This window comes from Sceloporus occidentalis, unplaced genomic scaffold (genome assembly GCF_023333645.1).
Source record: "Sceloporus occidentalis isolate IW3139 unplaced genomic scaffold, rSceOcc1.0.p SCAF_130, whole genome shotgun sequence".
Taxonomy (NCBI): domain Eukaryota; kingdom Metazoa; phylum Chordata; class Lepidosauria; order Squamata; family Phrynosomatidae; genus Sceloporus; species Sceloporus occidentalis.
In genome coordinates this window covers 1,169,305-1,241,393 of record NW_028317110.1, presented here as the reverse complement: position 1 = coordinate 1,241,393, position 72,089 = coordinate 1,169,305, and the positions used below count along the sequence as shown (strand labels likewise).

The 72,089-nt window shown below is 42.7% G+C and overlaps 1 protein-coding gene across 1 annotated transcript; it reads left to right on the top strand.

Annotated features, from left to right (window-relative positions):
• Positions 1-27,787: 27,787 nt before the first annotated feature.
• On the top strand, positions 27,788-55,393 carry LOC149281558 (pre-mRNA splicing regulator USH1G-like). Its single transcript, XM_089499181.1, has 3 exons — positions 27,788-27,951; positions 52,939-53,322; positions 54,547-55,393. The coding sequence occupies exons 1-3, from the start codon at positions 27,788-27,790 to the stop codon at positions 55,391-55,393; spliced, it is 1,395 nt and encodes a 464-aa protein (XP_089355307.1).
• The last annotated feature ends 16,696 nt before the right edge of the window (positions 55,394-72,089 follow it).

Below are 72,089 nucleotides of genomic sequence, written 5' to 3'. Positions count from 1 at the left end.
TTTCAGGCTGCTTTTGCTTTGGCCTTTTTCGGTGCTTTTCGGGTGTCGGAATTGGTGAGTCCCAGTAAGTCTGTGCAGGATGGTTTGGCTTCGCGGGATGTCACGTGTGAGGGTGATTCTGTGGTTGTCTGGTTGAGGTCTTCTAAGACGGATGTGTTGGGGCGAGGCAAGCAGGTACGGTTGTATGCTCTGCCTGGGGATGTCATTTGCCCTGTGCAGTGTGTGCGGCATTATTGGGATGTTCGGCCTGCTGGTGGGGTGTCGTTTTTGGTTCATCGGGATTTATCACCGGTGTCTCGATTTCAGTTCTTGCGCGTGATGAGGCTGGGGCTTGGTAAGCTTGGGTTGGCGTCGGCTGAATTTGGGACACATTCGTTCCGGATCGGGGCTGCTACGGAGGCGGCACGTTTGGGGTTGGATGATGGAGTCATCCGGAGGATTGGTCGGTGGGAGTCGGCTTGTTTTCGGAGGTATATCAGGCCGTTGCGGTTGGTGAGTTGATTGTGGCTTGTTTGGTGGGTTTGGTTGTTCCTTTCCTCTGCTCGTTATGTTTTTTCTGTTTTGCTTTGCAGGGCCTCGTTTCATCGTGTGGATCATCGGCCACTCCTTTGTGTACTGGGCCCGACGGAGAGCCGCAGTTAGGCGCAACGGCGTGCAGCTGGGCTTCCCCTTGGACTTGGTGCATGTGAGGTGGTTTGGGATACGAGGCATGGTGTGGGATGGAGTGTTGTTGGAGGTGGTGAAGTATTTGAGGTTGGGTTTCCTGCCCTCGGTGGTGGTTATCCACGCTGGGGGTAATGATATGGGGGCTACGCCTCAGCGCGAGCTCGTGTGGAAGATGAAGCGTGATGTTGAGCGCTTGTTGGAGTTGGTGCCTGGCTTGTAGTTGGTGTGGTCGGAAATGATTCCGAGACGCAATTGGCGTCATGCGAGGGATAGGGCGGCTATGGAGCGTAGCCGCGGTAAAGTTAATAAGTTGATGGCGAGTTTTGTGCGCCGGCATCGCGGGGTGGTGGTTCGCCATGTTGCGTTGGAGGAATTTTGCCCCAGTTTGTTTAGTGGCGATGGGGTGCACCTGTCTGATTTAGGGCTCGATTTCTTTACTTTGGCTATCGCGGAGGGGATAGAAAAGGCCTTGTTTTTTCTTGGGGGGGGAGCCCATCCGGCTTAAGGTCTCAAGGGATGGGCTCTTGGCGGCAGCTTGCCAGGTATCCAGGGGGTTAATGTGGTGGTAAGTGAATGGTTGGTAACATCTGGTGGTAGGTTCTTGGCTGTCAGTGCTGGGAACCTCAGGTCAGGGTGGGGGCATCTCGGTATGTCCCTTCCTTAAGTGGCATTTGGTTATGATACCTGGATTACTTGGCAAGCTTGAGTGTTTATTGTAAATATTTACATGTTGGTGTTTGAGTCATTGTCCTTGTTAACGCACCTATGTTTATTGTTCCAGGTTTTGGCGTGACAATGACTCTAATAAATAAAATTGGCTGTGGCCTTTTCTTATCCATATTCTATGGTGTGGTGTCATTATTGGGGTTTTTAAAGGGGGAATATGCCTAGCCCGGAAGATCGAAGCTACAACAGTCATGATGCCCACGGGGGGGCCAGCATGGGCTATAGTGGGCCTTGACTGTTGTGCGGAGGAGGGGTAGGCTTTTTTGGCGGGAATTTCGGGGGTGGAGTTAGGGGAAGATTATATAAGTGCCTGCTTTCCCGGGCTCAGGAACCATTTTTGTGGTTAGCTTACCTGGTTGCGTGTCCCACCCTCCCTCCCCTTTTTTCTGTTGTTTGTAGGTTTGTGTCGTTTGTCACAGTCCGTGGGGCGGCAGCTTGCCAGGTATCCAGGGGGTTAATGTGGTGGTAAGTGAATGGTTGGTAACATCTGGTGGTAGGTTCTTGGCTGTCAGTGCTGGGAACCTCAGGTCAGGGTGGGGGCATCTCGGTATGTCCCTTCCTTAAGTGACATTTGGTTATGATACCTGGATTACTTGGCAAGCTTGAGTGTTTATTGTAAATATTTACATGTTGGTGTTTGAGTCATTGTCCTTGTTAACGCACCTATGTTTATTGTTCCAGGTTTTGGCGTGACAATGACTCTAATAAATAAAATTGGCTGTGGCCTTTTCTTATCCATATTCTATGGTGTGGTGTCATTATTGGGGTTTTTAAAGGGGGAATATGCCTAGCCCGGAAGATCGAAGCTACAACAGTCAGGACCATAATGTACCATCGCCACACTGGATACTTAATGACCACTTGTCCCAGAACAGAGTTGTCCAATTATCTCTGTTCTTGTAACCTAGGCTGGGTCATACACTTTATCATTATGTCGTAATTTTACTGGCTTTGCTAAATTCTCATCCCTATCCTCAGTCTCAAATGCTAATTCTTCTTGATCAATTTGTCATGAAAACCCAAGTTACTTCTGTAGCATTTTTTTCAAGAGCACTGTGACCCTCTGCCCGGTTTGATTTGGGGGTCACTGATGTGATGACAATGAAAACAACATGCCATGCAACTTAAAGGTCTTGTCATTCTGCTGATTAATTTACTTCTTATAGTGGTGGCAATGAAGGTGGATTTTTTTTCTAGTCCCTTCTTTTCTATCAGATTTAGGGGCAATATGCTGTCTATTGATGGTCTTCCAATCATCATATTTAGTTGGTAAATGACTGTGGGAAGGAGAATGAGAATCAGCAGCTGCAATTATTTCTAATGCTTCTTTTCACAAATGTCATTTTTCTACATACCAGACCAAGAAATTTCCAATACTAATTTATTATTGTTTTCTGTATTTTTATTTTCTGTTTTTCCCATGTTTACTCATTTTCCCTATATTTACTGGATTACTTAGTATGGGCATTCCAGAGCTATGTATCAGAGGAGACGCTGTTGCAGGATAGGACACTGTGTCCCCACAAGAGAAAGCCCTACGGTTTCAGAGGAGTTCTTTACCCTCCAACCACTTCCCCCTCGGCCTCGGGTTGAGCCTTTTGGGTTTGCAGTGGAGGCGGGACTCTCTGATGATCCTCCGGGACCGAGGACAGACTCTAAGGTGTTCAGAATAATCAATATATGAGATATATATATGTCAGAAATCCAGAGTTCAGGGTATTCAATAAATCAAAGCTGAGGTCAGGAAGCCAGAAACGAATAGTCAGGATGAAGCTGGGTCAAGTACGCAGGCTCAATAACAGATAATGCATTAGAACAGGATACACTATTACAGGCACAAGTAAGACCAAAAGAAGGCAAGATGTAGTGGGTTACAGGGCTTTATACATGGCTAGGAAAATTTGTTCATGACACCAAAATTAGAAAGGCATGACGTCATTCTGTACAGGACATCTGCTCGCAGCCATCTTTAGTGTGGCACGGCTGTGTAGTACACAGACACCGAAGGAGAGGAAGAGGACCCCTCAGAGAAGGCAGCTGCCGAAGGATCTCTTGGACAGTGGACCAAGGGCATCCCTGACAGCAGATTGGCAGAGAGGACCCTCCTCCCCAGTGGGTGGCCTAATCCACCAGCATACCCGCCGGTATGTAACAATACCCCCTCCAAAGAGGCGGCCCCCGGGCGACCGCAACATAGTAACATAGTAACATAGTTCATAAGGTTGAAAAAAGACCAAAGTCCATCAAGTTCAACCTATATACATATTGTGTCCCTACTGTGTTGATCCAGAGGAAGGCAAAAAACCCTTATGAAGCAGATGCCAATTGCCCCATACCAGGGGGAAAATTCCTTCCCGACTCCAAATATGGCAATCAGAATAAATCCCTGGATCAACGTTCTGTCCCTATTAATCTAATATCCATAACTTGTAATATTATTGCTTTCAAGAAACACGTCCAGGCTCCTTTTGAACTCTTTTATTGAGTTTACCATCACCACTTCCTCTGGCAGAGAGTTCCATAATCTCACCGCTCTTACTGTAAAGAACCCCCGTCTGTGCTGGTGTAGAAACCTTCTTTCCTCCAGCCGTAGAGGATGTCCCCTTGTTATAGATACAGTCCTGGGTATAAATAGGTCCTGGGAGTGATCTCTGTACTGTCCCCTTATATATTTATACATAGTTATTAAATCCCCCCTAAGCCGTCTTTTTTCCAAACTAAATAACCCCAATTCTGATAATCTTTCTGGGTACTGTAGTCCTCCCATTCCCCTTATTACTCTGGTTGCCCGTCTTTGAACCCTCTCCAGCTCCACTATATCTTTCTTGTACACTGGTGCCCAGTACTGTACACAGTATTCCATGTGTGGTCTGACTAGTGACTTGTACAGGGGTAGAATTATTTCCTTGTCGTGGGCATCTATGCCCCTTTTGATGCACCCCATGATTTTATTTGCCTAAGCAGCAGCTGCCTGACACTGGTCGCTACAGGTAAATTTACTGTTAACTAAAACTCCTAAGTCCTTTTCCATGTCAGTCGTCCCCAGTGTTTTCCCATTTAATACATATTCCCAGCCTGGAATTTTTCTTCCCCATGTGCATAACCTTACATTTATCTGTGTTGAACCTCATCTGCCACATGTTTTGTGCGTCATTGGATGTGAATTGGTGCACCAACCGGGGACCACTGACACAAAAAAACGGAACCCAAAGGTTTCAAATGGGAAACATGGATTGCCTGTGGGATACATAGAGCTCTGGGAAGGTGCAGTTCATATGTCACGGAGTTACAAAAGGGACCAATAAAGCACAGTGCTAGCTTCATGGATGGAAGCTACAAACGCAGGTTACTGGTCGACAACTACACATGGTCACCAGGCTGGTAGGAAGGGTTTGCGGATGTCGTATATCAGCTTTCTGCTTCTGTTGAGAGCTGGAACTGAGAAGCGAGATTGCACACCAGGGAACGACTGTAGGTGGAGCCCATACAGACAATAGAATGGTGTTTTTCCCATGGATTCTTGGACAGCATTGTTGCAGGCAAACTCAGCCAATGGAAGGATTGGACCATTCATCTTGGTGTTCACTGATAAACAAGCACAGGTATTGTTCCAGATGCTGGTTCTCTCTCTCTGCTCTCCCATCAGACTGGGGGTGATAAGTAGAAGAGAAGGTGAGCAAGATCTCCAGTGCCTTGGTGAAGTCATGCCAGAAGCACACCATACACTCTCTGTGGGTAGTCCATGCAAGCAGACTACCTCCCTAATGAAGATGTCAGCCAAGCAGTGGGCAACTTTTTGAGGGGAAACATATGAGCCATTTTAGTGAACTTGCCTATGATCATGAGGATCATGGTGTTCCCACTGGAGCATGGAAGGTCAACTATGAAGTCCATCGCTAAATAGGTCAGCGAACCAGTTGGTTGCAAAAGAGGCTGCAGAAGCCCCGCTGAACGTACACAGTGCTGCTTGTTGTGCAGGCTTGTATGTACGTTGTCATGTCCCTGCGCCATTCTGCCCACCAGAAGGTACAAGAGGGAGGTTCCCATGTATGTGTCTCACCCAGATGCCCTGCAGTCTTTGACCGATGTGACAGCTGCAGACCGGAGAACCTAGGATAACCTGAACTTTGGATGGATCCATCTCAAACCCTGTCAGGAATGCCACCTTGGTAACCTCAAAAACGCATTTCTCCAGCTTTGCATAGAGGCAGTGGGTACGTAAGTGGACAAGCAAATTGCAAACATGTTGTCGGTTGGTTGGTAAATCAGATGAGTAGATGAGAATATCATCTAAGTACATCACTACAAACCGCTGGAAGTAGTCCCGAAGACAACTGTTTATAAACTCCCCTTAAGGACAATGGGTGTGAGTCCTTATATGTACGGGCTTTGTCTTGAAGGGGTTGAATGCTGCAGGGGCCAACATACATTACCCTATGTTTGCAATGGCCTACCCAGGTGTTCAAGGCGGTTTTCCACTCATGCCCTGACTTTATCCTGACGAGGTTGTATGCTCGATGGAGATCAAGCTTAGTGAAGATCTTACCCTCCCACAGCCTGTCAAACAGTTCCGTGATCAAGGGGATGGGATAGGTATTTTGGCGAGTTATCTTGTTGAGTCCCCCAATACAGGGGAGTAGATAACCCTCCTCTTTCCTGATGACAAACACTTCTTCTGCGGTAATGTGGAGCGTTGGATGAGCCCTTTTCTAAGATTCTTCTTGATATATGGCTCCATCCCCTGTATCTCAGGGACCGATAATGGGTTGACTTGGCCTCTGGGGGGCATAGGCCCATGGGGCAGCAGTTTCCCAAACTCCTTCTTGTCAAAAACATCCGCTTATTGTTTGTATTGCTTTGGCAGAGCGACGGTAGAGGAAGCTGACACAGCTACGCTAGCCACTTTCATGGGTCTGTGACAATGGAAGGCACAGTTCAAACCCCAGGAAATTATCTGTCTGGTGCTCCAGTCATGGATATGTACTTTTAGCCACAGGAAGCCCAGGATAATTGGGATTGATGGTTACGTGAAATTCTGCCTGTTCCTCATGAAGAAGCCCAGCTGTGAGAGCAAGGGGATACAGTCAATACACCTATAGCAGGACCCTTCATCCTGCTTAGATGCTGGTGTTTCCCGGCTTGTTAGGCATGCCCTCATGATATGGCCTGAGTTGCCACAAATGAGATACAACCCCTGCTGCCTTCTTCTTGCTCGTTCTTGTTCTGACAAGTAGGTAGCTCCAAGCTGCATTGGCTTCTCAGGTAGGGGCAATAAGTTGAGAGCCAATCATATGGTCAGACAGTATCCTCTCTCTCTCTCTCTCTCTCACTGTCCTTGCTGCACCTGTTTTCTGAGCTGGAGATCTGTGCCTTGAAGGTGATGATGCTCTCCAGATCTGTCAGTATATCAGGAGCTGCGATATTATCCTTCAGATGAAAACCTTGTTGGTCAAGTTGACTACAGCCATGAGGGTCCAATATTTGATGATATAGTCCAGGAACCCTGTCAGATGGTGAATGTGACGGACTCGTCACTTCAGGCACACCGCTATGGATATTATACGGCCCAACCACCCGTTCGCCTAGAACCCAGTTTTTGTATTGCCCCAACCCAGAAGCTGCCCACACCACCAGTACCAGGACATACAGGTTTTACTTTTGGAACTGCTGGGTGGCTAGAATAGCCTCCTGCCCACTATGCTCTCTGTGAACCAGACAGGATTATCTCCACAGGGTGCCCAGCCAGGGGTCCAGCTTGACGATCTGTGGAAGATATCAGTGGTGAGGGTCTGTTTGAGGCTAATCCCTTTATCTCCCCTATTGTTCCTGGGAGACCTGAATTCCCCAGCTAAAGGGGGCGGTTATGTTACTCAGATTTCTCATTCTGTGTGTTGATGTGATTATGTGGATATATATACCTGTGCCTATGTACAATAAAGCGTTCTTAATGTTATACCCTACACTGAGTCTCGGCTAGTGACTTTGAAACCTGGGAAAGAGTGTGTTGTCCCAGACTAAGGGAGCACAAGTCAGCAGAGGTAGTCGGTCGGACTAGCAAGCTCTGTGACAGTGAATAATGAGGTGGAGGCAGTTGCCTTCTGTCCTGGGAGGTCAAAGAGACCAGGGCCACCACAAACTCTGTGTAAGAACAGACATGCGGAGTGTTCCTCTCCCAGAGAAGGTAAGCCAAATCGAATGCTTTGTCTGTTAGGAGAGAGATGGCATAGCCCACTTTGGCACGTCAGAACGGAATGCCTGAGAGAATTGGTCCCATTCATCTATATGTGCTTCATATGTCAGAACCTGCCTACCGATGCGAGTCTCACATTGGCCTTCTGATTCTTCCCCGCTCACCATATCAGAGGAGATGCTTTTGCAGGATAGGATGTTGCGTCCTCACAAAAGAAAGCCCTATGATCTTAGAAGAGTTAACCCTCAACCGATTCCTCTTTGGGTTGAGCCTTTTGGGTTTGAGCAGACGTGGAACCTTTGATGATCCTCTGAGACAGGGACAGATTATAAGGGTGCACAGGCAGTATATACAAGATGAGCTGGAGTTCAGAAAAATCAAAGCCGAGGTCAATCAGAGTTGAGGTCAGGAAGCCAGAAACGGACAGTCAGAATCAAGCCAAGTCAAATACACAGGATCAATAACAGATAATGTACTAGGACATGATTACAGAAGACAAAGTGTAGCAGGTTACTTGGGTTTAGATAGGGCTAGGAACGAAAAAAGACTTCAAATTCGGTTTGGGCGCAAACATTTGAGCGTAATTATGTCATTCCGTACAGGACATCAGGTCACAGCAATCTTGAATGTGGCACAGGATACAGAGAAGAAGAGGACCCTTTGTAGGAGGCAGCTGCCAGAGGATCTCTCAAACTGAGCGGGACGGTGGACCGAGGGCATCCCTGACGGCAGACTGGCAAAGCGGATTGCTCGGCCCCAGCAGGTATATAACACTAGGTGTCATTTTCTCAATAATTATTTTTATTTGGTATATGTAATGCCTGTATTTTCTAATGTCCGTTTTACTTTATTTTCTCTTTTTATCCCGCTAACCTCTCTCTACTGTCTTTCTAACTCCTGTTTACTCTAACAGTAGTATTTAACACGCTCTCCTACAGCCCTCATAAAGCCTGCTGTCACAACTTACCTTTGTCCGGATGCCGGACACAGCAGACCACGGCCACTAACCCAAATAGGTGTGAGCTGGGGATGGTATGTGATAAGGTGCATGGTGTTTTCTATGATGGCGTGTGTACCTTCTCTATATTGTTTAGAGAGGGCTATGATATTTAGCACCAAGGGGAATATGTGTAACAATGTGCAACATAATGAGAAATATGGATGATTCTGGGCTGAGGTGGAGCATTTGAAGAGTAGGGCGGGCCCACTCTTCTAATGAGAACTAAGAGAAAGGGAGTCTAGGCCAGGCGTTCAGAATTTAGCAGCAGTAACTGAAACAAATCCCTGTCTGGTAGACAGTCAAAGGCAGACTTTTTTAGGGTTGGATACAGCAGACTAGGCCACAAGCAAGCACTGAACTAGCAGCAAAAAATAAGAAGGTAAAAGCGCTAAGAACAATAAAAACAGCAATAAAATGTCCGTAAGTACACTTGGACAAAATAAAATGTCCTCAAATGCACTTGGTGAAATCAAAGTCCTATAAATAGCAGCAGCCCACTCGCCAAGGTTTCCTCTTCTTGGCTTGATAAATAACTTGGAGGTCACAGGGGATAGTGGTTGCGCATAGACGAGAAGAAAATCACAGTAGTGTAATATGTGGCTGGCACCGTGTGGTAAAGAGTTAAAGAATGGGTACTCACCTTTTTCGAGGACTTAAGCAATTAGTCCCACAATACTTACATTGGCGATACAATCCTCACCTGGGGATATCTTTAACAGCAGTCCTGTGTAGTTCTTTTTTTTGTTCTCAGGATAAGGTGCACATAAAAAGTTTAACAGAAATAGACATAGTGCTTTCTGTATATGTAAAATGAATAAAACAAATTAAAACAGTTTACTATGTACTCACAATATGGTGAGCAATAAATGGATTACTCACACCTTCTGGCGTAGGTGGAATGATCCCCACCAAGGATATAGTGGTCGCAGGTCAAGTGTTAAAACATTAAAAGGATACCAGGAGCAGAAAAGAATGGTTTTTAAAAAAACTTATTTATTTTCAGCTTTCTGGTTAAAAACCATTAAAAGGTCAATAAAATTAGCAGATACGCGTTTCACCTAATATGAGGAAGCCTATTTAGTAGGTGAAACGCGTGGGTGCTAATTTTATTGACCAATAATTTTATTGGTCAATGCGCAACCACTATCCCCTGTGACCTCCAAGGACTGAAGTAGGGCTGCAACTAACGGTTAATCGGATAAAAAAATTATGTACATTTTTTGTTTATTTATATATAAACAAACTGGATGTTAAAAACAAAAAAAATGCATTTCTTGTCAACTTTTCTAAAATCTAAAACTTTTCTTTTTGTGTGATGTTTGCATAGTAACTCCTTCAATCCTAGGGGTTTTTTGGTACCTCAAGTCCCGGAGCAATTTTGCCATTTTTGCGGTATGTCAGTTCAGAGATTATTCTCTTTTCCTGTGAATAGTGTACCCATGTAAACTATATATTGTTTTTTCAAGGAGAGATAGAGCTTTCTTTTGATACATAGTTGGATGATTAGCTGAAATTTTTTTTTTAAGTAATCACTTTTATTCAAATCCAAAAAGTCAGGTACTGCACGGCGAAGAACAGTGTTACAGTCTCCAATACATGCAGTAAAATGTTACAGGGTACAACATTCTGAGTAAGAAAGATGGACATAAGTAAGGCAGCGACAAATAAAGAAGCGTCAGATGTCGCATTGTGTTTGAGTTGTAACATTGTGGATAACAGGATCTGAGATTTTTCTGACAGAGACGTGTATTCACATCTATTGATGCAGTTAGACTGCTCACAACATTTTTTGTAGATTTGTTATGCTTATGGATTAATGGGTTTGGGGGTTGTGAATGGGGGCAGGAGCGTTATACTGGGTAGACGTTGTGCTAGGGCAATGGGATGTAAGGTTTTTTTATTTTTTTTGTATTATCTTTTTTATATATTTTTTTACATTTTTTTATTTTATTTTTTGTATTTTATATATATATATTTATTTTTTAATGGTTAAACAATAAAGTGAGATAAGTGATGTCATTGTGACATCACTATAGAAAAAGGCTCCAGGCACCCAAGGGTTCCATCAGGAGAAGGACAACAACGTTTTGACCCTCTCTTAGGGATCTCTTGAACATCTTATTAATGCCAGTGATGTCACAATGACATCACTTAGCTCACTTTATTGTTTTATCATTATTATGTATTGTATTATATTAGTGATTTATTTATTTTAAATCACTAATCATTTTTTCCTTCGTTTTGTGTTTCACCATGGTAGGAGAAACATAGTTTTTCACTCTCCTCCCTGCGATCCCCCTGCACCGATCAGACTGTGATCTCTATGATCCCCCTGCACCGATCACACTGAGATCGCAGCGTCTGTGCCTCGTCGGAGTGAAGTGAAGATGTTGGTGCATCAGCTCAGGAGTAGCTGTACTGGAGGAAGCCGTTCCTTCTTATAGCCGAGGGAACAGCCCCTCTAGTACGGGTGCTGTTGAGAGTGTAAGAAAGGCTAGACAGGTTGTGGTGGTAGGGGACAGTTTGCTGTCTCCCAGGTGCTCGGGTCCGGCATGTTGCTGACAGAGTGGAGGGATTATTGGGTGGGGCTGGGGAAGACCAGGCAGTCATGGTCAATATTGGTACCAATGACAAAGTAAGTGGAAAATAGAAGGTCCTAAAGAATGATTTCAGGGAATTAGGAAGTAACCTGAATAAATGGACTGCCAAGGTTGTATTCTCAGAAATATTACCTGTGCCGCGCGCAACAGTAGAAAGGCAGCGGGAGATTAGGGAGGTTAATGCTTGACTAAAGTCATGGTGTAGGAAGGGTTTTGGCTTTTTAGAGAACTGGGCTGAGTTTGCGCTTGTGTACAATCTTCATAGTAGTTATGGATTGCACCTAAACGGAAGAGGTTCTAGGAACTAGAGGCAATAGCATACACTAAGCAATAGGACATAATAGGCATAACGGAAACATGGTGGGACGAGACGCATGACTGGGCAGTTAACTTAAACAATTACACGTTATTTAGGAAGGATAGAAAAAGCAGGAAGGGAAATGGAGTATGCATGTATGTTAACAATGAGCTAAAGTCTAATATTAAGCAACTTGAATGTGACAAGGAAAACATGGAAGCTTTATGGGTAGATATCAGCTTGGGGCAAAAAAGGAACTTTTGGGATATGTTTTAAACCACCTAATGTTAATACTGATGAGGAAGAACAGCTGTTAGAGCAAATTGAGAATGCTGCACATCTCGGTAACACGTTAATTATTGGAGATTTTAATTACTCAGACATAAATTGGGATTGAGGGACTAGTAGCTCTGCAAGGGGATTCAGGTTTTTTAACTTGTTAAATGACACCTTCATGTCACAACTGGTACAAGCACCAACTAGAAAGGATTCTTGTCTGGATCTTGTTCTAACAAACAATGTTGATCTATTGTCAAACATTCAATTAGGGGAGCACTTTGGTAATAGTGATCACAATATGGGGTCTTTTGAAATATACTCAAAAAAGAAATTGCACAGGGGGAATACTAAAACCCTCAGGATTCTGTTCTGGGACCAATTTTATTTAACATATTTATAAATGACCTTGCAATAGGCATTGAAAGTCGTGTTTGCAGCATGGTTTTATGAAACATAGGCACACTAAACTCTGTAAAGTAATACAATGTGAGCAGGATATTACTTTGCTGCAGAGGGATTGAAGACTGTAGATAAATGCAAAGTAATGCTCTTCGGGGTAAGGAATGCACAAGCAATTTACACCCTACATGGTGGTGAATTAGGGATAACAGTAAATGAGAAGGATTTGGGAATTGTTATGGACAACAAACTAGGCAACAATGTCAGTCAGCAGTTGCTAAGGCCAGTAAGGTATTGTCATGTATAAAATTTGCAGGATAAAAATATAATTTTGCCTCTTTATAAATCAATGGTAAGACCACACCTTGAATATGCTGTGCAATTTTGGGCACTTATTCTAAAGAAGTATATTATAGCACATGAAAAGGTGCGGGCTACAAATTTAATAAAATAAATGGAACAATTTAGTTATGAAGAAAGGTTAACTCATTTAAATATGTTTAGTTTAGAAAAACGGCGCCTCAGAGGGGATATGATAGTGTTATATAAATATATACGGGGCCAATACATGGAAATCTATTCATAAACAGGACTATGCATAGGACACGTGGTCCCACATTTAGACTGGAAGAAAGGAGATTTATTCTAAGGCAAAGGAAATGTTTTTTTACAGTAAGGACAATAGGGATGTGGAATTCTCTTACTGCAGAGGTAGTTTTATCAGAGTCTGTACAGACACTTAAACAAATGGATGAATACTTGCAAAAACATAATATTCAGGGATATAATTTTTAAATTATGGGGAAACAGCTTCTTGATGCAAGGAGAGATCTGACTGCCATTCTGGGGTCAAGAAGGAATTTTCTTTCCTCTGGTGTGTGCAAAATTGGAAAGAGCCACATCTAGGTTCTTTTGCCTTCTTTTGGATCAACAACCCGAAATTAACAGATAAGAACAGCCCCGGGGGGCGTGGCTGGCCTGGCGAAGAAGATGGCTGCCTGAGCCGTGAGCTCCGCGCCACCCGCCCTGATATTCGCAGGCACCCCGGTGTAATTTGCTATGGGCCGCACTAAACGGGGTCCCCCGGAGCCGACTACCCCGGCATCTAGCGGCAGGTCTCATTCCGCGTCGCTGAGAGGATATTTTACCACTCCGCAGCTGCTGCAGACTCAGCCGGAAGACTCCACTATGGCGCAGACTCCCGCATGCTCCAGGGCCTCGGAGGAAGGAGATTCCCTGCCGCCCGCGGCGAGTGCCTCGGGACCGCCTTCGCCTGAGTGGCGCCGATTGTTTTCCTCTCTGCCCACTAAGGACGACTTCAGTCTCCTCGTGGCAGAAGTCAAGCAGACGGTCCAGGCCGAGGTCGCGGCCTTACGGGCTGAAGTTTCCCGCCTTGACGAGAGGGTCTCCGGTGTTGACACCAGGACCGGAGAGGTCGAACGCCAGCTATCGGCCCACTGCCGCTCCTGTTCCCACCAGATGGCGGATTTCTTTTACCATCTTGAGGACCTCGATAACCGAGGGCGGCGGTCCAATATTCGGGTGCGGGGCCTTCCTGAAGGTGAGTGCCCTGAGGACCTTAAGACGATCCTGGACCGACTTTTTTCCCTGATCCTGGAGTGGCCTGCAGACCCTGGGAGGAAACCTATTAAATTTGAGCGTGCACACAGAGCCCTGCGCTCCAGCGGTGGCCCGGGAGACCCCCCAGGGACATAATTTGCTGTCTCCACAGCTACACGCTGAAGGAAGAGATCATGTTGAGGGCCCGCGCACGCCGATTTTGGGCCTTTGAGGGGCATGAGGTTTCCCTCTACCACGACTTGTCCCCCTACACGCTGGTGGCCAGGCGGGCCCTACGCCCTGTGACTGCTGCGCTTCAGGAGAGGAAGATTGCGTACCGGTGGGGCTACCCTTTTGCCCTGATAGCCCGTCAGGGCCTGCTTACAACTACCATCCGCAGGCCTGCAGACATTCGACGCTTTCTATTGGAGCTGGATCTGCCGCCGCTTGAGGTACCCGACTGGACCGCCCGGGATGTGGATTCTCGCCAGCGCCGCACTGGTTCGGCGCAACGCGGGCCCCAGCGGGCCAGACCTCCTGTTCGGGCTATGAGGGACGGGGACCGTGACCAGCCGCCGAGGGAGTGATTGACGTCAGCCACTCTCCTGTGGTGACCCCGTGGAGACTCCCCTGTATCCTTACTTGGCCGCCTGCGCCGGCCTGGCAGCGGACTTGTTGCTACGTGCGGACTCGCTTATTTCTAGCCGCTGCGTACCCGTGGTTCGTGTGAGACTTTATTTTTATTTTTCTTTATTTAGTTTTCCGCGTCGCTTTTACTTTTTCGCATCGTTTAGTTGTGGTGTTTTTTGTTTTTTCGGGACTGGGTTCGAGTACCTGCCCCCCTGGGTGTGTTTGTGCTTCGGGGGTCGCTTTTTTGTACCCAGCGGCCACCCCGGTGCTCGCCACGCGTCGCTCGGACCGAGCGGATGTCCTGTGTGTCTCTGGGTGCGCAGGGCTCGACCCGCCCCTTGTTGTGTCGCCCTGCCTGCGGCGCTCTGATGCGCATTGCCCCACGGCGTCACGCACGTGTCCCCCCCCGGTGGGGTTGGCTCTGCCGCCTTGTGTGGCGGGTTCTCTCCCCCGTCCCCACTGGCGTTGGTGTCACGCCCTGGGGGGTGGTCTTGTCCTGTATGTCGGGCTCCATACACGTCTGCTTTGGGTGGCTCCTAGTAATGCCCGTGGGCAGTCCTTCGTTCTGACGGCCTCATAGCTGTGGTGGCCGTAGACAGGCGCCTCCTGTGGTCTGTTGTTCTCGCTGCACTACACAACACATTTGGGTTTTGTTTTGTTTTTGTTTTTTTTGTTTTTTTTTTAATCCTCTTTCTTCCGGCCGTGGAACTGTATGATTCCTCTGTTCTGGGGGGTTCTCCTCCGGGGTCCGCATTTCTCTTGCATAATTCAGTGTATTGCATTGCCCAATGTTTTGTTACTTGTTATTTCACTGTTCTGGTGCTGTCTGTTTCGGGCTGGTGGCGGGGCATTTTGTGGTTTGGCGGCACTTGGTTTACCTGTGGAGCCTTTGCCGCTCTCTTGAGTTCTTCGCCCGCTTCGTTCTCTGCCCCACGGGGCTTGGTGTCATCGCCCGTTCTCTGGGGACCCCGTTCGCCTCCCGAGGGGAGTAGGGGTCTACCCGGTACTTGACACATTACCCCACACGCCACATATACCACTACTATTACATACCTTCCCCCCCCTTCCCGTCCCAGTTCTCCTCCTCGCCGTCCTTTCCGCCCCCCCCTTTTCTTTCTTTCCCCCTTTTTTTTTTTTTTTTTTTCTTTTTCTTCTCTTCTACCCCCCGCGGTACTAAGACGCCGCTTCACATACCGACTGTCATGGCTTTCCGGCCAGCCCCGCTGACCGTTTATTCCGTTAACGCACAGGGTCTCAATATACCCGAAAAACGGTCCAGGGCTCTGAGAGAGTTTAAGGCACATGATGCCTCCGTGGTACTGCTTCAGGAGACCCACTTCAGGGGGGGGCATGCCCCTAGCCTAAAGAATTCCCATTACCCTCTGGGATATTTTAGTAATAATCCGGAGTCCAAGTCTAAGGGGACGGCTATACTATTTTCTAACAGGGTCCCATTCGTTGTTAAGGACACTCTCCTTGATCCATCGGGCCGTTTCACCTTCGTTAAGGGCTACATAGCGGAGGCTCTCTACACCTTTGCTAGTGTGTATCTTCCTAATAGAGCTCAGCACGTGGCCCTCCGCTCTATCGTGGCCTCGCTCTCCACTTTTGGGGAGGGCCTTGTGATTCTGGGGGGGGATTTAAATGTCCCTCTTCGCCCGGAGGTCGATACTTCCTCGGGCTCCAGTTGTGTCCCGGCTAACCAGCTACGCTCGGTTCGCAAGATCCTGACTGAGCAGCGCCTGATTGACTGCTGGCGTTCACTGTACCCGACTGCCCGAGACTTCACTTTCTATTCTTCCCCTCACGCTTGCTATTCCCGACTGGACTACATCTTTCTCTCTCAGACTCACCTGGACTTGCTGCAGACGGCCACAATCCTGCCGATGACCTGGACTGATCACTCCCTGGTTTCCATCACGCTAGACTCTCCGTTGTGTAGGGCCAGGGAGTGGACGTGGCGACTTAACGACTCTTTTCTACTGGACGAGGCTCTGGTTTCACAGACAGCGACGGAATTGCAGCGCTACTTTCAGGATAATGCTACGCAGGGGCTGTCCCCTCTGGTGGTGTGGGAAGCCCATAAGTGTGTGCTGCGAGGTTTCTTTATTCAACACGGTACGCAGCGAAAGAGGGCGCGCGCACGGGAGATTGATAGGCTTACTGTTCTAATTCAGCAGTTGGAATCCTTGCATAAGGATACCCTGGATGAGGCGACGTACGCGGAACTGACCTCCCTAAGAGGCCAACTGTCTGATATTCTCAACTCTAAGTTTCGCCGGGCTTCCCTGTATAGTCAGAGATTTTTCAGTGAGCACGGTAATAAGTGTGGTAAGCTGTTGGCCAAAATGATAAACCCACTTAAGCGCAATACGCACATTCACCGGGTCCGGACACCTGCGGGAGATCTGTCCCATTTCCCCTCTAAGATAGTGGATGCGTTTCGCGCATACTACTCCTCTCTTTATGGTTCGTCCCAGGTTTCAGATGGGGGTGCCAGTCACGATAAGCGGGCCCGCATCAACAGTTATCTTGCGAAACACGGTGTGCGCAGACTCACCCGCGAACAGGCGGACTCCATGGAGGCGCCATTCTCGGCTGAGGAGCTCTCCGCGGCTCTGAAGGCTACCCAGCGGGGTAGGTGTCCGGGTCCGGACGGTCTGCCCCTGGGGTACTACCGCACGTTCGCGGCGCCCCTTTTCCCACACCTGCTTGCCGCGCTCAATGCCATCCGGGAGGGTCTTCAGTTCCCCTCCCAGTCTTTAGCGGCCACGATCGTGGTCATTCCGAAGGAGGGCAGGGACCCTGGTCTGTGTCAGAGCTACCGCCCGATCTCGCTCCTCAATGCCGACTTGAAGCTTTTTGCAAAAATGCTGGCGTTGCCTTTGGGTCGGTTCCTCCCGCTGTTGATCCACCCTGACCAAACTGGTTTTATCCCTTGGCGTGAGGCGCGTGACAATACTATTAGGCTTCTCTCTGTCATCCACATGGCGCGGGCGGAGGCACGCCAGGTCTTACTGTTAACGACCGACACGGAGAAGGCCTTTGATAGGGTGGACTGGGTGTTTTTGGAGGCTACCCTGGATCATCTGGGTCTAGGTCCCTCTATGTTGGCCTGGATTGGGGCCCTCTATTCCTCGCCTACTGCTCGCGTGCGGGTTAACGGGGCTCTTTCTTCCCCCATAGCGATCAAGAACGGGACCAGACAGGGATGCCCCCTGTCCCCGATGCTCTTTGCGCTGTCTTTGGAGCCTTTTTTGGAGGCTGTCCGCTCGGACCCGAACATCTTGGGGTTCCGGGACGGTGGCCGACATCATAAGGTAGCGGCATACGCTGACGATCTGCTGTTTATTGTTGACCGCCCCGGTATTTCGCTCCCGAATATTCTTGAGGCTTTTCGTCTCTACGGCGCGCTGTCTAACCTTAAGATAAACTATTCGAAGTCTGAGATTTTAAATGTCTCCCTGCCCCCTCGGATGGTGACCTCGCTTATGCCTTGCTTCCCCTTCCGGTGGTGCCCGGAGAAGCTGAAGTATTTAGGGGTCTGGCTGACCACCGACCCCGCACGGCTTTATCATGTTAATTTTCCACCTTTGTTGGCCGTTCTGTCCGAGGACCTGCGGAGGTGGACGCCACTATATCTCTCTTGGATAGGCCGGGTGAATGTTATCAAGATGAACCTTTTGCCTCGGGTGTTGTACCTGTTCCAGACGCTTCCGATTCGTATACCGCGAGAGTTTTTCCAGGTTCTCCGGTCTCTGGTGTCTAGGTTTGTCTGGGGCAATAAGAGTCCTCGGCTGCGGTTCTCCCAGCTCACGAGGCCCAAGTCTGCGGGCGGGCTCGCCTTGCCTGATTTTCATGCGTATTACCGTGCTGCCCACCTGCTTCGCATCTTGGAGTGGAATGCCTTGGGTCCCCTCGCTAAGCCTTGGGTCGATCTGGAGCTTGGTGGGTTGCGGGGCCGTGTGTACCATGCCTTGTGGGGCCCGGGTGGCGGCCATGGCGGCATTTCCCATCCTTTTGTGTTGGCGACACTGGCGGTTTGGCGGGAGGTGGGCCTGCGCGCCCGCTTGTCTACCGCGCCGTCGCCGTTGCTGCCCCTCTGTGGGAACCCGGACTTTGCTCCGGGGCGAGGGATGGGACGGATGGACTTCCTCGGGGTCCCTGCCCCTGTCCGGGCCCGGGCGCTGCTGGAGGGGGGTGGGCTGCTGCCCTTGAGCTCGTTGTTGCAGGGACGCGATCCTACGTGGTTGGAGCGCTTCACATACCACCAAATTAGGCACTACCTTTCTACCTTGCCGCATGGGGACCGTCTCCACCGGCCCTTAACGGGCTTTGAAACCTTGTGCACGGGGGCTCGCCCACCGGAGAGGGCCATCTCTTTGCTCTATTCCTTACTTATGACTGCGACCTCTACGACTCGACCGTCCTTCTGTGTGACCTCGGAAACCGCTTGTGACGCTCGACTGTCTGACAAGGACTGGGATAAGATATTCGTTTTCACCCATAAGACCTCGAGGGCAACTAAGATGCAGGAGACTTAAACTGTTGACACACTGGTACAGAACGCCGCAGCGTCTCCATCGTATGTTCCCGGGTACGTCTGATAGGTGTTGGAGGTGCGGTGGGGATGTGGGCACGATGTTGCACATATGGTGGTCCTGTCCTTTGCTGCAACCTTACTGGCAGGAGGTTCACCGGGTGATTTCGGAGCTATCGGACTCCCCCCCCCCCCCTTTCCGTCCGCTGCCCATGCTCTTGCATCACACGTCTCACTCGATCTCTCATTACAAGCGGTCGGTGGTCCGACATCTCCTTGACGCTGCTAAAAGCCTTATACCCTTACACTGGAAACAACCTCGCCCTCCCTCTCGCCGGGACTGGGTGGCAAGGGTGGAGGAGATCAGGAGGGTTGAGGATCTCTCCGCCTCGACCCCGAAACTTAGAGAGGCCTATACGGCCACGTGGTTTTACTGGTTGTCCTCGGTAGTTGGGCACGGAGTGTAGTTACCTAGTTTCGCCTAGGGTTGCTCGGCTGCTCGACGGGTCGATGCTAGTGCCCGCTCGGTTGTCCGGACTTCTTGGTTTGTGTTCTCCATTTTTCCTGAGATGGGTGTTTGTGGCGCTGCCTGCGTTCTGGTGTACGCCGCCGACTGTACTGGCGTTATGTACCTTGCTTTGTGTTTTTGGTGTTCCACTGTCTCATGCCGTGGTTCCCCGATTCCCCCTTATTTCCCCCCCCCTCCTTTTATGTTTTGAAAATTCCAATAAAAATTTGATTTTGGAAAAAAAAAAAAAAGAACAGCCCCAGATGGAAAGAATTGGACGGAGGGGCCCCATGAATGAAGTGCCGGACGAGGTACCCATTGTGAATGCCTGGTTTAAGGGTTAAGGGATGACTAGGCAAAAATTTTGGCACTGAAAGTGTTAATTTAGTGGCACGTGCAGGGCCAGATGGGAGGGGGTAATTGCCCTCCCTGAGGGGTATATATTAAAGAGGCTTGCACTATAGGGGCAATTATTTTAAAGAGCATTTTCCCGCCCATCCCTCCTCCGGCATTTGCTGGGTATTCAGGTTTTTTACGCTGGTTTTTTACGCAGGAGTTAACCATCTAGGTTACTTGTGGTGCACAGAGGTGTAAGTGCAGGACACTCCAGGGGCATTCGCCCCTGTGAATCGTATGGTCGTGTGACTGCCGCGCTAGGGGACGCCGGCAGTTCCAGCAGGGATACAGGTGGATATGCCCATACCAGCAGGTTACTTATTTGGTTATTAATTTGGTTATTAATTGGTTACAATTGGTTATAAGTTTGCTTTCATTTTGACGATAAAGATTAATATACCGTGTCAAAATGTTTGGCTAATAATGGTTGAAACTTTGTAAAACAAAATAAAGATTGAGTGTCGTAGTGCTGTAGTTATTTGCAGTCCACACCGCAGACAAATAAAATCCATATCTGACGATTAATAAAGTTTTGAAATAAAGAAGTGCCTCTTCTGGACGCTACTTCATTCATGGGAAAGGCTGAATTTGATGGACGCATGTCTTTTTTCTGCCTATGTAACTATATAACTATGTAATAATCAAGGAGGGAGATAATAAGGGCATGGATTAGAGCTTTAGTGGAATGCTGTGTTAGGAAGGGATGGATGCAGGCAATGTTTTTAAGATGGAGATGGCAGTTTTAAGAGAAGGACTGAATGTGGGGGTGAGCGAAAGGTCTGAGTCAAGGGAGACACCAAGACAGCGAGCATGAGGAGATGGTAGAACCATTAACATTAAGGGAAACCAATGGGGAAATCTTAGCATTGGAGGGAGGGAAGATGAGAAGTTCTGTTTTGGAGAGATTGAGTTTCAGGAAACGTGCAGACATCCAGGTAGAGACAGAGGCGAGACAGTTAGTTACACTATCCAAGACAGAGAGAGAGAAATAAGGAGAGGATAGATAGATCTGGGTGTCATCAGCATACAGGTGGTATTGTAAGCCAAAGGAGAAGATTAGTTTGCCGACTGAGAGAGGGTTGGAAAGGGGAAGTGTTACTGGGGATAGAGATGCTCAAGGTACGATCAGAGTGGTAGGAAGTGTACCAGGAGAGAGCATTGTCACAGAGACCAAAAGCATGAATAGTTTGAAGGAGAAGAGGGTGGTCCACAGTGTGAAAGCAGCAGAAAGGTCCAGTAGGATTAGCATGGAGAAGGGGCCCTTGGATTTAGCAGTAAGTAAGTAATTTGTAACTTTAGTAAGAGCGGTCCCAGTGGTGTGTCGAGGGTGAAAACTAGATTGAAGAGGGTCAAGTATGGAGTTCGTATCAAGAAACTTAGTTAATTGGGTATAAACAATTCTTTCAAGAAGCTTGGAGGCAAGAGGAAGTAGAGAGATGGGAGGGTAATTGGACAGATCAGTCGGGTCAAGTGAGGGCTTTTTCAAGATTGGAGTAATGGTAGCATGCTTGAAGGAGGATGGGACAGATCCGGTAGTGAGGGAGAGGTTAGAGATGGGAGCTGGAGTAGGGGCAAGAGTAGATGAAATAGACTAGAGAGATGGGAAGGGATTGGGTCAAGGGGGCATGTGGTTGGAGAAGACGAAAGAAGAAGAGCATGTACCTCCTCTTCAGTTGATTTAATGTAGTGAAGGGAGAAGAGGTCAGAAGTAGGAGGGAACATAGTCAGGAGGAGGGCTAGGACAGGGTGGTGACTGTGCAAATATGTCATATCTGATAGATTCAATTTTATTATTGAAGTATGTGGCAAAGTCAGAGGCATTAAGGTTAGTGGAAGGGGTAGGAATAGGTTGAAGAAGGGAATTGAAAGTACCCTTCCATTGTGTAGGTCCCGTCACTCACGCCCTGGACATCCTGTGTAAGACTGCAGTGACCCTGTACTACCTAGTAAGGAGTTTATATATGCCTTTTCCTGGATTTTGAATCTGAGCACCAGTTCTGACATCTTAGTCCATTCCCGCTCTGACCAGTATCCGTTCCCCATAAGCATATGAAGTATGGTTTCTGTATATGTCTTAGGTTAAGTAAAATGCGTTGGTGTCCAGATATTAACCTAAGTGGTGTATTCTTAGGAGGCATATTTCTTCAAGAATGATGGTTCTATGTTGTATGTCAGGTCTCTTCCTCAATTATTGCATATAATATGAAAGTTGGTTACGTAGTAATATCTGGGCTATAGATATAATGTCTGCATTCAGTATCTCTATTAGGATTTTCACCCTCTCACCTTGTAGCATATAGACACTTCAGTGTCTGGCTTAGTATTGGGATGCACCGAAATGAACATTCTGGGCCGAAACCGAAAATTCAGCATTCACTTGACCGAAACCGAAAATGACCCCCCCCATCTTTCAAAACAAAACAATTAAAAAAAAAAAAAAAATAAAGTAACACACCAAAATTAGACAAAAAAATCAATAACAATATTAACAGCAATCACAAACCTATCATGCCCAGGCATACCCAGACTCCAGCATGTACTGGCTGACTTAGCATGATGCTCAGGTTATAGCATGTACCGGTTGCCTGGGAATGATAGGAGTGTGATTGCTGTTAGCAATCATATATATAAGTTAATATTGTTATTGAAATTGTCTGTCCAATTTTGGTGTGTTACTTACTTTTAATAAAAGTGTGGTTAACACACCAAAATTGGACAAAAAAACCAACAATTTATATATATATATATATATAATTGCTAACAGCAATCACACTCCTATCATGCCCAGGCAGCCAGTACATGCTGGAATCTGGGCATGATAGGAATGTGATTACAGCCTCCCTGTGCCATGCTACCCCCCTTACACTTCCATGCTATCACACACACTCATTCACAAACATTCAGCTTAAACTACAGAATAACACCCATCACTCCCACACATTTACTAATCCATTCTCACTGAATGTTTTCCTACCTTTTCTCTGTCACTTTTCCTCCTCCTCTTCGTTTTTCCTCTTGGCTCTTCTTCTTCTGTGTCCTGTCCTTCCGGTGCAGTGAGTGCGGAAGGCAGTGGGCCCGGCTTTAGTGTTGTGCGCCGTGAAATGGCATCAAATCCCAACGCACAGCAACAGTTTCTGCGCGCATTGCAAGGGAGGAGGATCGGAGGTCTGCATTAACAGACCTCCAGCTCCCTTGATTGACTTTAAGCTGGTTAGAGGGAGATCCTTGATCTCCCCAACCGAGCCTGCTCCTCTAGCGGCGGACATTACTGTCCGTCTCTGGAGGGGTGCTGGCGTGGTGGCACCCCCCTGATGAGCGGAACCCGGGGCGGCACCCCCCCGCCCCCGCTAGGTACACTACTGGGCGTAGTGCAACTTGTATCGTAAGGTAGAGAGCACAGGTACGGTGAAAGGACATTTGAACAATTCTGGGATGAATCAATACATATGTACACACCACAATGCAGCTTTTCTTGAAAGGAAACTGAAGGCATTGGCGTCAACTGCAAATCCACAGCAGCCGCCACCAGCAGCAACTTCTAGAGCAAAGGGCGTGGTGAGGCCAAGGCAGCTGGACAAACCATCCACTTCAACTCTAGTGCACAGCATGCCTTTCTTTCTATGGCAGCTGCACAAATATTTGAAGTACAAGGACAGGACTACTGTGTAAGTCGAGGCACGCAGGGTAGAAAAAAACTGGAGCAGAAGGGCAGCAGGGGTTTTTATCCTTCCTACTCCATGTTGAGGTTATGAATGAGTGACACACATGAGCTCACGTTTTGGCAGCTCTTGGGAAGATGCTGTTGCAGTGGATAGGACTTCAGGCAGGTACAGCAGTAGAAATGGGAATGGTGGTTACCGATGGAGCAACAAACATGGTGAAAGCGGATAGAGATGGGGACTTTCATTCTGCAGCACATATACTACACCTGGTGATAAGGGCAGCTATTCTAACTGATAGGCAGTGTAGAGCTACGGAACTGATTGAAAAGTAACATAAGATTGCTGGGCACATTCACGTAGTGCGAAGGTGAAGAAGGAGCAGCAGAAGGTAGGACTACCCTACAACCCTTTATGTGAGGATGTAGTCACTGGCTGAACTCCACCCTCAAAAGAGAATTCTAGAGCAGAAGCAGGCTCTATACTCAGCATTGGGGTGTCCAGCCCATTGGGCAGAGGGAAAACGGCATTTAAGGGCAGGTGGTGGCGGTCCTGAAGCCATTTGGGAATGTGACCAAGGACTTAAGCCAGAGCACTGCCATTTAGGGCCAGGTCATTACCTTACTTAACTATGTTGAACAACACTTGCATGACTTGCTGGGACAATTAGGTCTTTCTAGAAAAAAGATTATAAGTGAAGGTTGTAAGGGTGATCAGTAGGCTATTTGAGGAGCTGAAAGGTTGTAAGCAAGCAATCATGGACGCCCAGAATACATTCCCAATCCCTTGTTACCATGCAGAGCAGCTGCACTAGACCCACTGGAGCATCACCTATTTGGGACTAGAATGCTGTTGCCTGGCAAGGCATCTCTTTAGTGGCACAGCAAGAGGGTTTTCTCTGCGACCTGGTTCCCAAATTAGATTACCCAGCGCTCTATATTCAAACCAGCGAATGAGGTCTAGTGCTGCTGCTCTGTCTCCTTCCTTGCTCTGGGTCATAATTTTTGTTACGTTTGTTAAATTCAGTCCTGCTCCACGGGGCTGCATGTTCCTATCACCTGTCAGTGTCTGCCTGACCAAGCCCAGTGCTTTACTACTGCTGCTGCCCCTCTTTGACCATTCTTACTCTGCCTTACCCGCCTTTTAGAGGAGTGTGACTGATTCCCAGAGACAGGTAGGACACAGACATCTGCTGCACCAGCCTACACTAGAACACTTTGGGGCTTTCCATTCAAGGGGCATGTCAAAGCAACAGTCAAATAGGGCAACACAAGTGCTTAGTCAGCTTATCGCTGTTGGAGGTGCTTCTTTTTTCTTGATTGCGGGGAACTCTTCAGGCAGCAACTGGAGGCCACTACTGCTGTTGTACCTCTTTGACAGTCTTTACTTTGGGGGAACCTTTTTTTTAATTTCTATAATACTGTGGAAATTCAGTCCTGTTTCATGGGGCTGCATATGCTCGCTGTGCACAAGTCTACTGGGTAAAGAGATAGTGTAAAGAGATTAGTTTGATGCAATACAAGGTGATAATGATAGGGAATAGAAATTATGGCGAGGAGAAATATGATGATGGTGGGAAGTATGAATATGGTGGATGGGGGACATGGCATATTAATTACAGTTGCACATATATACACATTTCATCACTCCTGGCCACATTGAAATAAAGCAAGTCTTAGCAATACCCCACTGACCAACACTTACTAAAGTCAAAGCAGTTAAGAGATTTGCGCGGTTTGCTTACTTTTACAGACGATTCATTCTTGGCTTCTCCCGAATCATAGAACCCATTACACAGCGCACAAAAATGAATGCACTCTATTGAAGGACTACTCGGGCTTAACAAGCGTTTGAAAATCTGGAAAAAAGTTAACCATCACACTTGTGCTTGTCTTGTCAGATCCAAACTAGGCGGATGCCACAGAAAATGCATTTGGAGCCACACAACCTCCAGGGCTGTCCGTGATCGCAGGGGCCGCAACTGTGACCGGGCCTGCCACACACACACGCGGGTCCTGCGATCACTTCTGCAGGAGCCCTGCTGCTTAACTGTGTGTTGCTAGCACACACTGTGCGAGCAACGTCTCTTGTACCGCACAGGGAAAGCAGAAACATCCTGTCGTGAGAGCCTGAGGTCTGTCATTTCAGACTCCTGCTTTAGTACTCCCTAATCACTATGCACCGGCTATTGATGCAGAGCGCGGGGTAACGGCCTCATATCCCTAGCACTCGGCCTGATTAGGGAGCACAGAAGCCAAGGTCTGAACTGACAGACCTCTTGCTCCCTAATGTTGGGCCTGTTAGATGCGAATTGCGATCTGCCCAACCAGTCCTGCAGGTTGCAGCTTCTGAGCGGGAGGCTGTGCACCCCCTCACATCTTCGCCCAAGGCTAGTGCCTCTCTCGCCTCACCCTTCCTACAGCCCTGTCCTGGTGTGTCTGTTAGAGTGTCGGTGTGGCAGAGCCCGTACTGGTGTGTTCTGCTGTCCTGGTGTGTGTTTGGGTGTCAGTGTGGCAGAGCCTGTCCTGGTCTGTGTGTATTTGGTCATCTGATTCCTAGCACTTTACTTACTGTAGGAATACACTTCAAAAACTTTGTTTTAGTATAGTGATGAGCTCCCAATCCCATCACATAAAATGGCCTGTCCTGGTGTGTTATGTGTGTTTGGTTTGGCAGAGCCTATCCTGATGTGTGTGTTTGGGTGTCAGTGTGGCAGAGCCTGTCCTGGTGTGTGTTTGGGTGTCAATGTGGCAGAGCCTGTCCTGGTGTGTGTGTTTGGGTGTCAGTGTGGCAGAGCCTATCCTGGTGTGCGTTTGGGTGTCAGTGGTTCACAACCTCTCCTGGTGTGTGTGTTTGGGTGTCGGTGTGGCAGACGCTGTCCTGGCGTGTGTTTGGTCATCTATTTCCTGGCACTTAACCTTTTGTAGGAATAAAATTAAGTAAAATTTAATTTTTACTTATTCAGAGATAAAACTCCCTCCTGAATCTGTAGTCACTTCAGAGGAAAAAACTTTCTAGGCCCAGAAATCAGTGAGAGGAAAAGTAAAGGTATTGTGTTATTTACTCTATTTCAATATGCAGATCATATCGCAAAGGTATAGTCATAGAAACTTGGATGGTGGTTGGGATTTTCAGAGTCTGTGAAACCCAATTTAATTGTAAGGCGTGAATTTATTCTGCTCTACAGGGGACAATTCATTGTCCTTCCCCCTTAAGGGAGAACCTTTTACATACGCATAGTCAGAACTGGAACTTTTTCATCTAAAAGTTTTTGCAGTAACAAATGTTTTGATTCATTATGCCTAATCTCTCTAACTAATTTGGGCCTTTTAAAAAATTTTTTTGCAGTGGCCACCCCACTGCAAAAAAAAAAAAATACCGAATTTTGTATTGCCGATTTGCAGGGCCGGACTGGGAATGAAAAGCAGCCCTGGAAGCATTTGGACACCAGCCCAATATATTTTATTTCGTGGTCGAGCGCTTGTAAAATCATTAATTTTTACCACATTATTCTGGACTCTGGGAAGCGGGCCAAATATACAAATATATTTCTGGATGCTCCACCATATATAAAGACGTAGTAGGTATATTAAATTTAATATTTGTCAATTGAATTATGCACAATCCGATATTACTTGGGGCCCCACAGTACCTGTAGCCCAGGGGCCTACAATGTCTAAATCCAGCCCTGTGTACGTCAAGCAATCATATCTTTAGAAAACTTTTTTAGTCAATAAATCTTGAGGTTTGTAGGTGTCAGGGTAAATTATTAAGGTAAATTCAGATAGTTAATCTGTTTTTGACTAAATCGGTGAGATTTTTTTAATGGCATGTCACTGACTCTATTTGGGTATCATGGGACACAATGCATTGTGGAGAGGAAGCTAAGCTATTCTTAAAAGACAAAGCTGCATGAGTTGGCCCTTCATAAGTCATAGTGACATTACTGAATTTAAATATTAACGTACCATTTATTGAATTAAGTCATATGCAGAAAGGAATAAAGGCATGTGAAAAAAGCTTTTATCATTACATAATGAAATTCAGCATGCATCATACAGCTATAATGCACACCTACAAACTAAACGTAGAACGCTTCTAAATATTATCCTGGACTGTTTGAAATGCATCTTTTTGTAGCGATGTGTTAATGTCATTTCCGGGAGATCTAGTTACACCTTGACAACGGACCACAGGACCCTGAAGAAGCCAGATATATGAGAGCCATATGACAACAGCGTTATAGCAACGCGGTGACAGCGAGAGGCGGGGACACAAGGAAGCCGAGGGGCAGCAAGCTCGCTGGCAATAAGGGCCTTTTCTCCGGACATGCAGGATGGACGGGCGATATCACCGGGCTGCCCGGGACGGATTCCTGGATCTTTTGAAGGAGGCGACCCGGAGAGAACTGAACTCTCCGGACGAAGATGGCATGACACCTACATTGTGGGCTGCTTATCATGGTCACTTGGGTGCACTAAGGGTCATCGTGAGCCGTGGGTGAGATGCAGATACAGTTATATTGACACTTTTGCTTATCTATATGCATTAAATATTACATAATATGCATATGTCTGACATACTTAACATAATAGTCTGACATATATGCATGTGTTTTTTACCTTTTGTTTCCAGCATGGGTTACAAAATGACTTAGCTGAGGGTTATTTGGACATTTTTCCTTGGAAATGCACTCGGCGTGTTGGATTATTACTGAAGCATAGTCAAATTGTTTTAATGCCTTGCCTTTCAGATATAGACTTAACTGGCAACATGTGGATAGTCGAATGCGGAATGTTTGTTTTGATCATCAGTCCCATCCAGTCTTATTACTGATACAGCGCACGTTGTATTTTTTCAATTGGGTTACTGGAACTGAAACATTCGTCGATGGCACAAATGCATGCTGAGTTTTGTAAAACAGCTATGATTCCTATTAATAGAATTGGTGTGAGACATTTGCTTACATAATACTGCAACACGTTAATAACACTATTGTGAAGCTAGATTCATTTAGTGGCCTAAACCATTTTTAATAATGCTTGATCAATGTATTCTGTAAAATCTCACATGTAGCATTAGCTTATTTTCTCTATTTTAGAACTCACATGGAGGGGTTGCATAGTATTTATTGTGAAATGACATGGTTTTCTGCTCTCAGAACCTTCCATATCTGCTTTTTATACAAGCGCAGTGCTTGATTTAGGCATTACGCATCCGAAAGACCCATTAGTCACAAAAATTGGGACACTGGCTGGAGCAGCCAAGATCCATTATATAATACCGGCTATCAAGACAAATGTAGGCATGTTGGAGGCTATAACCAGGACACACAAATTTATAGGCAAAGGCAAATACAGTAAAGAGGGCCTGGGTTGCTTTTTTACAAACTAGAGTTTAGATTGATTGAATAAGTGCAGGATATAACCACCAAATTTCTGTGTTCCCTATTCTCTAAAGTAAAAAGATTGGTGGGGTTATGTATAAATAGCATTTCTGGTACAGTCAGTTTCATGATCATGCTGAAGGTTCATCTTTTACTACTTTGCATCTTTATACATAACCCATATGCGGGTGCATGTTCTCTGGAATTAAAAGTGGGTTAATAGATAACCACCATACCCACTGTGAAGTTTACACATCTCTATAAAGAAGGGAACAAAAGGCTAGTAACTACTGGTATTTGCCAGTAAGCACCAAAGTCTGGTTGAGGACTGGAAATCTTCAAGTGCAGGAAAGTGACCCAAATAAGACAATTAACCAGTCCTGACAAGCACACATTGACCACCAGTAATGGTGCATATACTGCACGTAGCCCACAATAGAAGGAAAATAAAGGGTGTGAGCCAAAATATTTAAATCAGAACTACCAAGGGGTCATTTGGCCCTCCCATTAACAAAGAGCTGATTGAAGTAATATCAGCCTGCTAAATTAAAATAAAGGACATGCTTGTATTGCCAAATAAAAACAGGCATTTAATATTGAATAACTGAGGTCGGTTACAATTTCAAATTCTAACATATCCATTTTGCCCGCGCAATGAAAGATTGCTATGCTTTGTTATTGAGAATGAGTGGGATCAAATTTAAAGGTGACTAATCTTGGACTTAGGTTCCAGTTTTGTTTTCTTTTTTTATTTTCCATCTGCTGTCAATTTTATTTGTTAATCTCTTACTTTAGTAACTTTTAGTGAGTGAGAGTGGAAAATAGAAAACAGCTGGCAACTGAATATTTCTGTGAATGGGCATTCTGGTATACCGAACCTCTAATTAATTGATAACATCCAAAGACAAGACTGCTGAGGTTGTAAAAGCTGTGTGACAACATCTTGTTGTATGAATGTGTTAGCACATTGAAACTAATAAGTATAATAATAAACATAGAGGGGTATAATTTTAGCTTATCTCAGGGCTTGACAATTTTTTTTTAAATCTAGGAGCCAGCTAAAAAAGTTAGGAGCCAGGACTTTTTATTCCCCTACACTCACGCTTTGCCCCAGCACTCACGCTTTGCCCCAGCACTCACGCTTTGCCCCAGCACTCACGGTCTCACTGGGGCAGAGTGGCATATACGGAGGTATAAGGCATTTCAGGAGGCAGAGTGGTGTATAGAGGGTTAAAAGGCATTTCTGGAGGCAGAGTGGCATTAAGGGGGTTAAAAGGCATTCTGCCTACAGAAATGCCTTATGCCCCCCATTTAACACCCCCCCCCAACTTACCGGTGCTTCTGACTCCTGGTGTGTTGTCCGGGCAGCGGGTAGACATCTACGTGATTCGCTTAGGCAACTTCCGCTGCAGCGGAAGGAGGTGCGGTTACCAGTAGGGTCTCTGACACCCCTTAGCAACTCTGATCTCTGACACCGGTTCGGGGAACTCTGATCTCTGACAGCCGGGGAAGGTCTGCGCTATGGACGCAGACAACCCCCGCTGCTAACCACACCTCCTTCCAGCTACAGCTGAAGTTGTCTACGCAAATTGCGTAGACGTCTACCCGTTGCCCTGGCTACATGACCGGGGAGTCAGAAGCACCGGTAAGTTTGGGGGGGGGGGCATAAGACAGGAGGATCCAGGTCCCCTGCAGCGCTGCGGGGGATCTGGATCTTAGTCTCATAGTCAGACCTATTTGAGGTCTGACTATGAGACTTTTCATTTCGGTGCATTCCTAGCTGCATCTGAAGTAGGGCTGCAACAACGAATCGATAATAATCGATAACGAAAATCGTCAATGATTTTCATTATCGATTAGTTGAATGATCGATTCGTTGTTAAGCTGTCGGCTCGCTTCAACCTCCTTCACGATCCTTTCTCTGCAAAGTGGGAGTGCAGGGCAAAGTGAGGGCTGGGGTAAAGTGTGAGACTGAGTGCTGGGGCAAAGTGTGAGTGGAGGGAAAAAAATCAGCTCAGCCTGTTTAGTAGGTTAAACTCATTGGGATTGTCCCTTCATAATACCAATTAAATCAGCTATTTAATCACTCGAATACCAATTAGCAGCAGTCAAAAAACAAAGGTCCATGGTTTTGGTAAGTGATATGTTTCCCTTCTTTTCAACAATGTTGATGTGAATTCTCTCAAGGATCCCATAGCCTGGAACATAAAAAAAATCAAAGGCTCGGAAAGTCTGCTAATATTTCTAATCTGAGATATGATTTTGGCATAATTTAGCAACAGTTCTATTACCACAATGCTGGCTTGGGGATCGTTTGCAATTATATGTGATTTGTATAAAAACCTGCATTCCTTAATTTTAAAAAAATAAAAACAATAAAATTATTGGTGATAATCATTGGGCATCTAACCTGTTATGTGGTCCTACTTGGATGAGAGGATTTTCTATGTGAAAATATAAGGATGTGTTATGTTACGTTACGTTTCGTGTTTACCCTGTATTGTACCCCTACACCCTCCTTGGTCTTCTTAAGACATTACATATTGTATCTTTTAACATAGTTCTGTGTCAATTCTGATCATATTCTTATACTCTGCAAGCATTTAATATATATGTGCATACAATATTATGACATTCACTGTTTGTACTTACAGTAGTCTTTTTCATACGAATGCGTATTAAAGTACTTAGTGTTTTAATATGCATTTTATACATTCTACAAAAAAAGTGCTCTCATAGTTTCCTGTGAGCTTTGGCTGCCAATCAATGATTCTCATTAATCCCACCATGCTTTTTCAAGGGGTCAATAATGTTAATTCAATGGGGATATTAATTTGCTTTACAGTGCAAATGATGCTTATAGTGTCCCTTTATTAAAAAAAAACAGACACAACCATACATCCAAGGTACATAGCACAAAAGGCGATGATACATGAACATACAGAGAGATAATACAATATGCAAGAGATCCCAGTGGATACATGGCAGATAACAAAATCCCTTAAAAAAAAAAGGAGAAACAAGGAGCCCAAAGCAACGGCCCCAAGGGGACAGGGCCAAAAGTACAATAGCACAGCAGTAGCCCACATCTAGGCCCCACATATTGTATCATTCAGGTGGAATCCCAACACAGCAAGGACGGGAATTGAGCAAAGAACGAAAACGAAACAAAAACACAACAAAAAGAAATAATAATAAATAAATCAACTGAGGTGGACGGACGGAGTACTAACAAGACATAATGAGGCTACAGAGGCCTCCAGGTATATGTGTGGAGATAAAACAGAAATGCAGGAACCGCACGATGTAATGAAGCCTGCCACCAAGGACCTAGAGAATTAGGGGAAGTCAAGGGCCGGTGGGCTACCCACAGAAGTCCCCAAGACCCTACGAAAGGAGGGAGAGGACAGAAAGGTCTTCCAAGGAAGCCATTTAAGTCCATTCTTGTAGCCTCCACCTCTAGATGTCAGAACTAGGTCCTCCATTTGACATATAAAGTTAACCGTAGCTAGCCAGGCAGAAATAGGGGGTGAACGAGGCTGTTTCCAGAATCGAGGAATGACCGCCCTAGCGGCGTTAATCAGGTGAATAGAGAGGGACCTCTTGTAGGACCCCAGGCTCAATTCGGTGTGATGTAACAGCATACACTCAGGGGAAAAGGGAAAGTCTGGATCGCCCAATTCCTTAATAACCTCCCAAACCGTGGACCATAAAGGGCGAACCAGAGGGCATTCCCACCACAGGTGTAAATATGTGCCCTCTCCGGCCTCACATCTCCAACACTGCGGGGGGAACCGGGGGAAGAAAGCGGTGCAGCTCCGCGGGAACCTTGTACCACCTTGTGAGCAATTTGTAAGCGGATTCCTGTAACCTACACGAAGTGGCACCCTTATGTACGAGGGAACAAATCTGGGTCCATTCACCTGAGTCAAACGAGCGGCCCAAGTCCCTCTCCCATAAGCTAAAGAAGTAAGGCTTAGCCGGGATACGATGCAACAAAAACAAGTTATATAGGACAGATAGGAGATGAGAGTGACGACTAACGTCCGAGCACAGAAGCTCGAATGGCGTGAGCGGGCGAGCCGGGTCAAAAGGAGGAGATGAAATGCCTCAGTTGGTGATAGAGAAAAAGTGACCCAAAGGGTGCCTCAGGGGCCCCCACCAGGTCGGATAAAGACCTAAGCCCACCATCCTTATAGAGATGGCCGAGCCTTAACACCCGTTCCCCGGCGGGAAGGAAAGGACGAATAACGCCCTGAGAAAGCCCAGGGGGAAAGGCGGGGTTAGAGGAAACAGGAAAGAGCGGGCTAGGAGAGCCCAACCAGCCCAATTTAGTGAGGTACCTTCTAATCACCCTTAAAGTCGGCGCAATGGTCGGGTGGGACAAGAGGGAGGGAAACCTAGGTGGAGTCACCAGCCAAGGCACCGCAGAAATCTCGAGGGGAAACAACGAGCTTTCGAGGAGTACCCACTGCTTCGAAGTCCTGGCCGTCCACTCCACAACCCTGCGCATATGAGATGCTACCCAATATCCCTCAAGGTCCGGGAGACCCAGGCCACCACAGTCCTTAGGGCCAACCAGGTACTTAAAGGCCAGCCTGGGAGAACGGTCATGCCAAATGTATTTAGTAAAGACCCTATGCCAAGCCCGAAGGAACGATGGAGGGAGGTAAACAGGGAGGGTCTGAACCAGGTAGAGAAACCGAGGCAGGATATTCATTTTCAATACCCCTACCCTCCCAAACCAGGAGATATGGGGAAAGGCCCACCTCCTCAGATCCGCCGAAACAGAGGTGAGAAGGGGAGCAAAGTTAACCGCCACCAGGGTAGCAAGATCCGAGGGTATACGTACCCCCAAATACGTCATGCAGGTGTCAACCCAGCGCAAAGGATGTGCGACCTTAATGGCAGCCTCCAGGTCGGGAGGAATATGGGACCCCAGAATTTCAGATTTTTGTAAATTAATTTTATACTGAGAGACAGAGTGGAACGTCTGCAATTCAGTAGATAAATGGTAAAGGGAAACCAAGGGGTCCGACAACATGCAGAGCAAGTCGTCAGCATTAATGGACAGCTTATATTCTATGCCAGCCACGGAAAGGCCCGAGATCCCAGGGTTCAACCGAAGAGCATTAGCCAGGGGTTCTAACATAAGAATAAATAGTAAGGGCGACAGCGGACAGCCCTGCCTCGTGCCGTTTCCCAAGGGAAAGGCATCCGAAAGCAAGCCATTCACACGCACTCGCGCCGAGGGAGAATGGTACAACGCCCTAACCTGGTGGAGGAAGCGGGGGCCAAGCCCCAGCCTCTCAAGCACCTGAAACAGGAAGAACCACGAAACCCTATCAAAGACCTTCTCGGCATCGAGAGAGACCAGTAAAAAGGGAGTCCCGCGGGACTGAGCAAGGGCCAATAAGTTAAGGGCCTTGATGGTGCCATCCCTAGCCTCCCTCCCGGGGACAAAACCGACTTGATCACTATGGATCAAGCCCGGAATAAGGTGCTTGTGTCTATTGGCCAGGAGCTTCGCCAGAATTTTGAGATCCGTATTTATGAGGGATATAGGACGGTAGCTCCCACAAAAATCCGCATCCTTCCCGGGTTTAGGAAGGACCGTGATATGAGCCTGATTAGAGTGGGGGTCCAAGTGAGCTCCAATGGCTAAGGAATTAAAGAGAGAGACCATCTGGGGCCCAAGGACGGGTAGGAACCTACGATAATAAAGCGGGGTGAACCCATCAAGGCCAGGACACTTCCCACGAGGCAGGGACTTGACGACCTCCTCTATTTCCTCAAGACAGACCGGGGCGTTAAGCGCAACCCTATCATCGGCTGAGATTCGCTTGCGTAAGTGTTTGGCAAGGTAAGCGTCCACAAGCGACTGTGTCTGAGGCCCAGGTCCCCCTTCAGGAGAGATATTATACAGCTTACGATAATAATCGGAAAAACAAGCAGCAATGTCTTTGGAGACATAGTGGAAGGATCCAGTAGAATCCCGAATTCTGGGGATGTACGCAGCCGCTCTCTTAGCCCTAAGCGCCCGAGCTAAAATCTTGCCCGGTCTATCCCCCAGCTCATAAAAGTTCCGTCTGGTAAGCAAATAACTACGCCGAAGCCTAGAATCCAAAAGCGACGCAAGTTGAGACCGCAGGAGTTTGAGTTGTTCTAAAGTGTCAACAGAAAGTGTAAGTTTATGACTCAATTCCAAGTCAGCAATTCGCCTGGATAGGGACACGAGCTCGAGCTGATTAAGTCTTTTGAGTTTGGAACCCAGGTGGATGAGATGGCCTCTAATGACAGCCTTATGGATAAAATTACAAAAGAAAAAGCTGAAAACACAAAATAAACAGGAGTCCACATGACAGTCCAGGGCCCAGCAAGGCGACAAGGCACATACTGGAGTAGCGGAGCGACCACGAGGCACATAGGACAGGTGTAGAAAGTCCACAGGACGCGAAAACCGGAGCGAAACTCGCGACGAAGGGCACATTCGGAAAAAAAAGATAAGGAAAAAAGAAAAACAAGGGCCGAAAAACGCAAACGAAGCTAAGTAGTTCCATCAGACCCGGGGCACCTTCTGGCGCTTATTCCTCCTAGGCCGGGGGGACCAGTCCCTGCTCGGGTCCCGAAGCGATGCGGGGGCCACAAAGGCAAGTTCCCAGTCCGGAATGTTGAGAGGCGGAAGGCCCAGATCCTGCAGGAACCGTGGGACGTCCGAAGCCTGCCAAAGGACGAAGGAAGAACCATCCCGCCTCGCAATCAGGGCGAAGGGGAAGCCCCCACTGGAGTGCCGAGGTAAGATGTTTCAGGGTACGCCGAGCCTGGAGCGTGGAGGGTGAAAGATCCGGGAAGATCGGTGCATCAGCTGGCCGTTGAAGCGCGATGTTAAAAATAGCCCGGAGCGTCGGTTCCAACATCGCCGGCAGGACCGTCTCAGGTACACCTCGCACGAGGAGATTATTCCTCCTACCTCCTACCTGCGGGCAAGTAGGCGAATGGTCGAAGTTTGGTCAGAGACGTGACGGTTCAAAGCATCCACGGTGGTGGCGACAGCAGCGCTGTCGTTCTCCACGGCAGCCACGCGGTCGCCCAGTTGTTGCACGTCAGCTTTAATTTCAGACAGGGTATCTCGAATACTCTGAGTCGCCTTTTCAACCAAAGGTAACATGTCCTCCTTTGTAGGGAGTTGCCCAAGGCATCTTGAATAGAAGCGTGGTCCCGAAGAGGAAGATCCTCCATATATTCACTATGTGAGCTGGCGGGAGAAGACGCCATCTTGGAGAGCGAGTCCCCGGAGTCCAGGTCCTGAGGCCCGTGAAAGAACGACCGGACAGAGGTAAGTTGTTGCCAATCTTTACTCCCGGACGGCTTAGGAGTCCCGGGAGCCTTGTGAGTCTTGCCCATTGCGAGAAAAAACACACGTACAGCGGTGATACACGGAGAGGGTCTTCAGAGCACAAAACTTATGCGGCCATCTTGGTCGGCTGCGAGACCACGCCCGGAGAAGAATGCATATTAACCCCCTAAGGACCAGACTGTTTTTTTCTTTTTGTACCCTTCTGGGCCGAGGGTGGTGCTCGTGTTTAGCTGTAATTTACTTCTCTCTCATTTAGTGAACCCACACAAGTTATATTTTTTTTCAGGACAGGAAGGGCTTTCTTTAGATACCATTACTTTGATTGTATGATATAACTTCCTATAAAAAATAATAAAATATATAAAAAAAAAAAATGAAAATACTTTACTCATCTTTTTAAAGCTAATGAAAAAAAACATTAAATAGACTCTGATTTTTCCTGAGTTTAGAAATACCCAATGTTTTTATGTTTTTTGCTTTTTTGGCAAGTTATAGGGTAATAAATAAAAATGGCATTTTGCTATTTCAATACCATTTCATCAAAGTTTGTGGTTTTCATTTTTTGTGGGTTTTTTTAAAACAAATATTGTACTTCAGGTATTAATTTATAGCTACTGGTATATGTCACAGCCAAACAACACCCCAATGTGTGTTTAGCAAAATCCCCTAAGTACAGTGATACCACTAATGCATGGCTTTGTCAGGAGGCTAAAAAGCCATATTTGGTGCACATTTTTTCTTTTCCTTTTGACAACTGGTCAGTCTGCGTCCATGCAAAATCTCTCTCAGTGGCTGCATACTGGGGTGGGTTTTAGTTGTCGCTGAATGCCTTGTGGCCCCCCTTGTGTATTGATGCTGCACATCACTTAGAGCCGGTGGGATTAAATTTTTTTGTAACCACTTCCAAGATTTCTACTAAAAAATAAAAACCTCACACACACTCAGGCAGTCTCTCTCACACACATAGACTCAGGCAGTCTCACACACAGACTCAGGTAGTCTCACACACAGACTCAGGTAGTCTCACAGACTCAGACAGTCACACATGTACACAGACTCAGGCAGTCTCTCACACACACACAAACTCAGGCAGTCTCTCTCACACACGCACACAGAGACTCAGGTAGTCTTTCTCTCTCACACACGCACACAGAGAGACTCAGGCAGTGTCTCTCGCACACAGAGATTCAGGCAGTCACACATAAATAAGTAAAATCTACTGTAAAAAATGCACTTTGAACAATTTCAAGCTGTTTAGCAAATATATATATATATATATATATATATATATATACGAAAAGCAGTTAATCAAAGTGTTCAAAGTCTGGAAAAAGTATGCACTGGTGCTTTTTAGATAATTGATTGTGAATTGTTTATGTGACAAATGCTATAAATAAAACAAAGAGCCACTAAACATTTTTGTAAATCTACTTCTTGAAAACAAGGTGAAAACTGCAAGAAACAATTTGACTCAAATTGGTATATGCCGTTTTCAACTTTTTTTTCACAAAGTATTTTTTTTTACAAATCTATGATGCCTCCTTTGATGTTTTATCAATTGCATTTTTACATAAAAAATCTCATCCTGTTAATTGTTTGCTGCACCACACTTCTCTGTCAATATCGGCTTATAAGAAGTCAGTAGTTCGGCATTTGTTAAATGAGGCCAAAGCTTTAATTCCCCTGCACTAGGGTTCACCGACCCCACCCTCGCTGCCAGAATGGGTCGTGAGGGTGGAAAATGTGCGTTACCTAGAGGATCTGGTGGCCAGGTCTACCCACCGGGATGATCAGCATGGGTGAATTTGGTTTTACTGGTCCCGCTACTTAGCAGACCCTTCGACGCAGGCCCTGATGAGTTAACTTGAATGGGAGTTTTGCTGTCCTATTGCCGATATTTTCTGTACCACATTTTACCCTGCTGCGACAGGACCTTACTGTTTACTGTATGTTTTCTGTGTATTCACCCCCCATCCTTTTGACTCCCTTCTCCTTTTTCTTTGTTCCCCTCCCCATATCTTGTGTGTATTTCTATTTTATAAAACAATAAAAAAAATCTCAAGCAATCATCTAAAAAGCACCAGTGCATACTTTTAATTACCATTAATTAATCCCATTAATTAACTCTGTCCCCAGTTTCCCATAGGCATCTTTGTCACTAAATAGCTTCCCAGTCCCATGTTTAGTGACAAAGATGCCTATGGGAAACTGGGGACAGAATTTAACTTTGCCCCCAGTTTCCCATAGGCATCTTTGTCCCAGCCTCCCACTGCAAGCATGCCCCCAGTTACTTCAGCTTACCTGACTGAAGACCCCGATGTGCACTCTGTTGGATTCCCACTGTCAAACATCTGTGAGATGCAGACAACCCCGCAGCTGCTGCTGCCGGTGGCTCCACCTGATGATCCGAAATAGAATTGAGTCAGCTGGCCAGTGCCACTCAGAGACCTTCTCTGACACAGACGTCCGCTGCTGCCGGAAAGGAGGATCCAAGTCCCCTGCAGCGCCGCGGGGGATCTGGACCCAATTATAGGTTTAGCTCACAAACACCTAGGCGCCAGGACAATATTATCAGTCGCCATGGCGACCTGGTGCCTGGGATTTGTCGAGCCCTGGGGTATTAGATGTGCTGGCTGGGGGGTCTTAGGAATGGTGTGTGCTTGGAATGAGGTTTGATTAGAGTAAGGTGTGATAGGAGTAATGAGAGTGAGGTGTGATAGGTGTGCTGAAAGTGAGGTTCGGCAGGTCAATGTACAAGAGAGAACTTTACTAGGGCTGCAACTTTATTTTCATAATCGATTAGTTGGCTGATTCTTTTTTTTTTTTTTTTATTAATCAGATAAAAAAAATTAATTTGTTTTGTTTATTTAAAATAATTGAATGAATAAATTGGGTGAAAAACAAAGAGCAGAATAAAATAAAACGTTGAGAAAAATTAATTTCTTGCTTTTATGCACATCTGAGCCCAAGCTTGTCACACTGCCTCCCAGATGTGCCTTATACCCCCCATATATGCCACTCTGCCCCCCCAAATATGCCTTACACCAGGGCTCGACAAATCCCAGGTCGCCATGGCGACTGAGAATTTTGTCCTGGCACCTAGGTCAGGGGTGTCCAATGTGCGGCCCGCGTGAGCAAGGCCGGACTGGCCCTGCTCACGTTGCAGCACGGTGCGTGCAAGCTGCCCGCCTAATAAAATTAAAGCAGCCGTTCGAAGAAAGTGAACCTATATTTAAGGGAGAGGGGGGAATTCCCTTGGGACATCATTAATTTTTGTCATTGAAAAATTGGCTCCTAGATTCAAAACAAATTTGTCAAGCCCTGGTTTAAGCAATTAAACACTGTTAAGGTAAACTAGGGCTGGGTGATATACACCCAAGGGAGTTAAGCCTAATTCTGGCCAGACCAATATTTTTGATATTTAGTATTTTTTTCAGTTCGGATATAATGCCAATAGACTAGCGTAAGGCAGATGTGGTGCCCATATTTTAAAAGGGAAGAAAATCTCAGCCAGGCAACTACAGGCCAGTGAGCTTGACATCTGTAGTAGGAAAATTATTTGAAGGATTGCTACAAGCATACATTCAAGAATACATCTTGAATCAGAATATAATTAGTAGAGGTCAACATGGTTTTCTGAAAGACAGGTCTTGTCAAACGACAATTAGCAACAGTGGGCAACACCAGTTAGCAGCTGCAAAGGCAAATATGATACTGGCATGTATAAAATGGGGTACTGACTCATGGGATATAATTTTGCCTCTTTATAAGTTCTGGGATCTGGTCCTTAAAAGGGACATTATGGAACTAGAAAAGGTGGGCCACAAAATTAACAAGGGGACTGGAAGATCATAGTTATGAAGTTACATCCATACACAGTACATTACAAAAATGACACCTAGGGGGGATATAATAACTGTGTATAAATATGTGCAGGGCCAATATAAACACCTTTCCAATGACTTATTCATTAACAGATATGTACAAAGAACAAGAAGTCAAGCTCTCAGACTGGAAGAATAAAGATTTCATAGACAATAAAGGAAGGGATTCTTAACAATAAAGGTATGGAATTCGCTGCCAAGAGAGGTGGTGCTATCCAATTCAATTGATGCCTTCAAAAAGAGTCTGGATATTTTTTTTTGGAAAAGTAGAACATACAGGGCCCTAAATTATAGAATATAACATTAATATTTTAGAGCTTCTTGATCCAAGGAGAAATCTGATTGCCCTTTGGTGGAGTCAAGAAGGATTAAAAAATTGATTCATTGGGATTTTTTGTCTTTGTGGATCAAAAGCAGGGAGGATAGGTAGAATAGGTCAACTTGATGTAGTTAAGTCTTTTTTCAACCTAAATTACTATGTTACTGAATAAATCACTTGCATTGTGATGTGTTCAGGCATTTCATTGGGGGTGGGGAAAGGAGCAAATGCATTTGGGAGAATTTAGGCAGCTGTGGGAACTTTAAATGTATGTAGTTTACACAAACTAAGCAAAGGCGGAAGTGGTTGGCAGAGAAAAACATTTAAAGAGTGTGAGAGATAAAGTGTGACGAAAAATGAGTTACAGTGAATGTGGGTACCGGGCAACACATTTTGTTCCCAAATTTAAAATGACTCCGATTTTCCTCAGAACCAAATGGGCAGGGAACGTTATTTGTTACCCGAAAACGAATGGGTCAAAAACAAATTTGTCCGAAGTATAAGTTGCGAATATAATTGAGTGTATACAGGTCATGATATTGAGAGCTCTGACACATGTTCATGAGTCACAGTTCACTCATGTGTTCAATTACAATTCTCTCTCTTACTAACCCATCAATATGAATTATGCATATGCATGAAACAGTTATAGTACTTGCTTCAACTGTGGAGAGTCATTTGTAGTATGGAGAGGTGTAAACCAGCATATACAAGCTCTAGAAATATGTGTGTAACATGTGTTACAGGTATATTGTATATATCATGTACCATGCAGAATGTTTTCGTACTATACACATTTGTTATAGTATGTAAAGTATTTGTTTATAATTTCTTATAATTTGATACATGGTTAGTGCAAATAAGTAATATTATATTTATGACGATTAGAAAGTGGACAGACTAGAAGGTCCAACCAGTTATCTGCCATCAAACTAGGGCTGCAACAACGAATTGATAACATCGATAATAATGGATAATAAAAATTGCGAACGAATTTCATTATCGATTACCGTATATTCCGGCGTATAAGACGACTGGGTGTATAAGACGACCCCGAACTTTTCCAGTTCAAATATAGAGTTTGGGCTATACTCGCCGTATAAGACTACCCCTGTACCCAGCATACAACAACCAGCCAATCACGGCAAGCGATGTACCTTACCGGTGATTGGCTGGTTGTTATACAGACACATATATATATATACATACACTGCCCTTACACATACACACACACACACACACACATATATATATATCTGGAGCTCTCTGGCAGCCGGTGGACGTCTGTGCGATGCACGCAGACAACCTCCGCTACTGCCGGCACCTCCGCTGGGGCTTCTATGATGGAGGACCGGCGTCACATGACCTTCCGGTGCTCAGTCATAGAAGCTCCAGCGAAAGTGCTGGCCAGCAGCAGAGGTTTGTGCAGATCGCGCAGATGTTCACCGGCTGCCCCTACTAGGCACCAAGGAGTCTGGAGCATGGGGATGTAAGTCAGGGGGGGTAAGTCTTGGGGGTGCAGAGTGGCATATCAGGGGTTTTAAGGCATATCAGGGGCATGGTCGTAGGAACCGGGGGGACGTAACTCATGCGATAATGAAGAAATCCCCCCCAGGGCCTTAGGAACCCCCCCCCAATAGAAACGCTGCAGGAGGAGAGGGGTGCCGAGTGGTCGTTTTCAGCAACCGGTCGGCGTCCTTCTGTCTCCTCTGTCGTTGCTGTTGCCTGCCTCAGCGCTGCACCGACTGCAGTGGTGGGAGCGTGAGGCATATGACGTCATATGCCGGCGCTCAGTAGTGAAGCCGCGCGTATCGCGGCAGAGCAGCGAGGCACAGGCCTCGTGCTCCCACCACAGGACTGCAGGGTAAGTGAACTACAAAGGGCAGTGAGAAGGGGGCAGTAAGGAGGGGTAACTAGTGAGAAGGGAGGGTAGGGAGAGGGTAACTAGTGAGAAGGGAGGGTAGGGAGAGGGTAGCTAGTGAGAAGGTGTAAGAAAGTGTGAGAAGGGGGTAGATAGTAAGAAATGGGGAGATAGTCTGAGAAGGAGGAGAGGGCTTAGATAGTGTGAGAGGGCTTAGATAGTGTGAGAAGGGGTGGAGGGGGTAGATAGTGTGAGAGATGGGGAGAAAGTGGGGATCTGATGGGGGAAAATGCTGTCCCTCACAGATTTTTAGGGGTTCCTAAGCCCAGGGTCAGGGGACACAGAGGCATAATGGGGATATAAGGCATATTTTGGGGGGCGAGTGGCATATTGGAAGGTATAAGGCATATATGAGGGGCAGGGTGGCATATTGGGGGTTATAAGGCATATCAGGGGGCACAGTGGCATATAGGGAGTATAAGGCAAATTTGGGGGTGGGCAGAGTGGCATATAAGGGTATAAGGCATATTTGGGGGGGCATATCAGGGGGTATGAGGCGTATCAGGGTAGTATAAGACATATAGGGGATATAACGCATATCTGGGGAGGCCGGAGTGGCATATCTGGGGGTATAAAGCATACAGGGGGGTAGGTTGGAAAATAAAAACTACAAATGCATTTTTTTATTCTGCTGTTTGTTTTTAACATCCAGTTTGCTCATTAAATTATTTTAAATAAATGAAAGATTTACGTTTTTTATCCGATTAATCAAAAAAATAATCAGCCAAATAATCGATTATGAAAATAATCGTTAGTTGCAGCCCTTCATCAAACTGTAATGTTTCAAGCCCTTCTATTAACTGGTTTCATCTAATATGCTTGTTAATGTGGTACAAAATGGATTACAAAATCTTTGTGTTGGCTTAAGCAGAGGTCTCAAGTTTGGAAAGACTTCATAAATGTAATGCTGTCAAATATTTATGAAGTTGTGTTACAATTTACATATGTGCTGTGGTCATAACACAAATGGTAAGTTTGTATGTTACAGTGTCGTATGTTTTTTTAATGTGTATTTTTAACAATCGTCAATGATTTTCATTATCAATTTGTCAAATCGATTTTTATCGATTATAAAAGAGGTTATTTTCAGAGCAAATGCTCTGAAAAACTCCTCTCCTTCTATAATTCGACCTCGAACAGAGATCGGATTATAACACTAGAATCCAGATGCCCCGCAGCGCTGCAGGAGACCTGGATTCCCCTCTCTGTCAGCGATGCGCACAGACAACCTCCGCCTCTCCCCTCCACTTCCGCTGGGGCTTCTACTATGCAGCACCAGCATCCCCTGACCTTCATCGTGTCTATCGTAGAAGCCCCACTGGCTGACAGAGAGGAGAATCCAGGTCTCCTGCAGAGGATCATCCTCTCTGTCAACTGGTGCGCACAGACAACCTCTGCTACCCCCCTTCACTTCCATGGGGACTTCTATGAAGCTCCAGTGAAAGTGCCAGCCAGCAATGGAGGTTCACCCTCACAAGACACCAAGGAGTCGGGGAGAGAAGCAGAGTGGTGTTTGGGAGGGGGGAGGAGGCAGAGTGGTGTATGGGGGAGTTATAGTGGTGTGTGGGGGTATAATGAATTTCAGGGTGGCAGAGTGGTGTATGGGGTGTAATGAATTTCAGGGAGGCAGTGGCATATCTGGGGGAGGCACATATGGTGTATGGGGGTATAATGAATTTCAGAGTGGCATATCGGGAGGTATAAGGCATAAATGGGGGCACAGTGGCATATAGGGGGTATAAGGCATATCGATATTAAGCATATCAGGGGGGTATAAGGTATATCAGGGGGCTCAGTTGCATATCACTGGCATATAAGGAGTATAAGGCATATCGGGGGATAGAAGGCATATCAGGGGCACAGTGGCATATCGGGGGCACAGTGGAATCTCTGGCATAACTGGGGGGCAGTTTGGCAAATAAAAGAAAACAAGAGGCTTTTTTTCTCATAGTTTTTATTAAATATGAAAAAATAGTTCACGTATGAATTAATATTTACTAATAACTTTGTTAAGTATTTGTAATGGTATGGTGAGGTAGGACCCCAGATGGCGGAGTGGGCCAGGCCAAACAGGAACCAGAAAGTCAGAGAACCAGCCGGGTCAGACAGGTAATCAGGATAAGCCAAATCAGAATCCAGAGACGAGGTCAACAAGCCGAATCAATACCAGATGAGCAGGAATCAGGAGCCGAATCAGGAGACAGGAACGAGGTCAACAAGCCAAGTCAAGTCAAACCGGAGCAGTCAGTCACAATCTAATGCGCAAGCAAATAGCAAAAATACACCAACCAAGGGTGATCCAGAAGAGGAATTCCGGGTTTAAATAGGGAGAGGAGGAGGCGTGTCCTGCATGAAGAGGTCACCCGAGGTTATAAAGGCATGTTACAAATGTAACGTGCAATATTAAGTTTTGACCACACGGTGGTACCTGTTTGCCGCGTGGTCGGCCATGCGGTGAAGACGCCGACCGGGTAGCGGTGGTACTCACTGCCCAGGAAGCCGCCTGAGGAGGAAGTGTCGCGGGAGCAGCCATGGAGCGGGACCGGAAACGCAGGTAAGTCCTTACAGTATTAAAACCTAGTTTGAGAAACACTGTGTTTGGGTTCTTGTAGCTTTTATTATTATGTCAGTAAAATAAGATAAATAGAGAAATGCCATTGTGATAAAGAGATGAAAGTGTAAATTGTAAGTTTTTTATGACATTATTTGAAATATTTTTAAATAATTTATCCGATATCGAAAAAATAATCGGCCAACTAATCGATTATTAAAATAATCGTTAGTTGCAGCCCTAGTTTATACCATAAAATTGAATTTGTTAATTTGTGGTTAAGCAATGTTCATATTCTTAATTGTGCATTTGGATGGGCCAACCTTAGTTTGTTCTACGTTCATGGTGTAGTTGGTCCTTTTATATATTTAAATCGGCTACAACTACTTGGTGTAAAAATTAGGAATGCTTTCACCAATAGACCAGCACATAAAATTAAAAAGTGATACTAATATACTGATGTGATGTTGAGAGTTATGTTGTACTAACGTCAATGTCTGGCAGAGTATATACTGATGGGAGATATGCCGTACCACCGTATGCGTCTGTCTTGCTATAATAAGAGATACACTGTACCACCTTCAGTGTCTGGATCCTATGCTATTTTAAAGAAAAAAAATATTTTTAGAGAAGAAATACACATTTTATCTAATGAACAGGCATGCATGTATTTTAACATTTTTGGTATCTATTATACAGTTAGTCAGCATATGTTATATACAAACAGAATCCCAATAGCCATTTTAAGGTCCTCCCCCTAAATTAATAATGCACCTTACTTATAGATATGCCCCTCTGCTCCCTGATATATCACTCTGTGCCCCAGATATGCTTTATAACCCCTGATATGCCACTCTGTCCCCCAGATATGCCACACTGACCCCCAGATATGCTTTATGCCCCTTAGAAGTGCCACTCTGCCCCCTGATATGCCACTCTGCTTCCTAGAAGTGACACCCCCGACTTACCAATGCACCCCCAGACTCCCTGGTGTGTAGTGGGGCCCCGTGGAAGTGCCGGTAGCAGAGGTTGTCTACGCGAATCCAGGTGTCGGGTGATACGAATTGCGCATCCCTGCGCTAAACCCAGAATATAGGCTGCACCCCCACTTAAAAGACCTAAAGTGGGGGGGTGGCCTATATTCAGGCCAATAGGGTATGCTGTTTTGGTTATGGTGATGGAAGATGTGGCATATCACTGTAAGACTCAAGATATACTGTATATTGGTTGGGAGTTATACTGTACCAACGTCAGGCTCAGTATATATTTATGGGAGTTATGTTGTACCACCCTCAGTGTCAAAATCTGAATACATCACTGGGTTTGAGGAAATTTGTGTTACTACAATTTTTTTTAACTAATATCATGAATTTCTTTGTTATTTATCAGTCTACTTTCCTTAAAATTACCTCTGTATAGATACAGTAGGGGGCACAATTTTCTGTTCTTGCCTCTGCCTTTGCTCCTCTTCTTCAGCAGCTTCTTTAAAGTCAGAGCCCCAGATGTCACTAATGCAGTTAGAGTAATGCTGTTTGGGGGCATCACTGATGACCTGTTTGGAGGCATAGAGGGTACTGACAGGCTGTTTGTGGATAAAGATGGGACTGGTGAACTGTTTGGGGGCAAAGCTGGCACTTTGGGAAGTCGGGGGGTGGCGAAAAAGGTGGAGTGGTTGCCATGGTTAGAGGGGTTATGTTTGTTAAGGGGAGACGTTAGCAATATTGCCACACCTACCTGGGAGCGCCAAAAAAAATTGTACCCAGGTGTCAGTGACCGTAAGCTCGGCCCTATCCTGTGCACAATCTAAAGTCCATAAAGACATGATTTGATGAGTTGGGTGTTGAGGAACTTAAGTGGCCTGCACAGAGCCCTGACTTTAGCCTCATTGAACACCTTTTGAATAAATTGGAATGCAGATTGTCAGTCTGGCCTCATTTAACATCAGTGCCTGACCTCACGTGTGCTCTTTTGGCTAAATGGAAGCACATACCAAAATCTTGTGGAAAGCCTTCCTAAAAGAGTGCAAGCTGCCAAGAAGGGAGCAACTCCATGTTAATGCTTATATAGTTGTGATTGTCAGGTGCCCACATACGTTTGGTCATTTAGTATATAATTCAATAACATCTAAATAGGTGATTCATCAATCCAAAATGAAAAAATCATTACTATAAGTATTTCTGTTAAACTGTAAAGATCAAAGGATAAAGATCCAAATGTAAAAAATACAGGGTTCTTTTCTTACCCCAGAAAACACTGTCTCTGATTCTTAATAGTAGATGCCAATATATAAGGTCTATATACCCACTAGCACTTCAGAATATATACTGAGAAGAAATGCAAGAAATATAACATGTGAATTTACTTTATTAACATAAATACACTCAGGTAGGGCTGCAACTAATGATATGCCTTATAACCCCCTATATGACACTGTGCCCCCATATGCCTTATAACCCCTATATGCCACTGTGCCCCTGATATGCCTTATAACCCCCTATATGCCACTCTGCCCCCCTGATATGCCTTATACCCCCAGATATGCCACTCTGCCCCCCGACTTACCCCCCGTGGTCCAGACTCTTTGGTGTCTAGTGGGGGCAGCCGGTGAGCATCTGCGCGATGCGCGTAGACAACCTCTGCTGCTGGTCGGCACTTTCGCTGGAGCTTCTATGACTGAGCACCGGAAGGTTATGTGACGCGAGTGATCCATCATAGAAGCACCAATGGAAGTGCCGGCAGTAACAGAGGTTGTCTGCGCGCATCATGCAGACGGCCATCGGCTGTAAGAGGGGAGGATCCAGGTCTCCTGCAGCGCTGCGGGGGATTTGGCTCTTAATGTTATAGTCACTATAAGACGAGGGGTATTTTTCTGAGCATTTGCTCTAAAAAAACCCTTATCTTATATTTGATAAAATCGATTCAACTAATCGATAATGAAATTCGTTGGCAATGATTTTCATTATCGATTATTATCGATTTTATTGATTAGTTGTTGCAGCCCTACACTCAGGAAAAACTAGCATGCACCCTAGTCGTTGATGTAGATTGCTACACTTAGGTTGTGCCCTGTTTACCTCTCAGTAGGCTACTTTGTGTCAAGTAGGGCAATTTTTGAAAATGAATTACACTTTTTTCTACAACTGTATTACCCCTAGGTTGTGCTAAAACATTTACATTTTAACCCCTTGAGAGGTTTAAATACCTTTTTTGGTACCCTTCATGACAATGGCTACTTTAACGTTTCTGCAGTGCTCATGTTTAGCTACAATTTTCTTCTTTCTCATTAAGTGTACCACAGAATTGTATATTTGGGTCTTTTTCAGGATAAGAAGGGCTTTCTTCAATTACCATATCATGTAATTTACTATAAACAAATATATAAAATATAGTGAAACATTGAAAACAAGGATATTTTCTGAATTTAATTTGAAAATGATTTTACTCATCTACAAAAGCGAATAAAGAAGCCCACTAAATGGATTCTAATATTTCTCCTGAGTTTAGAAATACCCAATGTTTTCAAGGTATAGAGCAATAAGTACAAGTAGCATATTGCCATTTCAAAACCATTTGTTTTTCAAATTTGGTGATACTGCCCCCTTTTAGGGACATCTTTGAAGCTGATCAGTTCAATTTACACCTACAGTATCTCTCAAAAGTAAGTACACCCCTCACATTTTTGTAAATATTTTATTTTAGCTTTTCATGTGACAACACTGAAGAAATGTAAAGTAGTGAGTGTGCGGCCTGTATAACAGTGTGAATTTGCTGTCCCCTCAATATAACTAAACATACAGCCATTAATGTCTAAACCTTGGCAACAAAAGTGAGTACACCCTTAAGTGGAAATGTCCAAATTTGGACCAAAGTGTCAATATCTTGTGTGGCCACCATTATTTTCCAGCACTGCCTTAACCCTCTTGGGCACAGAGTTCACCAGAGCTTCACTGGTTGCCACTGGAGTCCTCTTCCACTCCTTCATGATGACATCACTGAGCTGGTGGATGTAAGAGACCTTGCGTTGCCCCACCTTCCGTTTGAGGATTCCCCACAGATGCTCAGTAGGGTTTAGGTCTGGAGACATGCTTGGCCAGTCCATCACCTTTACCCTTAGCATTTTTAGAAAGGCAGTGGCCCTCTTGGAGGTGTGTTTGGGGCCGTTATCAAGTTGGAATATTTCCCTCCGGCCCAGTCTCTGAAGGGAGGGAATCATGCTCTGCTTCAGTAAATGCTGGCATTCATGGTTCCCTCAATGAACCGTAGCTCCCCAGTGCCGGCAGCACTCATGCAGGCCCAGACCATGACACTCCCACCACTTAATTGACTGTAGGCAAGACATACTTGTCTTTGTACTCCTCACCTGGTTGCCGCCACACCCGCTTTACACCATCTGAACCAAATAAGTTTATCTTGGTCTCATCGGACCACAGGACATGGTTTCAGTAATCCATGTCCTTAGTCTGCTTGTCATCAGCAAACTGTTTGCGGGCTTTCTTGTGCATCATCTTTAGAAAATGCAGACCAATTTGATACAGCGGCGTATGGTCTGAGCACTGACAGGCTGACCCCCCACCCCTTCAACCTCTGCAGCAATGCTGGCAGCACCCATACGTCTATTTTCCAAAGACAACCTCTAGATATGATGCTGAACACGTGCACTCAACATATTTGGTCGACCATGGCGAGGCCTGTTCTGAGTGGAACCTGTACTGTGAAACTTCTGGTCTTGCCCATTGTGCTGCAGCTCAGTTTCGGGGTCTTGGCAATCTTCTTATAGCCTTAGCCATGTTAATGAAGAGCAACAATTCCTTTTTTCAGATCCTCAGAGAGTTCTTTGCCATGAGGTGCCATGTTGAACTTCCAGTGACCATTATGAGAGAGTGTGAGAGGGATAACACCAAATTTAACACACCTGCTCCCCATTCAGACCTGAGACCTTGTAACACTAATGAGTCACATGACACCGGGGAGGGAAAATGGCTAATTGGGCCCAATTTGGACATTTCCACTTTGGGGTGTACTCACTTTTGTTACACATTATTGGCTGTATGTTGAGTTATTTTGAGGGGACAGCACATTTGCACTGTTATACACCACCTATGGGTTTGTTGGGTTGTTTGTGTACATGCACAAGGAGCTGTAAATGCGCACCTTAAGTACAATGTGTTTGATGGGGTTACTTTAATTGGCTGGGTTCAAAGATGTCCCAAATCGCTGACATCGCTGTCAAACAGCAACCCAATATGTGTTTAGCAACATCTCCTAAGTACAGTAACACGACCCATGCATGGGTTTGTCAGGTTGTCTAGGGGTAAAAGGCCACATTTGGGAAATGTGCTTTTTTTCATTTTGTTCAGTCTATAAGTATGCCCTATTTTTGAAACTGGACAATTCGATTTACCCCATCAAATCATACTTTTATTTTGCATGTCAGTGGTCTTCAAAGTAGTTACATTGTGCCCTGGAGTGGGTGTCTGTTTTTCAGGCATTTCAGTGACACTTTTTAATCTTAGGAGGCGATCGTTGATTGAAAAATTTCCAATCTGAAATCTAGCCACTTCCCTGGTTCTGCTGGCATATGAAGACATTTAAGGTCTCTGGAATGGCCTTCCTTCTGCTTCATTACTGCAGTATAGGATTGCAGGCTGGTAGCTCCTTTGGGATCCTGCATGTGACTAGTGTGGCAGTGCCATGTGCGAGAGTGACTGGAGCCAGATGTCTAAGGGCCAGTTGTCTATCCTGCATTTCTGTTTATTCCCCACCATACATGCTGTTTGAAGTATAGGCTAACTCTCTCTATTTACTGGTCCAGCATCCGTTACACTGCCTCATCCCACAGGCTTATGGATGGAGAGTGCAAGAGGTTTTAGCACTAGTTATTAGCAGGACTGACCAAAAAACCTAAAAAAAACCCTGCTAAATAGATTCTACTATTTGTCCTGAGTTTAGAAATACCCAATGTTTTGGGGTTTTTTGCAAGTTATTGGGCAATAAGTACAAGTAGCGTTTTGCTATTTTAAAACCATTTTATTTTCTGCCACGTGCTATTTCGGGTATTTTTTAAGCCGGACAATGCAATTTACCCCATCAAACCATATTTTTTTGAAAACTAGACACCTCAAGGTATTTCAAATGCTGGTATTTTTATGTGTTTTTGTATCATGAAAATTGTCACTTTCAAACAAGACCCCAATATGTGTTCAGCAACATTTCCCGAGTACAGTGGTGGGTTTGTCGGGTTGTTTGGTAAAACGCCACATTTAGGAAGTGCACATTTTTTAACTTGGAACTTTTACATCTGGTCCTACTGCCCCCATGTCCTAATAGGGCCAACTTTGAAGCCAGCTAATTAATTTTACCCCATCAAACCATATATTTTTGAAAACTAGACACCCCAGGGTATTTCAAATGGTAGTATTTTAACCCTTTCCATGCATGAGATTCTACCACCAGCCTTTGCCACAGTTTGTGATAGTAATTGTTTTTGTTTCAACCCACCCTGGGTATATATATATATATATACATCCTCCAGAAATAAGGTAATAACAATTCGGTAACGTGTTATCCTCTTTTAGGGTTTGTGGATATCAATAGTAGAGCCCAAAGACAGGCTTGGATTATGAATATTTTAATAACAAAAAGACAAATGTTACACAGTGCCACAATTACAAAAAACAAGACATACAAAAGAAAAAAAAACAGGCAAGCAGTTCTTAAAAGCAATGAGACTTAAACACAGGACCCTCACTCACGAGTTCATCAAAAAGCAAGCCTGTGGAAACTCCTTAACTCCAGATGGTTCCTTGAGAGTCAATTGTGGAGTTCTGCTTTGAGGTCGCTGCATTGTCTCTAAATCAGACTCTTTTGCAAGAAAACACCCCTTTGATCACATGACCAATTATATGACACCTTTCCGAAGAATTGGTTCCCATCTTTGATCTGACAATACATTATGGTGGGGTAAAGGTGATGGAAACCCTTCCGCTTAAGCTAGAAATGGAATTCCTGTAACTAAGGATCCTTATCAGTTGGGCCATGTATCACCACTGGGGTCCACTGGGAAGATGACACCTCTTGCCAAAACAGATACAGAGGGCATGCACAAGAAACACATTTAAATCAACATCAGATTAACCCAATTAATGCTAACACAAAAGAATAAACCACCTCTGCTGGATTACCCTTCCATGCATCCACTACATCATATGAGTTAATCATGACAGTGAGTGTTCGATGTCGCTGAATGCCTCGTGAAGTTTAGGAGGTGATCGTTGATCTCCTCCTAAACTTTTAAAACAGGCGCCCGCCATACAGTGAATGGCCATGGGGAGGGGCCAGACATGGCCCGTGATGCAGATCTCAGTGTTGCTGAATGCCTTGACATCGAGGCATTACAGCAACACCGTTTAAGAGAAGAAAGCGATTGTATATCACTTGTTTAATGAAATGACGTGTCACGCACATCATAGGCCGTTAAGTGACCGTTTTTTCCGTGATGTGCCTGACCCGTCAATGGACATTAAGGGGTTAAAATACTTGGGTAGTCCACATCAAGGTTTTGTTTATGTTTAATCCAAACGCATTCATGAGGTTACAGGCGTCCCAAAATGTAGTATATTTTTGCAAGCCTGATATTTGAAATGTAATCCTTAATTAAGTCACAATGTTATTGGCAGCAGGGCAAACGCTAACACCCCCCTCCCCATTAATTTGCTTTCGAACACCTGAAAGAACCTCATGGCAGCACCCCCTACCAGCTCAGTGCTCAAAGCAGCATCATATATGGTAGGGAGTCCCTGGTAACTGAATACATTATGGAAAACAATATTTCATTTGTTACATTTTTTAGCACAATAGTAAGCAAGCATGAAGTAGGGCAAAATAAAGTATATATATTTTAAGGTGGTCCACAGCACAGAATGTTCATGGCACTAAATTTGGTTTATCAGTTCTGTTTACTCTCTGCCACAGAAAAACAGTTGATGTTATCACAGATCCTAGATAATTTCTATAGACATGCTATACTTTTTATTGCACCTTTCATCAGAAAATTGTCTTTATTTTTGTAGGGGTGATCCTGATAAATGTGACATCTGGGGGAATACACCTCTGCATCTCTCTGCAGCCAATGGGCACTTAAACTGCCTGTCCTTTCTAGTATCATTTGGAGCCAACATTTGGTGTCTGGATAATGATTATCACACGCCACTGGATATGGCAGCCACCAAGGGCCACATGGAATGTGTGCGTTACCTGGATTCTATTGCGGCTAAACAGACTAGTTTGAATCCTAAACTAGTTAGCAAGTTGAAAGATCGAGCATTCCGTGAGGCTGAGAGGAGGATAAGAAACTGTGCAAAGCTGCAGCGCAAACATCATGAGCGTATGGAAAGACGTTACCGCAAAGAGTTGACTGACCATTCGGACACCATGAGCTTTTCCAGCTATTCCAGGTAAACGTATTATACAATTGACATTGTTACATATTAATATAGAATTTGACAGCAGATAAGAATCAACTAGTTGGCTCGTTTTTCTCATGTAAATTATCTTAGATTCAGGATAATGTTTAAATTCCTGCACTGTAATAGGCTCAGCCTCTTTTGATGGAAGGCTACTCATTAAAGTAAAACCTATTTATATTACATCCAATGTACATCTACATCTTTTAATATGCAAACCATTAACCATTTTAAATATATCCAGGCGATAAATTTCTTTATGAATCTGGAAAGTGTTATCAGATATATCCGTAACAAAATGCATTACGACATCATACAACATAAGTACAGGTAAATGGAAGAGTACAAGTAACACAATCCATGGAATGGAAAGCAATAAGCAACATGAAGATCATACTAGCCACATATTATTGATATCACATACCTGAATAACAGTGAAAACAGCATATTAGTTGCAGTGGGTGGAGAGAACAATGTGGAGAAAGAGGGATGATTTCTATTTTTTTATTTCACCTAACTTTCGCTTTAATATCTTCTAAATAAACTTTGACACACATGGATCTTCCGGTCACTGAAAGACAATCAGTGGGTTGAGGGGCAGCTGTGGATGGATCCCTAATGTTTTTGGGCTATGGAGGGCTGAGCCTTTAGACTTGTTGTAAATACCTCTCTACATCACATGCCTTAGTTATTTTTTTTTTTTATTTCTGTCCCATTTAACTCATCCCCAACTGCCTGCACATTGTCTGTTGCTTCCAAGGGAAGATTTAAATCAGACAAAAGAATATATGCTCCAATTTGCATGCAGCAAAATGTATCAGTTTTTAAAATGCAATGCAGTATTGGGGAGAAGACTGTCCTTAATCAGGGATCAGTGAAGCAAATAGAGATTGTCTCATTTCGGGGAAACAAGTGGCATGCCACTCAGAAACTCTGCTTGTTCATTGTATTGGCTGTTGCTGTCACATACTAGTGGAAAGCTCTGCTGGGTATGCTGTATGGAAGGTATTAACAGTGGGCATTAATCATTTTTCACTACTGACATTTAACATGAATGGAAGATGGAATTGTATCCCCGTCAATGTTTTTTTTACATTCTAATGTATGATGGCGGTGTGAGTAGGTTCAGCCAAGGTAAGAAGTTTATATTTGTTTTATCTACAAGGTGGAGTTTAAGTAAAAGCTTTGTTAGTTACAATTTTTTTTCCTCAACAGCTCTGTAAGCCAGCGTTTTCCCAGTGCCACATTGCTTACCACCATGCCATATTCTCATGCTGCGGGCACCACCAAAGGCAAGACTAAGATGCAAAAGAAGTTAGAGAAGAGGAAACAGATAGAAGGAACATTCAAAATATATGAGGATGGTAGAAAGAGCGTGCGCTCACTCTCAGGCCTTCAACTGGGAAACGATGTCATGTTTGTAAAACAAGGCACCTATGCAAGCCCTCGTGAACGTAGTCGCCAACATTTGCGTGATATGTTTCTGCCAGAGGAAGACTCCCTCTCTCGGGCTGTTAGTGACCCTGGACTTCATGGAGATTCTGCTCATTCTGAGGTCAGCACTGACTCAGGACATGATTCTTTGTTCACCAGGCCAGGTTTAGGCACTATGGTTTTTCGGAGGAACTACCTAAGCAGCGGACTGTTTGGAATGGGGAGAGACGAAACCAATGGTTTGCATGGAGGGGAAAATGAAGAGATAATGCTTCAAAGTCGTCTTAAACGATCTTCAAGTCTGGATGATAGCATTGGAAGTGCTGGCAGTTTGGAAGGGAGAAATGAGCAGGAACTGCCTTGGGAGGAAGATGAGTTGGGGTTAGATGATGGAGAAGAGCCAGAAACCAGCCCCTTGGAAACATTCTTGGCTTCACTGCAGATGTCTGAGCTCTTCTCCCTACTGCAAGATGAGAAGATTGACTTGGCAGCCCTCACCCTATGCTCAGACCATGACCTTAAGAGTATTTCCATCCCGTTGGGCCCCAGAAAAAAGATTCTGGATGGGATTCTAAGGCGGAAGCAAGCACTGGAGAGGTCCACAGTCATGGGGGATACAGAACTGTAAGTGATTGACCTTTAGTTAAAAGCATGAACTGTGGACTTGTGCAACCCATTCAACCATTTTGTATATGTGTTTAACCTAACCCTTTTAAGCATCTTTTAAACAACTTTGCAATCAGGAGTCAACAGTGATTAAAATTATCAGAGCATGATCTTCAAATTCTATTTTCACTGGCATCTTCAGTATGGTTTCTCCATACCAAAATTATTAAGATTTAATCCTAACATTTATGATGATGCCATGGATACAATTGCAATATCTCTTCTGTATCTGTCAATAATATTGTTGAATGTGCTTTGACATTGTACACTGTCTTGTGTGACACTTGCATATTGTTAAAGGGACACTCCAGTCATCATATTCTCTTTAATGCATATGATAGATACGTTTTCCCATTTAATTATTGTGTGGTCCTCACTGCATTTGCCCCTTTATGTGTCTAGCCAAACCACCATGTTATATGACGTATTCGCTCTAATGTAAGACGGGATTTTCAGAGCAAATGCTGTCAGAAATATATTCAAGGTCATCTTATAATCATACCTCAATTAGAGGTCTGACTACAAGATTAAGATCCAGATCCCCGCAGCGCTGCAGGGGACCTGGATCCTCCTCTCTGGCCCCAAGTCTGGGGATGTATTGTAACTCTTGGGGGGCATACAGGGGTGTAAGGCATATCAGGGAGACAGAGTGGCAAATAAGGGGTACAAGGAATGTCTGGGTCGGCAGAGTGGAAAATAGGGGGTATAAGGCATATCTGGGGGGCAGAGTGGCAAGCCTGGGGGCAGATGTGCATAACTGGGGGAAGATTGGGAAATTAAAAAAAAAACATCATAGTTTTTATTAAATATAAAAAAATATAATATAATATAATAGTTTACATGTGAATTCATGTTTCCTAGCACTCTTCTGCTACAGCTCAGCTTCTCCCTAAGATACTCAATTTTATTGTATTTATTTATTTGACAGGTTTAAAACGCATATAAAAGTACTTACAAAGTATTTAATTTTTTTAAGAAAACCATTAAGGACTGTTCCTTTAAACATTTAATTAATCTGTGCCTCAGCATCATTAATATATCTGATTCCTTTTTTATACAGATAGTAAAGTCAACAAAGAAACCCAATGACAGTGCCAGAAAACTGAATGACCAATCGCTGGGCTAGTAATTGCTCCGTCTTTTCCATGCCAAATGTGTGCCATTGATCATGACACAAAATATTAGCATATCACATGGTCCAGTAATCTGCCAAAACAGAATTGCATTCCTGTTCATATGGAGAAATGTGGGACTTTGGGAAGATATCAGGACTGTGCTGTCATGTGCTATTTTCCTCAAAATATATGCTTGCCTATTCCTAGTGCTGGGCTACCTAATAAACGCATGTAGACAAGCAATGTTTTATGACCACTCTTGTATGTTAAAATAGATAAAAATATATAGTTATATTATTATTTGAACTTTATTATCACATATGCTCCAACACAGCTGGTGTTCGCGAATGAGGCGCTACATGTCTGGAAGCTATCGTATCTGTTCATCTAACTTTATCTGAGCTGGGATCCATGACTAAGTGACAAAGTAAAAGAATGCAATAGCAAAGATAGAGGCTGGCAAACTATAGCTGTCAAAATTAAATGTAATAATAATAATTTCAATATACTTTAAGATTGCTTAATATGTTTATTGTCCTAGCATCACTTTATTAACATGGACATCCATGGGATTTTCTACAGGGAGGGGGCAAACTATCCTCCCCACCTTTTCCCTCTTCCACCAGACACTTGGTTGTTTTCCAGCAATTATGGTAACATTAGGCACTCAAAGTACTGCTTGTACATTTGTCATGACATTCAGACAACCAAATGGATAGCTGAGAATCATGAGATGTGCATCCCACAGCAGCTGTAGTGCCAATCCATAACATTATAAAAAGTAACTTTGGCACTCCAGTTGCAGAGTACTCACTTCTGCATGATGCGTAACATAGACTAGCTGAGAGTGATGGGAACCGGAGTATCAACTAATCCTAGCTGCAATACATATTAGAAATAAAACTACCTTGTGTCTGCAGCCAGCAAACTGTGTCTCTACCCAGGCATGGACTGTGTCTATGAAGAAGCAGCTACCACAGTGAAGGGGAGGAGACCAGCTAGATGGAGAGGAAGAGAGCAGACCAAACCTGACAGCAGGGCGTGTACAGAATTAAAGGTTTTTTTGCCGACTACTGGGTGTTTTCTGTCTTGATAACATATTCCAGACAGCCTACTGTTTCTCCATCCTCTGCTGCTGTTCCAGTGGGCCTCTTTGACACCTATGTTCATTAGTGAGGTTTTCTTAAGTATATCTGCACTAATTGTACTAAATCACATTTAAGAATAAAATTAAATTTCTATGAATTCTATTAACAAATCATGTACAAGTATGAACCCTTGGTAAATATGAAGAAAACATTAACCTTTTGATCTTTTCTTCCAAAAATATACAAAAAAACTCATGGATATCAAACAATTGCAAACGCAACATGTGTTTATCTGAAAAAAATTATGAAATATATGCGTGGCACAATTATGAATTCATATGAGAAAAATAAATTTGAAGTAACAATGGATTGGATTGAAGTCCAAGTGATATCTTATTTTTTTAGTACATCCGGGTGACTGGAAATTGTTCAACCATGATATTTGATAACACATAGGTCAGATTCCCTCATTCATTACTCATTTATCACAATGGATAAGACCAAGGAATATCTGTGATGTGTGGCAAAAGGTTTTTGAACTTCACAAAATGGAGGGTGCCTATATGAAAATGCCAATTTCCACCATCAGGGCAATCATTAAGAAGGTCCAGTCAACTGGAAATGTTATGAATCAACTTGGAAGAGGACATGTGTCTATATTGTCTCAATGCACTGTGAAGAGGATGGTTTGAGTGGCCAAAAAATCTTGCCCAGATGGTGTTGCTAAAAAGCCTCGACATTGAGGTATCCAGCGACATAAAAAATGTAGGGGTTCCATACGATCGCTCCTAGGAATGGTCGTACTCACCATATTGAAAGGCTATATTTCTCTCAATTATGACAGTGCCCAGCGGTTAAAAAAGGTCAGAATCTCAGCCAGTATTGCTAAAGTGGATCTAAAAAAGTCAGGGGCCCCATTTGATCGCTCCTAGAAGCATTTCGAACAGCCACCAGACCCTCCTAAGACTACAGGTTGATTACAGGTACTGCAGCCAACTTTGCAGGTCAATGGAGCCCAGTTAACTAATCAATATAATCAATGAAATAAAATTGCAATTTTAAGAATAGTTAAAAAAGAAATAAAAATGTAATACAATTTAAAAATAATAAAAATATCCCAGTGATGTCACCATGACAGTTCAACGAAAATATGCTCAAAAAATTGGCTGCTGAACACATATTTGTATGTTATTTGGCAGAGACATATACTAGGAGCTGTATATTCATACCTGGAAAAAAATACCAAAGCTGGTAGTAGAATTAGTATTAATTGAAAGAGTTAAAATACATATATATTTGATGGGGGTAAATTGAACCGACCGCCTTCAAAGATGTCCCAAATAGTACATGCAGGCCATGTATTAAAATTCCAAGTTGAAAACTGAATTGCGCATGTCCCAAATGTGTCCTTTTACCTCCCAAGCAACCCAGCAGATCCATGCATGGTATCACTGTACTCGGGGGATGTTGCTGAACACAAATTTGTGCCTGGACGTGTTTCTTGAAAGCAATAATATTACAAGTTATGGATATTAGATTAATAGGGACAGAACGTTGATCCAGGGATTTATTCTGATTGCCATATTTGGAGTCGGGAAGGAATTTTCCCCCTGGTATGGGGCAATTGGCATCTGCTTCATAAGGGTTTTTTTGCCTTCCTCTGGATCAACACAGTAGGGACACAATATGTATATAGGTTGAACTTGATGGACTTTGGTCTTTTTTCAACCTTATGAACTATGTTACTATGTAAATTTGTTTGGGAGTGACACATACCAGGGACTGAAAAATTCATACTTGAAGTACAATGTGTGGGTGGGGGGGGGGCACAATTGCTACCACAAAGTTTGACAAAGGCTAGTAGTAGAATTAGTGCATGGAACTAGCATCTGTCCTTATGGGTTTTTTCTGCCAGAGGACCTGGACATTTTCTTAGAACATATATCGAAGAAACCCCTGACTGCCTCAGTAAGAAAGCTTAAAATGGGCTGTGGTTGGATCTTCCAGCAAGATAACAATTCAAAATATTCATCAAAATCAGCACAAAAAGGTTTACTGGCCACAAAATTAAGGTCCTGCTATGGTCATCCCAGTCCCCTGACTGACCTGATAAGTCAGGTACGGTACACAGGATCAAAATAATTAGGCAGAAGAGTAGCCATGTAAGCCAAGCGTCACTAACAGCAAACACAAACTCCAACTCAGAAAACAGAATAGCAGTACCGCTAAGAAGTTCCAGATTTTTAAATCCGGTAACCAGTAAGCCGTCTGGAAGTTTTGTCAAAGGTGCGCGTCTTGCTGCGCAACACCTTTTCCAACCAGCTGGTGAGTCCATCCTCTTTGGACCTCCATGTAAGCAAAGGGGTCCCGCCAACATGACAACAACAATCTGTGAAGGATTTGCTCTGAAAAAAACCCCTCATCTTATATTCAATAAAATCGGTAATAAAATTTGTTGGCAACAATTTTCATTATCGATTATTAACGATTTTTAGTTGTTGCAGCCCTAAAAAATAGACATGGACATATATTTATGACATATCAAACAAGGTGGTGACATAATTTATTTTTCAATACAAATCCTAAATTACATTATAATATTAAGATGAATTTGATTGCATAGTTTAATAAATACATAAATAAGTTATACAACACAAATGTATTTATTATTGACATTTCTAATAGGTATATTATATTAGATGATGTAGATTAATATATGGAACACACAATATTATATATAGTGCTGTATATGGGCCTAGAGCAGCACTTTACAGGGAGCGGCATAAAAATACAATCCCGAGTTGCTCGTCCGAAGCAGCATTTCCTTGGCCCCCTACAAAGCATAATTTCCCCACCCGCTTAGTAATTTTCACTAGTGGCGCACACAAAGATTATTAACCGGCACCAATCTCAGAGAACAGATACAAGCTGTTTGGTCACAAACATGGTGTATGAAAAGAATGAAAATCACCAATTCAGTGAGTGAAGAAAAGAATTAAATAATTAATTAAGTGATAAAAAATTAAAAATTTCCTACACGTTCTGCAGCACCCAACGAAAAAACACTCCTCATAAGTGTTCAAAACAGAATAAACTTCACGGGATAGGGGCGCAAGTACATGTGGAGAAAAATGAAAAACAACAACAATAGTGCAGCAGAAGGTGAACACTAAATAGTGTAAATGTGCGATGCACTCACAAAAGTTGTAGTATTGGGAGCTCTTCAACAAAAAACCAACGGGCTTACGATCTTCTTTCAGTCTGGAAGCATATAAAGCAGAAACCCAAATGGTGCAGAATCTTTTTATCCAAAATTTTAATAAAGTAAAATAAAACTTACAAGACTGGTGGCATAACTCAAATGACGTTATGCTAGATAGACCATATATAGTAAAAATCCTGAGAGTGGGACCAGAGATCAAGCATCCACAGATATATCAGGATCCAGGAGTAGCAGCATACACAGCCATATACTCAAATATAATACAATAAAATAAAATGAAATAAAACAAGTTCTCAACGCGTTTCGCCGTGTAAAAACGGCTTCCTCAGGAGAAAAATAAAGTAAATAAAGTCCATAGTAAGGTCCGTTATATAGGCACTTCCTGGTAGCGTAATGGCGTCATTCCGTTTCGTCATCACGTAACCGCACTCAGACGTCCTCACGATCTTCTAATTCTACTTGTGCTGTCTCGTTTTCTTTGATGAATAAAGTTTTTGTGTTGTTCTCGTGAGCTGGAGGCAGTACTCCTCCTCACGTCAATATGGTTATGCATGAGTGGGGGATGACGAGCCGCTCGTCATGCAACGGAGTGCCGAACGGAGAAAAAAGGTTTTAAATAAAATATATGTATATTATCCCAATGTATTATTGTGTTATCATTTTGAAACGATCATATAAACAATAGGATCAACGATATCGATGAGAGAAAGAGATGTAAGATTACAAACATAATAGAAAGTGCAAGCTGGTGAGTATAATAGTACCCATATTATAAATAGATCAAATAAAATAAAATAAAAATAGACCCAAAAAGAACATAAAACGGGGTGTGATAATCATAGTCAATTATAATCAATTAAATATGAATTAATATAAGTAAATTAGGAATATTATTTATAAATCAGACCATTAATAAATATGATAGGAATATAATTATTTCATCAATTTAATTAATGTGGATAAAAGTGAATGAATATATTAATGTCCATTAAAAATTCATGAATATATTAATATCCATTAAAAATTTATTATGTCATTAGTTGTTAATAAGATGATAAAATAAACAAATAAATATGTTTAAAAATGTATATATCTTTTGTCAAAAATTATATAAATACAAAAATCATATATAATTATTAAATATGTATAACTTAATCTCATCTATTCAATCCATAATATTATAAATATCAAATATAAAACTATTGATACTAATAAATATTTAAATAAATGTTTAAATAAATGTTAAAATATCCAAATCTACATTAAGACCATCTTTTTTAAAAGTCTGAAATTTAAAAATCCACTCTGTCTCTTTTTTTGATAGAGACTCTTTTATATCTCCACCTCGCCAATGGGGAGATATCTTATCAATTCCTATCGTTTGGAAACTTGAAACAGAGAATTTTTTACAGTTTATACAGTGTCTAGGTACACTGTGTTTTATGTTTTTATTTCTTATACCTCCTAGATGTTCAAGACCACGTATTTTTAGTTCTCTAGATGTTCTTCCTATATACTGTATTCCACATTTACACTCTAGTAGGTAAATTACATTTTTCGATCTGCAATGAATGAAATGTCGAATTTCGTACTCTTTTTTCGTGATGGTACATATGAATGAATTTTTTTTTTTCTTCTGTAGAGTACATGTATTGCAAAACTTACATCTACCACATCTAAAGAAACCAGAAGGTTTATACGATAAAAAAGATTCCTCTCTGGTAGGGTTTTCTTTTGGAAGAGCACTGGGAGCTAAAATAGTTTTCAAGTTGTGTAGTTTCTTATAAATTATTTTTGGTTTTTGTGGAAGGTGGTCTTGAAGTACAGTATCACCTAGAAGTATAGGCCAGCATTTATTTATGGCTTTTTTAATGTGATATGCCTTATCATTGAACTGGGTCATAAAGGCAAAATTAAAATCCTCCTTTCTTTTTTGTTTCTTGTTTCCATTTAAAAAATCATCCCTTTTTTTACTTTCAATTTCTCGAAAACTTTTTGTTAAAAGGTCTTCAGGATAATGTCTCTCCTTAAACTTACTTATAAGGTGTTCACTTTGGGACTGAAAATCTATATCAGAAGTACAATTTCTTCGAATACGGGCTAGCTGGCCCTTAGGGATATTATCTAGCCACTGTGAGTGATGGCGACTGGAATAATGTATGAACCCATTCGCATCCGTAGGTTTAAAATATGTTTTTGTGTTAATTTTTTCGTCATTAGTCCCTCTTAAAGTTAGGTCCAAAAAATCAATTGTGTGTGGATCAATATTTGAAGTAAATTTCAAATTGTAAGTGTTATGATTTAAATGGGAGATGAAAGCATTCAATTCATCCATAGAGCCTTGCCAAATTATAAGAACATCATCGATGTAGCGTTTCCAGAGAACCAGATTTGCACCAAATGGGTTATTTGTCCAGATGTAATTGGCCTCCCAATCTGCAACATACAGATTGGCGTAACTTGGTGCAAATCTGGTTCCCATGGCAGTACCACATATTTGCAAATAAAATTGATCATCAAACAAAAAATAATTATGTGTTAGGATAAATTCAATGCATCCAAGAATGAATTGGTTCTGTAGTTTGTCCATCTTTTCATCATTAGATAATGTATTCAGAATGGATTGTAGTCCTTGTTGATGTGGGATAACCGTGTAGAGTGAAGAAATATCTACAGTTGCCCAAATGTAATGGTTAGACCATGTAATCTCATTTAATATTTTAATAATATGTGTGGTGTCTTTTATATATGATGGAATCAATACCACATATTTTTGCAGAAAAAAATCTACATATTGTGATACATTATTTGTCAAGGAATTTATCCCACTTATTATTGGTCTGCCAGGTGGAATTTTTTGGTTCTTATGTATTTTGGGTAAAAAATAAAAAATGGCTATTTTCGGAAAATCCACATTTAAAAAATTAAATTCATTTTTATTAAGAATATTATTATCTCTACCCTCTTGCAAAAATTGTGTCAATTTATTTTTATAGACTATGGTTGGATCCTCTGATAGTCGTGTATAAGTTATATTATCATTTAGAAGGCGATAAGCTTCTTCCATATAATACGATCTATCCAGGATAACTGTGGCACCCCCCTTATCTGCTGCTTTGATGACAATCTGTTTATTTTCCTTAAGGGTTTTGATGCCATTTTGTTCTGCTCTACTCAAATTGTGTCGTCTCTTATTACTATGTTCAAATTTGTTAAATTCTTTAAGGAGCATGTCTGAAAATACTTCTATGTGCTCTCCTTTATTTTGTTGTGGAAAAAATTTGGATTTTGGCTTAAATGTTGTGTGTAAAAAAGAGGGGGAATCTGTAGTATTTATCTGGTTGATATTGTCTCTGTTTTCACTATTTTTCTTTAGAAAAAAACGTTTAACAGTTAATTTCCTAATGTATTTTTGTGCATCTATAAAAAGGTCAAAACTATTTGGTCCTTTATTTGGGGCGAACTTCAAACCTTTATTTAATAAGGATAGTTCAGCCTCACTAAGTGTATGTTGGGATAGATTGACAATTTCATTTCTAGATTTTGGTAAAACAGGATCTATCTTTCTTCCCTTTCCTCTATATCCCCTGAGTACCTTCTGGTTTTTCTTTTCTTTAATGGGGAATAAAGTGCCATCGGAAATTTCTTCTCGTTCAGATACTGTGGTGGATCTTTCACTATGGGCCTTTTTCTTGGGGATAGCCCCCTGTCTAAAAAAGCCTTGTTAAATTCGTTATTTACATTGTATCTATTTCTCGTCAAAATAGGAGAACGTATGTTAGTGATATTATGTGTATTTTGTGAAGTATGTTTAGTGGGTGTCCTACTATGTTGCGTGTGCTCCCTAGTGTTTATTTTTGGAGGAGATCGGGCATGTAATGTGTATCTTTCCCTATGTATATCTGAAGAATGATATCTTTCTTTGTAGTTATCTGAAGGTATTCTCAATCTCATATGATACTGAGACTGAGTATTAAATCTTCTGTTCTGGTATGAATTATGATTGTATTTATTTCTCAAATCATTTTGATATGGTTTCTTAGTATTATTATGTATTCCTATAGAATGATCATTTTTATCTCTCTGGAGTTTTTTACTTTTAATTTTAATGATATTTTCTTCCATTTTTTGTATTTTTACTTTTAGATTTTGATTATTAGTTTCTATCTCGGAGGGATCAAATTTTTGGTATATGATATCTTCAGTATCTTTAATCTCTTCCTCAAGGGAATTTAAATTTTCTTTTTGAAAAGAAACTAATAATTTCATCAGATCTATAGAACATTGGTCTAAAATATTGTTCCATTTTTCCATAAACGTTTCATTGTCGCTTCCAAAGGCTGGATGTTTTTGTACTCTTAAACCTCTAGGAATTAAATTGTTGTTAATATAATGTTCTAGGAAGGTAATTTCCCACCACTTTTTGAGTTCCCTTTCTGCTAATTTTTCTAATTTATTATATAAATTGCGTGGTACGTGTTCATCAATTTTTTGAGAAAATATAGTGTTAAACCTTTGTGACCGAGAATCTCTCATGTCAATATAATAACTTCTATTAGAAGCCATAACCTGAATATGGTGAACAAATGAGGAACAAATGTGTGTATGAAAAGAATGAAAATCACCAATTCAGTGAGTGAAGAAAAGAATTAAATAATTAATTAAGTGATAAAAAATTAAAAATTTCCTACACGTTCTGCAGCACCCAACGAAAAAACACTCCTCATAAGTGTTCAAAACAGAATAAACTTCACGGGATAGGGGTGCAAGTACATGTGGAGAAAAATGAAAAACAACAACAATAGTGCAGCAGAAGGTGAACACTAAATAGTGTAAATGTGCGATGCACTCACAAAAGTTGTAGTATTGGGAGCTCTTCAACAAAAAACCAACGGGCTTACGATCTTCTTTCAGTCTGGAAGCATATAAAGCAGAAACCCAAATGGTGCAGAATCTTTTTATCCAAAATTTTAATAAAGTAAAATAAAACTTACAAGACTGGTGGCATAACTCAAATGACGTTATGCTAGATAGACCATATATAGTAAAAATCCTGAGAGTGGGACCGGAGATCAAGCATCCACAGATATATCAGGATCCAGGAGTAGCAGCATACACAGCCATATACTCAAATATAATACAATAAAATAAAGTGAAATAAAACAAGTTCTCAACGCGTTTCGCCGTGTAAAAACGGCTTCCTCAGGAGAAAAATAAAGTAAATAAAGTCCATAGTAAGGTCCGTTATATAGGCACTTCCTGGTAGCGTAATGGCGTCATTCCGTTTCGTCATCACGTAACCGCACTCAGACGTCCTCACGATCTTCTAATTCTACTTGTGCTGTCTCGTTTTCTTTGATGAATAAAGTTTTTGTGTTGTTCTCGTGAGCTGGAGGCAGTACTCCTCCTCACGTCAATATGGTTATGCATGAGTGGGGGATGACGAGCCGCTCGTCATGCAACGGAGTGCCGAACGGAGAAAAAAGGTTTTAAATAAAATATATGTATATTATCCCAATGTATTATTGTGTTATCATTTTGAAACGATCATATAACCAATAGGATCAACGATATCGATGAGAGAAAGAGATGTAAGATTACAAACATAAAAACATAAAACAAGACGTGAGGACGTCTGAGTGCGGTTACGTGATGACGAAACGGAATGACGCCATTACGCTACCAGGAAGTGCCTATATAACGGACCTTACTATGGACTTTATTTACTTTATTTTTCTCCTGAGGAAGCCGTTTTTACACGGCGAAACGCGTTGAGAACTTGTTTTATTTCATTTTATTTTATTGTATTATATTTGAGTATATGGCTGTGTATGCTGCTACTCCTGGATCCTGATATATCTGTGGATGCTTGATCTCCGGTCCCACTCTCAGGATTTTTACTATATATGGTCTATCTAGCATAACGTCATTTGAGTTATGCCACCAGTCTTGTAAGTTTTATTTTACTTTATTAAAATTTTGGATAAAAAGATTCTGCACCATTTGGGTTTCTGCTTTATATGCTTCCAGACTGAAAGAAGATCGTAAGCCCGTTGGTTTTTTGTTGAAGAGCTCCCAATACTACAACTTTTGTGAGTGCATCGCACATTTACACTATTTAGTGTTCACCTTCTGCTGCACTATTGTTGTTGTTTTTCATTTTTCTCCACATGTACTTGCGCCCCTATCCCGTGAAGTTTATTCTGTTTTGAACACTTATGAGGAGTGTTTTTTCGTTGGGTGCTGCAGAACGTGTAGGAAATTTTTAATTTTTTATCACTTAATTAATCATTTAATTCTTTTCTTCACTCACTGAATTGGTGATTTTCATTCTTTTCATACACACATTTGTTCCTCATTTGTTCACCATATTCAGGTTATGGCTTCTAATAGAAGTTATTATATTGACATGAGAGATTCTCAGTCACAAAGGTTTAACACTATATTTTCTCAAAAAATTGATGAACACGTACCACACAATTTATATAATAAATTAGAAAAATTAGCAGAAAGGGAACTCAAAAAGTGGTGGGAAATTACCTTCCTAGAACATTATATTAACAACAATTTAATTCCTAGAGGTTTAAGAGTACAAAAACATCCAGCCTTTGGAAGCGACAATGAAACGTTTATGGAAAAATGGAACAATATTTTAGACCAATGTTCTATAGATCTGATGAAATTATTAGTTTCTTTTCAAAAAGAAAATTTAAATTCCCTTGAGGAAGAGATTAAAGATACTGAAGATATCATATACCAAAAATTTGATCCCTCCGAGATAGAAACTAATAATCAAAATCTAAAAGTAAAAATACAAAAAATGGAAGAAAATATCATTAAAATTAAAAGTAAAAAACTCCAGAGAGATAAAAATGATCATTCTATAGGAATACATAATAATACTAAGAAACCATATCAAAATGATTTGAGAAATAAATACAATCATAATTCATACCAGAACAGAAGATTTAATACTCAGTCTCAGTATCATATGAGATTGAGAATACCTTCAGATAACTACAAAGAAAGATATCATTCTTCAGATATACATAGGGAAAGATACACATTACATGCCCGATCTCCTCCATAAATAAACACTAGGGAGCACACGCAACATAGTAGGACACCCACTAAACATACTTCACAAAATACACATAATATCACTAACATACGTTCTCCTATTTTGACGAGAAATAGATACAATGTAAATAACGAATTTAACAAGGCTTTTTTAGACAGGGGGCTATCCCCAAGAAAAAGGCCCATAGTGAAAGATCCACCACAGTATCTGAACGAGAAGAAATTTCCGATGGCACTTTATTCCCCATTAAAGAAAAGAAAAACCAGAAGGTACTCAGGGGATATAGAGGAAAGGGAAGAAAGATAGATCCTGTTTTACCAAAATCTAGAAATGAAATTGTCAATCTATCCCAACATACACTTAGTGAGGCTGAACTATCCTTATTAAATAAAGGTTTGAAGTTCGCCCCAAATAAAGGACCAAATAGTTTTGACCTTTTTATAGATGCACAAAAATACATTAGGAAATTAACTGTGAAACGTTTTTTTCTAAAGAAAAATAGTGAAAACAGAGACAATATCAACCAGATAAATACTACAGATTCCCCCTCTTTTTTACACACAACATTTAAGCCAAAATCCAAATTTTTTCCACAACAAAATAAAGGAGAGCACATAGAAGTATTTTCAGACATGCTCCTTAAAGAATTTAACAAATTTGAACATAGTAATAAGAGACGACACAATTTGAGTAGAGCAGAACAAAATGGCATCAAAACCCTTAAGGAAAATAAACAGATTGTCATCAAAGCAGCAGATAAGGGGGGTGCCACAGTTATCCTGGATAGATCGTATTATATGGAAGAAGCTTATCGCCTTCTAAATGATAATATAACTTATACACGACTATCAGAGGATCCAACCATAGTCTATAAAAATAAATTGACACAATTTTTGCAAGAGGGTAGAGATAATAATATTCTTAATAAAAATGAATTTAATTTTTTAAATGTGGATTTTCCGAAAATAGCCATTTTTTATTTTTTACCCAAAATACATAAGAACCAAAAAATTCCACCTGGCAGACCAATAATAAGTGGGATAAATTCCTTGACAAATAATGTATCACAATATGTAGATTTTTTTCTGCAAAAATATGTGGTATTGATTCCATCATATATAAAAGACACCACACATATTATTAAAATATTAAATGAGATTACATGGTCTAACCATTACATTTGGGCAACTGTAGATATTTCTTCACTCTACACGGTTATCCCACATCAACAAGGACTACAATCCATTCTGAATACATTATCTAATGATGAAAAGATGGACAAACTACAGAACCAATTCATTCTTGGATGCATTGAATTTATCCTAACACATAATTATTTTTTGTTTGATGATCAATTTTATTTGCAAATATGTGGTACTGCCATGGGAACCAGATTTGCACCAAGTTACGCCAATCTGTATGTTGCAGATTGGGAGGCCAATTACATCTGGACAAATAACCCATTTGGTGCAAATCTGGTTCTCTGGAAACGCTACATCGATGATGTTCTTATAATTTGGCAAGGCTCTATGGATGAATTGAATGCTTTCATCTCCCATTTAAATCATAACACTTACAATTTGAAATTTACTTCAAATATTGATCCACACACAATTGATTTTTTGGACCTAACTTTAAGAGGGACTAATGACGAAAAAATTAACACAAAAACATATTTTAAACCTACGGATGCGAATGGGTTCATACATTATTCCAGTCGCCATCACTCACAGTGGCTAGATAATATCCCTAAGGGCCAGCTAGCCCGTATTCGCAGAAATTGTACTTCTGATATAGATTTTCAGTCCCAAAGTGAACACCTTATAAGTAAGTTTAAGGAGAGACATTATCCTGAAGACCCTTTAACAAAAAGTTTTCGAGAAATTGAAAGTAAAAAAAGGGATGATTTTTTAAATGGAAACAAGAAACAAAAAAGAAAGGAGGATTTTAATTTTGCCTTTATGACCCAGTTCAATGATAAGGCATATCACATTAAAAAAGCCATAAATAAATGCTGGCCTATACTTCTAGGTGATACTGTACTTCAAGACCACCTTCCACAAAAACCAAAAATAATTTATAAGAAACTACACAACTTGAAAACTATTTTAGCTCCCAGTGCTCTTCCAAAAGAAAACCCTACCAGAGAGGAATCTTTTTTATCGTATAAACCTTCTGGTTTCTTTAGATGTGGTAGATGTAAGTTTTGCAATACATGTACTCTACAGAAGAAAAAAACAAATTCATTCATATGTACCATCACGAAAAAAGAGTACGAAATTCGACATTTCATTCATTGCAGATCGAAAAATGTAATTTACCTACTAGAGTGTAAATGTGGAATACAGTATATAGGAAGAACATCTAGAGAACTAAAAATACGTGGTCTTGAACATCTAGGAGGTATAAGAAATAAAAACATAAAACACAGTGTACCTAGACACTGTATAAACTGTAAAAAATTCTCTGTTTCAAGTTTCCAAACGATAGGAATTGATAAGATATCTCCCCATTGGCGAGGTGGAGATATAAAAGAGTCTCTATCAAAAAAAGAGACAGAGTGGATTTTTAAATTTCAGACTTTTAAAAAAGATGGTCTTAATGTAGATTTGGATATTTTAACATTTATTTAAACATTTATTTAAATATTTATTAGTATCAATAGTTTTATATTTGATATTTATAATATTATGGATTGAATAGATGAGATTAAGTTATACATATTTAATAATTATATATGATTTTTGTATTTATATAATTTTTGACAAAAGATATATACATTTTTAAACATATTTATTTGTTTATTTTATCATCTTATTAACAACTAATGACATAATAAATTTTTAATGGATATTAATATATTCATGAATTTTTAATGGACATTAATATATTCATTCACTTTTATCCACATTAATTAAATTGATGAAATAATTATATTCCTATCATATTTATTAATGGTCTGATTTATAAATAATATTCCTAATTTACTTATATTAATTCATATTTAATTGATTATAATTGACTATGATTATCACACCCCGTTTTATGTTCTTTTTGGGTCTATTTTTATTTTATTTTATTTGATCTATTTATAATATGGGTACTATTATACTCACCAGCTTGCACTTTCTATTATGTTTGTAATCTTACATCTCTTTCTCTCATCGATATCGTTGATCCTATTGTTTATATGATCGTTTCAAAATAACACAATAATACATTGGGATAATATACATATATTTTATTTAAAACCTTTTTTCTCCGTTCGGCACTCCGTTGCATGACGAGCGGCTCGTCATCCCCCACTCATGCATAACCATATTGACGTGAGGAGGAGTACTGCCTCCAGCTCACGAGAACAACACAAAAACTTTATTCATCAAAGAAAACGAGACAGCACAAGTAGAATTAGAAGATCGTGAGGACGTCTGAGTGCGGTTACGTGATGACGAAACGGAATGACGCCATTACGCTACCAGGAAGTGCCTATATAACGGACCTTACTATGGACTTTATTTACTTTATTTTTCTCCTGAGGAAGCCGTTTTTACACGGCGAAACGCGTTGAGAACTTGTTTTATTTCATTTTATTTTATTGTATTATATTTGAGTATATGGCTGTGTATGCTGCTACTCCTGGATCCTGATATATCTGTGGATGCTTGATCTCCGGTCCCACTCTCAGGATTTTTACTATATATGGTCTATCTAGCATAACGTCATTTGAGTTATGCCACCAGTCTTGTAAGTTTTATTTTACTTTATTAAAATTTTGGATAAAAAGATTCTGCACCATTTGGGTTTCTGCTTTATATGCTTCCAGACTGAAAGAAGATCGTAAGCCCGTTGGTTTTTTGTTGAAGAGCTCCCAATACTACAACTTTTGTGAGTGCATCGCACATTTACACTATTTAGTGTTCACCTTCTGCTGCACTATTGTTGTTGTTTTTCATTTTTCTCCACATGTACTTGCACCCCTATCCCGTGAAGTTTATTCTGTTTTGAACACTTATGAGGAGTGTTTTTTCGTTGGGTGCTGCAGAACGTGTAGGAAATTTTTAATTTTTTATCACTTAATTAATCATTTAATTCTTTTCTTCACTCACTGAATTGGTGATTTTCATTCTTTTCATACACACATTTGTTCCTCA

What these genes read in the sequence shown, in the direction of transcription:
- LOC149281558 (XM_089499181.1), top strand. Translation starts at nt 27,788, where the DNA reads ATGGACGGGCGATATCACCGGGCTGCCCGGGACGGATTCCTGGATCTT. An exon ending in AGGGTCATCGTGAGCCGTGG is followed by an intron (nt 27,952 to 52,938) that starts GTGAGATGCAGA and finishes TTATTTTTGTAG; the next exon opens with GGGTGATCCTGATAAATGTG. An exon ending in AGCTTTTCCAGCTATTCCAG is followed by an intron (nt 53,323 to 54,546) that starts GTAAACGTATTA and finishes TTTCCTCAACAG; the next exon opens with CTCTGTAAGCCAGCGTTTTC.